Below are 72,089 nucleotides of genomic sequence, written 5' to 3'. Positions count from 1 at the left end.
CCTTATTCCTTGGTTGATCCTGGGTTAGGATTACAAATGCAATCCCTTCAGTCACTACGAAGCAGCTAATGAAAGTTTTTACAAAATTCAAAAATCAACTAGAGTTATGTAAAGCACAAGGTGCTGGTAATGTGGAATTTTAATAACATATCAATACTCTAAAATTTTAAATATTGTTGTTTGATGTAAATTATTAATGCTTTAAACTGTACTAAGACTTCCGATAAAAACATGTATATAGCATTTCTTCTGCACTAATCATTCTTGGAAATAGGATTGTCTGCTTGTCCATTCAGTATTTTTTCATTATTCCTTAAGTTATTCTTAGTTTGGATTCTTCAGAGATAGTGATTCACAGTCACATAGTACAACTGAAACAATATTGCTGTAATAGAGATGAGCTATTGGATGATAAAAGTTTGTTATTTATTTTATTTTATGTCTAAAAGGAATAGCAAGTTGTACATAATAGATGTGTAATTTTATGTGCAATCATACTTTTTATTCTACTATGTTATAGAAATGCTTGTTTTATTCCTTAAATTAAAATTTAAAATAAAATAAATTAAAATAAAAAAAGAAGTTTGGAATCACTGAAAGCATTCCACAGTGTGACACAGGTGAATCTCCCACTGCTACTCAAATCTGTAGGCCCAAGGTATGTAAAATACACACACACACACAGAGGTCTGTATATGTGTACCATGTGTATATGTAAAATATATATGTATACATATATAAAACAATAGCTAGTATATGGCATAGTAGATAGGCTTAAAGTCAGGAAAACCTGGGTTCATCTTCTCCCCTGACACTAGTAATTATGACCCTGGATAAATCATTTACTCTCTATGTGATTCAAACAACTCTTTAGAACTTATCTACCAAATTGTAGATAGGTTATTGAGCTTGTGAGTTCTCTTCTCAGTGAGATTTAATTTATTCAATAATATATATTCATAGAAAAACTCAATATTCTGCTCTTAGCAGTACATTGTCTAGCCAACTGCAGTTCTGAACAAAGTGCACATGGTGGGGAAGGGTAGAGAGAATTTTGGTACATATAATGGGTCACTGTAGCAACAAAAAAAGAATATCACTATCTGGTGGCCAACTCTCTGATAATGATCCTCTCCATACTTAGCTAGACTGGTTCTCTGACAACAGACACATAATCCTTTGCTGGGGCCACATACTAAGCTCTATACAATGTAAGCTCCTTGAAAGCAAGGACAATTTTGTTTTAATCTTAGTGACTCCACTAGGAAAACATTTTTTTTTTTTTGCTAGACCTATGATTTCATGGGTATAAAGGATTCCCTATAACAAAACTCCCTTTACCAAAGTATCTCCTCCAAAATGTATTGTCTTAGTAAACTGCTTGGGGCACTCATAAGTTAAGTAATTTTCCCCAGGTCTCTTAGTATTTGTCAGACACATTATCTGAATCAGGTTTTGCTGATCATAAGGCCCACTTTCAGACATTATGCAACACTACCTCTTATATACCTTACAGAGAGAAAGTGTTAACAAACATTTGTTGAATTGATTTCACTTGATCTAATCTGTCATAGATTCTCCTCTACTAACATGGACTTTAAGAATCCAGGTCTGTAACTATAAAAGGATGACACATCAGAGTAGGACTTTTGTAAAAGTGATTATAAAATTTTAAAATTTGGGGCTAAAGGTTCTACATAAACATGAGATATTATATTAATTATGTTTATCATATTTATATCATACTGCTATTCATATAATTCAATTTCCCAAAAGTATTAGGAATATTTTTTTTCCTTGATTGTGTCATATGACTCCCAATAAAGTCATGTGAACTTGCCAAAGAGAATTAGAACGGACAGTATTCTTGTCCTCTAATCATTTATTTATATTATTTATCTTGGACTACAGACAGAGGATTTTCATAACATTATATTCTATTACCAGGATTCATGTTCAACTGAATAAGTAATACATTCAGCATTCTTTGTACTTAAAAGAGAAAAGAATAATGACTGTGGAAGTGGATAAAAGAGGCTCAAAATATTGGCCCTATTTTTAGGCGACAGTTTTTTAGGGCATAAATATGAGTAAGACCGAGTAACAAAGGACAAAATGCAAACACAATGGGAAGAGGCGATGATTATCATGGGAGGATACTGACCCCAAATTCCTCTCGGTTTCCTCACACCGTTGCCAAATGGCCTGCCTTAATCCTGACATCAATTTTATCTCCCATTAAAGGTGCCCCTGGCTTTTCCAGGAATGCTCTCTGAAGTTCTACTGTCGATTCTGGTATCAACATAAAAAATCGCTATTGACTTTCATTAGGCTTGACACCAGGACTACCAGAGGTAGAATATTTTTCAAGCAAGGTGAGCCTGTATCATATGGGTTTTAATTTTAGATTCATATTAATACATAGATTAGGAAAGACAACAAATGAACAGATTTACAAATTTCATGAAATAAGTTCTATAAAAATTGCATAAACTTCAATGGCATCTGTGGAGTTGAAGCTAAACTTTCAGTAAAGTCATTTTGTAAAACAAAACTTTAAAGACTGATAAGAAAACTATTATATATTTTAGAAAACTAAATGTGAAATTTAGTAAATAACACACAAAAATGAAATTTAAAAGTGTTTTGAATGTAGCCATATATCCTTTTAAAAGGTATTTTAAAAACAGGGAGTTACTCATATCCAGATAAGATTTAAAAATGAACATCAGGGGGTGGCCAGAAAATATAGCACAGCGAGTAAGAGCACCGGCTCCAGTGTTGAGAAGACCGGGAGATCGAATCCCGGGCTCAGACACTTAGCACCCACCCAGAAACAGCTGGCTGTGTAACCTTGAGCAAGTTACTTAACCCCAACTGCTTTAAAAAATAAAAATGAGCATCAGTGAACATAACTCTTTTGAAAGAAAGAACATTTCAAATAGAGGAGGTCATGGAAGATACAATGGAGAATGGAGAATACCTAGCATTTAAAGAGTACTTTAAGGTTTCCAAAGTGCTTGATATGGATTGTCTCATTTGATTCTCACAACAACTTTGTGAGGTAGGAGCTATTGTTATGTCCATTTTACAGATGAGAAATTTGACGCTTGAATGGTGTTATATTATTGGCCCAGGATTACTGAGCTAGTAGGTTCCTAGGATTTAGACTGAGGTCTTTCTGTCTCCAAGTCAGAATGTGTTCTATGTTTTATACCTCATAGTTGACTCTACAGGACAATTTTGAGTACAGAAAGTGGAAGTTTTTCACAAATGATATCAAGACAGATGGAAGTGAAACAGTTAACTGGGTAAAATTTTGTAGTAATTTTCTCAAATAAATGTCTGATATATGAGATGTATAGGGAATACTTTTACATATACATATGTATATATGAGCTGCTCTCCAATAGATAGTTTATCAAAAGATATGAGCAAGAAATTGAAATCTAAACTATCAACAATTATTTGGAAAAATGCTCCAAATCACTAAAAATAATATAAATGCAAATTAAAATGACCAAGATTCTACCACATGCTATTCAAATGAACAAAGATAAAAAAGAAAGAAAATGATAGTGCTGGAGTGGGAGAACAGCACACTGTTGGTAGAGTTATAGGTTGATCCAGCCATTCTGAAAAAAAGAAATTGTTTTCTTTTTCCACTCAATTTTATTTTATTGGAGGGCAGAGCCAAGATAGCAGAGAAACAGCAGGGACTCTCCACCAAGCCCCTCCAACCAACTTTAAATAATACTTGAAAACAAATTCTGGAGCAGAAGAACTCACAAAAGGACTGAGTAAAACAATTTTCCAACCCAAGACAACTAAAAAGATTTGTAGGAAAGGTCTGTTGCACCAAGGTGAGAGAAGAGGATAGTCCAACACAGGCCATGTCCCAGCAAACCAGCAATAGGCCTTGAGGGCAACTGAATCAATGGCAGCAGTGTTGCTTTCCAGACCTCTTAGCCCACAAATAGTAAGGGAATCAGACAGCTATTCAGAAGGAGATAACAGGGGTCCCTTTGCTGGCACTGGGGGCAGGGCTCTGTTGCATTGTCCATATTTGGATCTAGGTTGCAGTCCTGGGTCTCAGTCCCAGGGTGTCAAGGAGCATTAGCACACCAGAGCTTGCAGTCTCAGGGGAGCTGGGACCCTCATCACAGTTCATGGGCAGAAAAGAGTGTTTGTAGTTGCTCACAGACCAGAACACAAGCCAGGAGAGTAGTAAGCATATTTCTTCTTAGATCAAACCACCTTGGACGCATCAAAAACGTACAGGTCCCCAGAATCATCTCTGAAAACAGCTGCACAAAAAAACCTGAAGCTTGGGATAGTGCCCCTCCACTCCAGAAGCAGAGCCCTACTTTAGCATAGAGTTGAAAGTCAAGAAATAGACTGGGAAAATGAGCATACAACAGAAAAAGATCTTGAATCTAGAAAATTGCTACATATGGTGACAGGGAAGATCAAAACACAAACTCAGAAGAAAAACAAAACTCCTACATTCAAAGCCTCAAATAAAAAATGTATTTCTCTTAGGCCATGGTAGGGCTCAAAAAGGACTTTAAAAATCAAGTAAGATAGACAGAGGAAAGATTAGGAAGAAAAATGAGACTGATGCAAGAAAATCATGAAAGAAGAGTCAACAGTTCAGTAGAGGCACACACACACACACACACACACACACACACACACACACCACTGGAGAAAATAACATCTTGAAAAACATAATAGGCCATATAGCAAAAGAGGCACAAAAAATCCAGTAAAGAGAAGAATGACTTGTAAAGCAGAATTGGTCAAATGGAAAAGGAGTACAAGAGTTCACTGAAGAAAATTAGAATTGGGCAAGTGGAAGCTAATGACTCCATGAGACATTATGAAACAATCAAAATCAAAAGAATGAGAAAATAGAAGAAAATGTGAAATATCTCATAGGGGGGAAAAACTGACCTAGAAAATAGGTCAAGAAGAGGTAATTTAAGAACTATCAGACTTCCTGAAAGCCATGGTAAAAAAAAAAAAAGAGTCTAGACATCATCTCTCAAGAAATTATCAAGGAAGACTACCATGATAGTCTAGAACCAGAGGATAAAATAGAAATTGAAAGAATCCACTGATCACCTCCTGAAAGAGATCCCCAAATGAAAACTCCCAGGAATGTTATAACCAAATTTCAGAGCTCTCAGGTCAAGGAGAAAATAGTGTAAACAGTTGGAAATAAATAATTCAAATATCATGGAGTCATATTCAGGATACCACAAGATTTAGCAGTTTCTACATTAAACATCAGGGGACTTGGAATATGACATTTCAGAGGGCAAAAGAGGAATCACCTACTCAGCCAAAGTAAGTATAATCCTTCCAGGAGGAAAATGAATTCAGTGAAATAGAGAATTTCCAAATATTCCTGCTTAATAAGTCAGAGCTAAATAGAAACTTCGACTTTCAAATACAAGACTCAAGAGAAACATGTTCATCACTTGGGAAATGTCTGAACAAATCATGGTACAGGGTGTGAACATGATGGGATATTATACTATAAGAAATGACGAAAGAGACAGGTTCAGAGTGTAGATTTTGCAAACCTGTGCAGACTTACAGGAATTGATGGAGAATGAAGTGAGCAAACTAGAATAATTTATACAGTAATTACAGTATTGAAAAGAAAAACAACTTTGAAAAGACTTAAGAACTCTGTTGAACACAACGATCAACCATCATGATTCTAGAGAGATGATAATGAAATACCCTATATACCTCCTCCAAGAGAGGTAGTTGACTTGAGGTGCAGGATGAGACATACATTTTTGGACATGGCCAATGCATGGATTTGTTTTATCTGACTATACTTATTAGTTGCAAGAGTTTTGTTTTTCTCTTGTTTCCATGGGAAGAGGAAATTCATAGGGGAGATAGTAATAGCATTGCTTCTGGAAAAAGAGGAAAAGGAAATAGAGTCATTGAAGGATTTTTAAAATGCAAGGAGAAAAAAAAAGAAATTCAGTGAGAAACACAGACAAGCAGTACAGTTTTTAAAGTAACATATTTATTGTGTACACACACATATACTTAAAACAAGGTATGCATGACAGAGATTTCTGGTTTCATAATATTTTCCTCTTATTTCAGATATGGAAATGTTGAAGAAGGAATTGATTTCAGAAAAAAAATTTACACTTACCCATAAACATCTGAATTCTCTATCGTAATTGTAGTATTGCAACAATCTATTATATTTGGAAAATGCGTCTGAATACATATGGAATGCTACATAAAAGCTATATGTTACTTTGCTGTTTTGACAATGAGACTTCATATGTGAATATATGTGCGTACATGAGAATATACACATATATATTATGCATATGACATAAATGTCCAAATTTGGGGGTATTGAAAAACTGTAGTATGTGAAGTCTCATTGTTATACTATGAAATAGAAAATATACCTATTGGAGTGCAACAGACTATAGAAATTAAGGTGTTACCTAAATCTCTTTTGGTTTCATCAATTTTTACCCCCAAATAGATTTGATATGAAAATATTTTTAAAAGAAAAATCAATGATATCCTATAGCTTGGATATATTTATTTCTTTGTTTTCTTAACTAGATTTACCACTTTAGAAAGTAAATTATGATTATGATATTAACAACATGGAGTTTATTTTTGAAATTGTGCCTCACTTGTCAAAAAGATCAAAGAAGATTTAGGAAGATGGAATCACAGCACACTCTCCTGGCTTATGCATGTATTATTTTCCTTCAAATGAATTTGTTTCCAAAATTTTCCCCTCTTGAGTTATCTAATTGATATTCTAAACATGTTGGAGGTGGGGGAAGGTAAAGAATAGGACTGATTTAAAAAAGAGAACAATTAGGAGTCTCCTCTTATCTGTGGTGGTTATTATTGTACAGTTATGAAGAAAAAAACACACTTTTTTATTGGTGTTGAATTTTAAAGGAATCCAGGACAGCAAATTACTGAGAGCAGAAATACTAAAAACTTCCCAATTCAACACTATAAACACTTGTCAAGGTTTATACATATATATGAAAAATATATATATAATATGATATGATACAATATAACATAACATGATGTGATGTGATATAATATATGATACTATATGATATATAATATAATATGAGTACAGTATAGTATTGTATTATATTATATATTATACAATACTATACTATATTATATTATGTTATGTTATTTATATCATAGCATAGCATATCATATTATATATAATGCCACCACTATAATGCATGGTGCCAGGCACTAGGGATATAAAGACAAATGAAATTGCTTTCAAGGAGTTTGCATTCTAACTGGCTGGATAAAGTATGTACATACAAATACCTTACATTAAGTAAATTTGTAAGAAATATTTTGTATTAGTAAGAGTGCTGGCCCCAGCTCAGGAGACCCGGAATCAGTTCCGGTCTCAGATACTTAACACCCACACAAAACACCTGGCTATGTAACCTTGAACAAGTTACTTAATCCCAATTGCTTAGGGGTGGCCAGGTGGCGCAGTGAGTAAAGCCCCAGCCCCGGAGTCGGGAGACCCAGGATCGGTTCCAGCCTCAGATACTCAGCACCCACACAAAAATAATAACTGGCCATGTAATCTGGAGCAAGTTACTTAACCCCAATTGCTTAAAAAAAAAGAAATATTTTGCATTAAGTAAATAATAACAATAGCAAATACCAAAAGTAATTTCAAGGGGAAGAAAATGCTCATAAGGTGGCATCTGGGAAGGTATTGGATAAGAGCTGAAATCTGAACTGTGCTTTGAAGGAAGCTGGTGCCATTTTTCAACAGATCTAATTGTTAGAAAATTATGGCTTTCCCCATTAATTCTAAACTTTCCTCTTTTTAACATCTACCCAAAGCTCCTACTTCTGCCCTCTTTGGTCTAGCAGAATAAATCTTGTTTTTCTTCCACGTTATAGCCCTTCAAGTACTTGTAGATAGCTATCATGCCCCATGACCGGAAGCTTCTCTTCTTTATGTTAAGTTCCACCAATTCTTTCAACTGATCTTTATGTGACATGAGACCAAAGAGTAGTCATTTATGGCATCTCTCCTCTGATACTAACACTACTCTGGAGTAGGCCTTCATTGCCTCATGCCTGGACTATTGAAATAGCCCCCTGGCTGGAGGTTGGTCTCAAGTCTCTCCCCACTTTAGTGCCTGTTCCATTCACCTATCAAGTTGATCTTCCTAGAGCAGAAGTCTGATTTTGTAATAAATTACGTCAAAATGCTCCTCCTCTCTTTAATAAACTCTATTGACTTCCTATCACTTCCAGGATCAAATATGAAATCCTCTGGCTTTTAAAGCACTTCATAAAGTAGTCCTGTCTACCTTTCCAGTTTGCTTATACCTTGCTCACCCCCACAATACTTTTTGATCTAGTGATGCTGGTCCCCTTATTCTTAACACAAAATTCTCCATCACTTGATTCTGGGGCATTTCTACAGACTGTCGCTCATTCATGGAATTCTTTCCTTCCCCATCTCTGCTTCCTGGCTTCCTTAAAGTCCCAGCTTCTGTAAGAAGCCTTTCTCAGTCCCACTTAACCCCACTGTTGTCTCCTATGTATCCTGTCTCTATCTTGTTTATACAGAGTTGTTGCATGTTGTCTCCTTGATTAATCTGTTTGCTGCTTGGGAGCAGGGACTACTCTTTGCCTCTCTTTGTATCTCTAACACTGAGCACATTGCCTACAATATGTTGTTCAGTCATTTTTCAGTTCTGTCTGACTCTTCATGACCCCATTTGGGGTTTACTTGGCAGATACTGCAGTGATTTGCCATTCCCTTCTCCAGCTCATCTTATAGATGTGGGGCATCCAGGCCATCTCCAGTTGTCTTGATTTTTGTCTTGCCACTGGACTTTGATGACTCTGGAGGAGACGGTGAAGCTATGGATGATTTTTCATAGCTTTGCCTCACTTCAATTCAATTTATAAACAAGTCAAAATATCACCCTCTGATATCACTGGTCCTCTTCGAGAATGAAGGGCCAACAACAAAGGGCTCGAAATGAGGTCTACACAGAGAGAAGGACTTCCAGAGCAGCTACGGCAAGTTAAACCTTTGTCACACGTATCTCTTACATGTGTGCCTCACTCCTATGAGGATCTAAGTTTAAGCTTACTCCTCCCATGGATGCTGTGTGTTTTTGTGGGAAGAAGTAAACCAGGTTTTTAGGATAACATTTTATATTAACTGTCTTTACCATGTTATCTGAGCAAATACTGCTGGTAAAAACTAATTGAGACTATTGGATGACTATTAAAGGGGACTACTACATTTGTCATTCAGGACTTACAGCCGGAGAAACACAGCCTTTGAGAGTTATGTATAGAACCCTGAGAATAGTAGTAGCTGCCCTCTGGGACTCAGCCTTCCAATTGGAGCAGAAGTTGGAGAATGCAGCTTTTTTTTCTTTCTTTCTTTCTTTCTTTCTTTCTTTCTTTCTTTCTTTCTTTCTTTCTTTCTTTCTTTCTTTCTTTCTTTCTTTCTCCTCCTCCTCTTCCTTCTTCTTCTCCCCTTACCATGAGTTTCACCTTTCCACTTGGGGTACAATATCTTTATATGTGGTTGCTCTGTCTACAGAAATACAATTTCTGGTCACTTATATTTTATAAGACATTTTGGGGCCTGGGAGCTAGATTTTTTTTTAATTTATGTTAAATTTTTTTTTATTTTTATTTAAAAAGTTGGGATGATTTGCCTTTTGTCCTGTGCAGTTTTCATTTGTGATTTCTTGAAATATAGCTCTGAAAAAACAGACTTTTTAAAAAAGCCCACTGTGTTTCAAATGGAGCTATTTAACAACACCTTTAAACCCAAATCAATCTAGCATTCATTGAATAGCAAATAATAGCCCCAAGCCCAGGTTTCAGTGGTTCTTTGTGTCTAGGTTTTGCTGGCTTATAATGAGTGTAAATAGCAACTGTTTTCTGTTCTAGCCAGAAACTTTGAGGGTCTTCCTGTCTCAGACTGATATGTTTGTGATGGTAAATTGGACCATCTTTTGTCTCAATTCTTATCTAACCCCTTCATCATTAAATGGATGTTGCCTGAGACAAGTGAGACCTGGAAAAGACCTTAATTTAGAAAGGCCAAGGTCTCCCACTGGGAGACCTCCTGAGACATCTCTAGTCATCTTGACTTTTGGAAAAGTCCAAGAGTCTTGCCACTGGGTTTTGATTATTCTGGAGGAGAGAGTGAGGCTAACAACTTTGCCCAGCTCTGCCTCACTTAAATCCAATTTATATGCAATAAAAACACTATCACCTTGATATTATTGGCCCCCTTTGAGAACAAAGGATGAACAACAGATAAGGAAACTGAGGCAAACAGGGGTAGGTGACTTGCCCAAGGTTACACAGTTAAGTGCCTGAGCCCAGATCCAAACTGAGGAAGAACAGTCTTCCTGACTTCAGGCAGGGACTATATGGACTGTGTCACCTAGAATATTGTAAATGCTTAGTAAATGCATATTGGTTGAGTGACTGACTGAAGGTCTATTTGAAAAGAGGTCTCACGGGGCCAGGTAGCACAGCGAGTAAGAGCACCGGCTCCAGTGTTGGGATGACCTGGAGATCCAATCCAGGCTCAGACACTTAGCACCCACCCAGAAACACCTGGCTTTGTAACCTTGAGCAAGTTACTTAACCCCAATTGCTTAAAAAAAAAAGAAAGAAAGAAAGAAAAGAGGTCTCTCTTCTGGAGTACCTTAGGGATCACTGATTATCACTGTGCTGATTAACATTCTTATTAATGACTTGCTTATAAATAGGTATAGATATAGACAACTTGCTTATAAAATTTGCAAAAGATACAAATATAGGAAATAACACTTTGGCTGTCAATTCGAATCCAAAAATATCTTAATAGGCTAGAACATTGGATAGAAACTAATAAGAAAAAAAATTAATAGGGACAAATCTTACACTTTAGTTCAAAAAATAAAACTCAGAAATATGATAGGAAGAAATGTGCTGAGATAGTGTTTTTTTCTGAAAAGGAACTGGGGATTTTAGTGGACTACAAGCTCAATATGCATCAACTGTATGATATTACAATATTAAAAAAAAACCCAGATTGCAGAAAGAGAAAAATAATGTCCAGAACTACTTAATAAGCATTTATTAAGCACTTACTGTGTACCAGGTCATGTGCCAAGTGCTAGAAACATAAATATAAGTGTATAACTTCTGCCCTCAAGAAGCTCATATTCTAACAGAGAAAGACAATATATAAAAGGAAGTTGAAGTCAGGGTGGGGGGAAGGGGCACTCAGCAAAGAGAAAAAGGTGCTAAGCATGGGAGCACAGTAGAGAAAATCCAGATTGAATCCTAGAGAGAAATAAGACATGAGTGTCCTTAAATGGAGGTTCTGGGAGGAATCATTCAATCAGAAGGAGGAGCTGAATGGGTGGATGGATATTTCTGATGTGTGAATTTCAGGGCTGGTGTGAACTTCAGGATGAAGAGCTTGGGCATGGCAGAGGAAACCTGGGAGTGCTGCCTAGAGAAGAATGACTAGGGAAGTAAGAGTCCTATTGTACTCTGCCCTGGAATGGACTCCAGCTCCTGGACTTCTGGAGACTCAGTCTTCTGAAGTTCTGAAATTCATAAGGTCATAGACATGGCTGGTATTCCTTCACTTAAGAGCAGGAAAAAATCAATACAAGATGGAAAGATGCCACTCCCGAGCTCATGGCTTCATGACGGCTCCAGATGAAAGATGGCTCCAGATGAAAGATGGCTGAAGGCACGTCTCCTCCCCAGAGGTCCACCTGTCCTCTTTGCTTACCCCTGGAGAAGGAAAGAGAAGTTGATTTAGTGCTTTTTGTATACATACACGATTCTGGCTCAGAAGCTAATCAAAAGATCCTTTTCAACACATCATAAACACAGTCAAAAAAATTATCAAGTACTATGTTTCAGGCACTGTGCTAAACACTAGCGAAACAAAGAAAGGTAAAGTCTCGGATCTTAAGAAGCTTACAACTTAACAGGGCAATAACTATGTATAAACAAGCTATCTATATACAGGATAAATTGGAAATAGTCAATAGAGGAAAGGCACTAGAATTAAAAGGGATCAGAAAAGACTTCCCATAAAAGGCAGGATTTTAGCTGGGACTTTAAGGAAACCAGAGAAGCCAGGAGATAGTGATGAGGAAGGAGAAAATTTCATACATGAGGGACAGCCAGTGAAAATGCCTGGAGGCAAGAGATGGAATCTAGTCTGTGGATAGCAAAGGAAGCCAGGGTCACTGGACTGAAAAGTACATGAAAGGGTACAAAGTATAAGGAACCTGGAAAGGTGGGGAGCAGGGAAGTAGTAGGTTATAAAGGGCCTTGAATGGAAAACAGAGAATTTTATAGTTGATCCTGGAGGTAACAGGGGTCTGCTGCAGTCTACTGTGTGGGGAGTAAAGGAGGTATGTGACAAGATCAGACTTGTGCTTTAGGATCATCACTTTGACAACTGAGTGGAGGATGGATTGGACCTGGGAGAGACAAGTCCCAAAGACCCACCATCAGGTTATTGCAATCATCCAGGCATGAAATGATAAGGGTCTACACCTGAGTGGTAACAATATCAGAAGAGATAAGGGGCATACTCAAGAGATGTTAAAGAGGTGAAATCAACAGGCCTTGTCAAAATATTGGTTCTGGGGAGGGGGTGAGAGAAGGTAAGGAGTTGAGGATGATACCTGTGTTGTGAACCTGGGTGGAGGTTTGGGGCAGGAAGACCAAAAAGAAGACTGATGCAGTAGTCCAGGCGTGAGGTGATCAGGGCTTGTACCAGGGACGTGGTAGTGGTAGTGGTAGTGGAAGCGGCAGAGGAGAGAAAGTCCAGACAAAATCTCTAGGTGTCCTTTTCTACATCAAAATCCTAGGTCTATGAACAATCTAGGGCAATCAAAATTTTCTCCATGGATCTTTGTCATTGAAAAGACAATCCAAGTGGGATTCCAAACTCACCAGCAAAAGAACAAGCAGTTTCAGTTTGAGAATACACACAATCAGGTAAGCTTTGAATAAGTCTGATGCCCTAAGATTAAGCATTTAGGATAGATTATTTAGGGTTTCTAGGCCAGCAAGCAAACCTATTCTTTGTGGACCTGAAATCCATAAAGATTCTCAGTAAGTCAAGAAGTCTGTGTATAACCAAAAGAAAAATAAAAGCATTTATTAGCCAGACATTAGCATTTAGGGATGCAAAATCTAAATTTCTCACATTAGCCTCAATAGCAATACATAAAAAATATTCAATAATACAGCACTTATGATTACTTAAACATTCAAGTCTGCAAAAGTCATCTAAAAAGAAACTTGTGTGACACGTAAAGGAAACACACCAGAAAAAAATGACTACATTTCTAGCCTTAAAAAAAATGCCAATTTTTCTCTAGATCCTAAAAACTAAGGGACCCAATAAAAACAATCCATTATGGAGAATCTCCCCATTAGGTCCCTACAATTTGTGAAGGACCCAATATTTATCCCAGACAAGCCCCTTTGTATGAAGCCATACAAACTCTACAGTCCCTTATCCCAATTCAAACTTTCACCTATGAATCAGGGTCCCCAGAGAGCTGGTCAGCTACCATTATGGATCTTCTCTGAGTCTTAGATGTTGCGACTGCTGTGTCCTTGTCTGATATGTAATGTGAAAAGAATTGGGACTTGTGCTTTCTTCTTGTCTTTTCTTTCCTGGATGAATTTATTTTCCTTGATTTTGTCTCTGGTCATTTGGCTCAGTCCAACAGGGGATATATGTTAGATTTCTCTCCCTGAACTTTGGCCTGGTTGCATTGACTTTGTTAGTCTCCTGAAGCATCTTCCTGGAGATCTCAATGGCTCCAGCTATAGAGGATCTCTTGCAGATAAATAGGAAAAGACACCTCCCCCCAAATTCTTCACAGATATAGGGGACTATGGGTGTGAAGTAATAGATATAACAGACTTTTTTTTAACAGTGTTGCTCAACTTCTTTGTTCTTCTTTTCTTGTTGTAAGGAATGCTTTCTAGAAGGGATTGGACAAGGGAACTGGTGGGAAACATAGGTGATATAAAAACAAAATATAGATATGAAATTTTATTTGAAAAAAAATCTCTCTTGGTTTTGATATATCCCCCCAGTAAAATGCAACCAATTTAGACATGTATTATTTTTAGTTTTATCTTTGTAACTCTGATACTGTAATGTTAATGGAATATGAAGATCTTCCCCTTCCATTAATAGGCCTATGTGACCATACGTGTCCCCTTTTCCCTTGGAACAGGAGCCATGTTCCCAGGTCTAAATGTACACAGATATTTCAATCACAGCTGTGATTCAATCACATCCTGAGTCATATAGGGTCCATTGGGGGAGGAACTTGCCTAAGGAGGAGGCTTGCTTGTAGAAAGGCTGAGATTTTGCTTTGGGGGCTCTTGAGAAGGACCTTTGGATTCCCTGGACAGGATTCTGAGTAGCCGTTTAAGAGCACTTCCTCTCCCAGTCTGGTGGTGTATGGAGGTAGTTGTATTACTTTGTTCAGACAGTTGGAACCCTGTTTCTTGAATCCCTGTACTAATTTCTCTTATGTTTCTCTGCTTGTATTTTTTCTACGTCCAGGGTGCTGCCCTTTCCCCTGAGCTAGTAGTGCTTATATTTTCTCCATGTTCAGGGTGCTGACCTTTCCCCTAAACTAGTGAATGACTTATATATGTTTAAGTTAAGTAAGATCACTGACCCCTTCGAAGCTGTCTTTTCTTTAGAAAAGCAGATCAAAGAACCTTTGATAGCAGGCCATCTTGGGTGTGCTAGGGTGCTTGCTAATACAGACACCTAACACAGTACTTTACATATAGTAGTCATTTAATAAATCTTTTTTGAGTTCAACTAAATTCCTTTACAGCTTAGTTGATTTCTTGACCATAGACTGGCATATGAACTTTCTCTTTCCTTGACTTATGACTTTTCTAGAATCATCTTCTTCCTGTTAAAAATTCATCCTGTCTATGGGACGGCCAGGTGGCTCAGCTAGTAAAAGCACCGGCTCCAGTGTCGGGATGACCTGGATCAAATCCGGGCTCAGATACTCAGCACCACTCCCAGAAATAATAACTGGCCGTGTAACCTTGAGCAAGTTACTTAACCCCGATTGCTTAAAAGAAAAAAAAATTAAAAAAAAATTCATCCTGTCTGATGGAACTCCTAGCAAATTTTGCTTTGGGGACTCCCTGGCTCCCAGCTTATAGAGGAACTGAAATAATAGATACAGCCCAGACATTTTACTTAAGTTGCTTCCTAGAAAGCTGAATCTTGGTTCCATTCCCCACTCTTGGGTAGAAGGTGGGGAGAGTGCTTTCTAAACTACAGGTTTGACAATTAAAAAAAAAAAAAGGAAAATACCTGACACATACACACAACAAACAATACTAAATCAGTGTCTTGATGAAATGTGCTATAAGGACAAAGCATAGCACAGCCTATTCATATGCTAATAAATAGTGAAGGCTAGGCTTGGATTCTCCAAAACTTTAAAGGACATCTCAGAACCTCAGAACATCTTATAAAGAACTTTCTTCTTAGCCAGCACCTTCCAGGATTTTTCAAAAAAAAGTTTATTCTCTAATTGTGCCTGGTGATCTCCCAATAATAGAAGGAAAGCATCTAATGTATTTGAAAAACAGCTCTCCTTGGCCCCCTGCTGGCTATAGTCTGCATCTTCCTCTCTTAATATTCTTACCAATGATGTGTAATCATGCATTCAAGATGGACAAACACAGATGATAATTTAGCAAATAGAGAGACTCAGTATGCACCCTTGCAATCTGCCTGCAGCACTAGAAATTCTGGTTACCCTACCTGACAGCCATGCAAGTGACCCCAGAAGCGATACATGGGTTGAATGCAAACCTCAACCTTTGCTTCTGAACAAAGGGTACATAGATTTAGAAACTGGAAGATATTTTAGCTTTCCATCACCCAGTACCATCCAGAAATTCATCTTATCTTTTGATTTGAATATTCTTCTAGTGACACTGCATAACAAGAATCATGGAACATAGGGGCGACCAGGTAGCACAGCGAGTAAGAGCACCGGCTCCAGTGTCAGTACGACCTGGAGATCGAATCCTGGGCTCAGACACTCAGCACCACACCCAGAAATAACTGGCCGTGTAACTTTGAGCAAGTTACTTAACCCTGACTGCTTAAAAAAAAATAAAAAGAATCATGAAACACAAACATAATCTATGGAATCAAAAGTGCTAGTGGTCCAAAGATGGTTCAAATGGCTCAATGGAGCCCTATATTATAGAAACTATAGTTTGCAGTATTTTATCTATAATGATTTACATACAAGAAGTGGTATTAAAGATACAATGCACAAAATTTATGATTAGAAAAGGGAATGACTGGTTCTTACAGTACAAATACTGTGCTGATACTCATAGAATCTTTAAAAATGAAGATGAAAGTCTCATGGGACTTATAGGGAGGCATAACAAGTGTCACATAGGATAAAGAGGCATATCTAGGTTGCATTCTGCACTACTGGAAGGAATACCTATGCCAAGAAAATTGCAGGTCTACTGGAATATTGCTAAATGTAGGTAATATAAAATAAAATAATTGTAAAATGGACTTTAAATTGGACAAGTCACTTACCCTCTGTAAGCCTCAGTTTCCTCAGCTATAAAATTAGAGGGTTGGACTAGATGTCCTCTGAGTTGCCCTCTAGCTCTATATCTATGATTCTATGAACCAGCAATTTTGGTGTTCCATAGAGGATTGTCTTTCCCTTGTACAGTAAAATTTCACTTATTTGGACAAGAGAAGGACAGAGAAGGGAGGCAATCTAGATTATAGAATGTGTTTTTATTTTCTTTCTTTTTTTTTTCTTTTTGGAGGGGGCAGAGTAGGGCAATTGGGATTAAGTGACTTGCCCAAGGTCACACAGATAATTTTTGTATTGTGTCTGAGGCTGGATTTGAACTCAGGTCTTCCTGACTCCAGGGCTGGTGCTCTATTCACTGCACCACCTAGCTGCCCCTAGAATGTGTTTTTAAAAGGAATCGTTTCATTATTTTCATATATACTCAAATGTTCACGTGGTGCTGTGATCTAATCAATTCAGAATCCTTCTGATTCAGATTGCTGCTAATACATAGCCTGCCCATCCCATGCAACTTTTGACTACATGTTCCCATAAATTTGCCACAGGATGTCTTCCCAACATACTGGAGGTCTTCTTTGATTTCTCCTAATTGGCAGGTGTCCTTGCCATGTGACAAATCCATTATCTCTTCCTATCATTGTTAATATCTTTTACTAACGTTCTTCTTGGAGTTCCTCATTGGTTATATGTTGTTGCCTACTTATATGTACTACAGACTTCTCCATTTTCCTCTGTGTCATGTTTTTAAAGTCTTTTGCAACTGTTATACTCCAAGTCTTGCTACCACACAGAAGTAATGACAATATCACTAGAATATTTGGACCAAAAAGATGGACCTTTGCTTTCATGTGTCATGGGTTCATAAAATAGCTCTGCCATTTCCCAAGGCAATCCTTCCCACCCCTTTCCTGTTCAACTCTGGGCCCACCTTGTTCATTTGTACTTTCTGCTCCTAATGTGTTTACTGATAGGCAAGCTGTGTAGATTAGTTGTCCATCTAAATACATGTCATATTTCATATTTAAGTCAAGTTACTCTAACAATTTTTTGCCTTTAGAAAATATCTCAATAAATAGGTAAGATTAATATTAATTTTTCTATGTCATGTTCTGAAATGTTTGAAGGTTTTAAACAGCACTTTTTCTTTCCCCCCAAATAAAGATGTTATAAGATTGTCTTTTGTTTTTACATTACAGTCATTTTTTGATACAGACTGACTCAACTCCAGAATTGGAATTAAATCCTTCCTTGTAACCAAGTAAAACACTTAAGCAAATACCACCCCCAGTAGCAGCAGCTACCCGACAACAGTGTCTGAAGCACAGCATAGTAGAAAGAGAGATGACCTGGAAGACCTGGCTTTAAGTCCCACCTCTGACATGTACCAGTCATGGTGCTCAGCAAATCCCTTAGTCTTTCAGGGCTCTCAGGCAAGTCTCTAATACTCTAAATTGCAGAGAAGGTACTGATCTGTGAGTTGGGGGTAGAGGAATTCTTGGCAGATAGGCTAAACCAGCTTGAGGATAACTGAAAGGCCTCAAACCTATCATTGAGTTAGGGGGTATCTACCCCAAGCATATGAAGACTTCCCTCAGTGAGAATGAGCAAATGAGAACAATTTGTTCTAATGCCATGAAGGTGGCTAATGAAGGCACTTGAGTGCTTAGAACTTGGTCAGACTTTGAAGACGCCAAGGTCATCCACTGCATCCTGGGCCATTGCCAGTCTTCTTCATTTTTGTCTTGACACTGGACTTAGATGACTCTGGAGGAGACAGTGAGGCTGATCACTTTGTGCAGCTCTGCCTCACTTAAATCCAATTCACATGCAAGTCAATGCATATCATGATAGGTCGTCTTTGCAAATGAAGGACAAACAAGAACCAGCAACCATACAAAACTATGAAATCCTAAGTCTGGTCTGTAACATGACAGTGCTCATGTATGAAAGTGCATGTTAGTTCTGCCCTCCTATCTCCTACCTCTATGGGGCATGCTTCATTATGTTTTCTTCTGGACTATTATTGCCTTTTCCTCCAATTGCTCCACTTTTATCTTCCTTTCATCTTTTAACTTACATTGTTGTACTCATTTTTTATGTTTTTCTTTTAGTTGTACTTATTTTACTCTGTATTGATTCATCTAAATTTTCCTATGTTTCTCTAAATTCCTTACATTTATTATGTCTTATAACTTGTTTAGATCATTAATTTTTACATTCTATGAAAAAAAGAGTTTGAGAAAAGTTAAACTTTAACCCAGATACTGATTTGGATTATTACTATTCTGAATCAATAAAATCCTAATTAATGAGGTTCTACTGTAAAATGCAACAAATTAAAATGTCTTTTTTCTTTTGTAGTCATAGGTGACTATTAAATTATTTACTTTGACAAAGGTTTTACCTTTGCCTTCATTTCATGTGCACAATATTTACCTAATCTTTAGTTTGATGACGAAATTTCTATTTGTTGATGCAATCTATGCTTGTGTCAGATTACATGTTTTGGTAACCAAATATTTAAGGGAAACGTCAAATCCCATATATCCAAACAGTGCCAATGAAATTGGAATAGCATTCCTGAACCACTCATAATCTTATCATAGACCAGCTGTAATAATGATTTGTCAGAACCAGCATTAGCATTAGAATTCATTCCCATTTCTTTAATGAATTGCCCATTTAAAAGATAGTCTTTGGAAAATGCAGGTAATATTCAATGCAGAAAACTGCGGCGAATTAACCACTCACCTGCCCCCCTCTTTCACCCTCATCCCAGAAGATATTAATTCATGTACTATTGATGGTTTTTTTTTTTCAATTTTTTGTGGGAAGGATCTCTGATTTCACTAGGGAGGGACAGTCCAGGTTGGAAATTTCCTCTGCCTGTGAAGAACCACAACTGTCTATGACAGTATCTGAGAGTTACCACAGGGGGCATGAAGAAACTGAATCTTCTGTCCGTGTCAGAGGCTAGACTTGAAGTAAAGCCTCTCTGATTCCACAGGCAGACCTTTATCCACTACATTCAGTCAATAAGCATTTATCAAGTGCCTCCTATGTGCCAGGCCTTACGTCTGGTCTGTAACATGACAGTGACCACATAGAAAAATGCCTGTTAGCTTCTGCCCCCTTTCCCATCTCCTGCCTCCGGGGGAAAGTTCTATCATGTTTTCTTCTGGACTACTGCTTTTATTCCCCCAGTCTCTCCAAGTTTTTCTTTCTTTCAGTGATCTTCTCATTTATGTTTTTATACTCATTTTGCACACTTTTCTTTTAGTTATACTTATTTTATTGCTGAGGGTACAAAGAAAAGTAAAAGACAGTTTCTGCCCTCCAGCAGCTCCCAGTTTAATGGGGAAGACAACAAGCAAAAGCATGGGTAAACAAGATTTCATTCCCGGAAGCCCTCGTCTCCACGTCCCCCCCCCCCCCCCCCCCCCCCCGACTCCTTCCCTCAGCCGCCCATGTCCCCACCACCCACCCCCCCCCCCCCCCCCACACACACACACACGCCTTGTCGCCTATTCCCATAAGGGATTCTGGCATCCATTCTCACCGCACTGTTCCCTTTAGCAATTCAGGCAACTCTTCCCACTCCTGGTTCCCTCAGCAGCCTATGTGACCAACACCAACCTCTTCAAATACTCAGGAGCTGTTATTCCATTACTGACCCTTTTCGGGTACATCTGTGCTTGGCCTTTCACTACTGATCTCCTTTGAGGACCCCAAGATCTTCTGCCTTTAAGGAGTCAGACATATGGCACATCAAGGTTTCTTTAAGGGACTCAGGCTTCCAAATCAAACTACCTAATCCTTTTAATAGAAATTCTTAGTCTGGGGTCTGTGAACTTAGTTTTTTATAACTATATTTCAATATAATTGGTTTCCTTTGTAATCCTTTGTATTATGCACATTAAAAGATATTATTCTGAGGATTACATAGGTTTTACCAGACTGCCAGAGAGGTCTGTGACACAAAGAAGATTAAGAACCTCAGTTTTAGGGGTTCCAGTCACCCTCAGCCCAGTTTTCCCTCCTCCTTATCAGCACTTCACCCAGCCTCGAGTCCAATACTAGCACCACATCACTGGTCACTTCCATGGGTATCTGTACTGCCCTGGGTTCCATGTTGCCTCCACAACTCTTCCCCCACCTTTCCCCACCCCCTTTCTAAATAAGACAAACAGCACTTTGGAGAGCACTTCTACCAGAACACAAAAGTAAGTTATCCTCATCGCTAGTGAGGTTGAATTGGAGTCAAAAGATGCAAATTTGAATCTTGACTCTGCCACTCCCTCTCTCCCTCCCTCCCTCCTCCCTCTACAGCCTTGGTTGAGTCACTTAAACACTAGGGGTTTCAGTTTCCTCAAGTGTAAAATGAGAGCATTGAACTATATGTCCTCGGAGATGCCTTTCAGTTCTACATCCACAATCCTATGATCTAATAATTTTTATGAAAAATTATGGCGGTAAGAGAACCTATACTTAAATTAGCATCCAAACAAGACAAACTCTTCTTTTTGAGTAGATACAATACTGTAATTTTAAAGTTATTTTGATGTTCTAATTTAAACTTTAGCTTGTGAGTTATTTTGTTTTTCACTTAAAAAATTCATAAAACTTGATTTGCAAATTCTTTGTCTTTAGAAACAAAATTCTAATGAATATAGATGCTTGGAATGAATTGTTTTTTCCCCGGGAAAAGTATGTCTTTAAAAACTACCACTAGATGGTGCTTTTTTCACTACCTCTAAAATAGCTAAAGTTCATTTATTCTGCCTGCCTCTCAGTAAATTTTGAGTTGATTCAAGCAAAATACTGCATCAGGTTTAGGAGTCCCTGGATATAGTCTAAAGTTGATGTAGTTTAAAGAAAATATAATTATGATCATTAATTTACAGTAACTAATTTTTACTGACAAATGGAAAATTACTAGTCTAACTTATTTTGGAGCTGGTGATTTCCTTACAAACTCTTTTAGAGATAATGATTCACACGGTTTATACATAAGGAAAATTTAGAAAATACCACAATGAACCATAACATTATTCAAATATTCCACATTTCCAGAAAGGTATTCAAGTTATTTCTATACTGGGAGTGGTAAGCTTGTAAAAATGTCAGAGTATTTTGTATTTGTCTTCTATAAAGGATGGATGAAATCCTTTGGCAACATATCAACCAAGCAGCATTTATTAAATACCTACTATGTTTTAGGCACAGTGATAGAAGTTGGGATTACAAATACAAAACTCAGGCCCTGCCCTGTAGAAACCTCTATTCTACTGGGATCTGTTATACACAGAGTTACATAATGATCCTTCAAAGAACAGATGAAGATGATGAAAATGTGATCTATTTTAACATAGAAAGCTGGAAAAGAAAGTTGTTTTCTAGCTAGTTTCTAAAACTATTTATAAACTATGTTATTGCCAGGCAATTCATTGCTTAAATAAAGAATACAAAAGCATAACCTGTAATTAGAGGGAGTGTAAAGTGGGACATGTGGAGGTGGGTGGAAGTTGCTTGCTTATTTATGGATCAATAACGTGCCTTCACAGGGTGGTTTTACTGTAGCAATCATGGTAATCAGGAAGAACAATATGGCTGAGATTTTCAATAAATCAGAAATACAAAAATCCAATGAAAACTACTTGAGCATTTTATGTACCAGTCAATTCTGAATCTTTATTTGAATACTAAAGGGAGAAAATGTTTCCTCAGTGAAAATTTCCTACTTATTACTGTTAGACTGGTAAACTCAACTAATTCAATAATTTATTTTTATTATTAAATATCCATCTTCTAGTTGCAATTTCATTTGTTCCTATCATTAAAGGTCAAGATTTCTAGCATGGGTACACCTTCTAGGAGGTTGTAAGAGGGGTCTACTTAAAAGAGCATGACTCCAGAGTCTCTGGGTGATGTTTATCACTGATTAATCTAGATTCATTGGCCAGGAGGAAATGAGAGAGAAATCAAGATCAGGACAGAAAGATTACAATGGGGAAGAAAAAAAGTGAGAGGCAGCTTAATGGCCTAGGAGTTCTAGGCAAGCTAAGAATTCTTACTTTGGCCTTAGCCTGCAAATACTGAAATCTTGTTCCCTTCACTGCCCTGCACTCTGCCTGCCTTCTCTGCCATGCCCTTAAGGGATCATCTACATATTTAATGACGGGTTCATTAAAAAGAAAAGCTTAAAAAATTACAAATGATATCTAATACAAAAACATAAGATCTGGTACCTTATAAATCCATATGTAAGAGTTACAAATCCATATTTAAAAAAATATGTCCACATGGTTTGATCCTTTGTTATTCTGTGCTAAGATCAAACTGGGAGAACTGGAGTTTCTGGGACCATAATAGAAAAATCAAGATGATGGTCCTGAAGGCATGTTCACCCAGTGGCTACACCTAGGTAGGTCAGGAAAACTTCCATAATACACTGAATCACTCAATCCACTAAGTATTTATTGTTTACTATATGTCAAGCTCCATGTTAGATTCTGGAGTTAAGTAGCAAAAAAACCAAAACCACCAAACATTCCCTGCCCTCAAGGATCTCACATTCTAATGGAGGCGATAGCAGGTAGGCAACCTTAGAGGGGAAGGCACTAGCAGTTGGGTGGAAAGGAAAGACCTCCTGCTGAAGGTGTGGCTTGAGTTGGGTCTTCAAGGATACTAGGGAATCTGGGAAAAAGAAGGGGGGAAAAAGGAAACATTCTTGGCACAAGGACTGAAGTCCTACAATTGCCATCCTGCTGTAGAATACTGATAAAAATCCTTTGCTCCTGTAGTGTATGGAGATGGGAAGTTTAAATTAAATAAGTGGACTTATTTTTTCTCTTGTAGTTCACTAAGAGTAGAAGAATAAGCTAAGATATGGAGCCTCACCCCCAAGGGTGGGTACTGAGATTTACTGTAGTTTCTGTTACTGTGGCTGCTACTGTTGAGATCACCATGCTTTCAAAAATTAAATCACTTTTCTGTGCTTTGCTGATGATTTGCTAATAACATGCTGGATCTGAGAAGGAAAAGGAGTTTCCAGTAGGAATGGGTTTGTGAGGGTGGGGAGACAGCCAAGTGTGACTGACTACCAACCCCAGGACTCTGGAGTAACAGAGTTATTAGCATGCTGAGGTGTTCCTGTTACAGGCAAAAGGCAAAGGCTTCATTAGGAAGCTTTCTTAGACTCAGGCATTTCCCCTGAGTCTGAAAGCTCTTATGTCATAGAATTAAGCAGTGATGAGTTGGAAAGGAACTGAGAGGTCATCTAGCACCATTTGTCCTAAGCAGAGCTTCCCCTCTAACATATCACAATCAAGGAGTTATCTGGGCTACCCTTGAAAACCACCATTAGTGGGGACAGGTAGCTCACAAGGCAGCACTCCTACACTTGGGGTCAGTTCTGGTGTTGTCGTATGGCTGGTCAGTTTTCCTGGGCATCTGCACTGCCCTGAATTCTACGCTACTTACTCACACAGCTCCAGGGAAAATAAGTCAGTTGGTACTTTGGAAATCACTGCTTTACACAGGTGTAAATCACACTCCCCACTGATGAGCTGACAGCATTCTAGACCCTCTTCCTTCCACAACTCAGGTGGCCCTGAAATCATATGGGCTGTACTGCCTTGCCCTACTCTCTTTAACTGTGATTTTATGGGAATCAGATCTCTTTTCTCATCCAAATCCATGTGCCCATGTCATTTATATAAACAGACTATGAAGAGACCCACCAAAAACAGTCACAAAAATGGGAGCCAAAGAAACCCCCCCCCACATGGGCTCACTGCTACAGACCTCTACCAACTGTCATTTATGCAATACCAAGCCACAGAATGGCCTTGGGCAGTTTCACAACCCAAGTAGCTTTATGGCAGTGATACCTGAGATTAATAGCTCCATGGTTAATCACTAGCCCATTTGCAGAAGGATTCCTAACTGCTGCTTCTCCCTGTCCCTGGCTATGTCCAGGCCCAGTGCACCTCTCCCTCCATGAGTCATCTAGGGGACATCAGGGGCCTGATGCTTCATGTCCTTGCTGGCTGCTGAAATCATCTACTTTTAGTCCTTGCCCCCATGTCCTCTCTCCCCTTTCAATGCTTTGGACAAAAACGGTGCATCAGGGCTAGGATGTGCATATTCTCCCCCTTCTCAAGTCCAAAACTCTGGTCTATGGCTCACTTGGTGAGCTAATGAATGACACTTCTTCCTCTAACAATCTAGGATCTCATTCACCTCATAATCCTCTTTGTGTGTGGAATTTAATGAACACCCGTGGCTCCTATTACTGTAGAAATTCTTGCTGACATAAAGATTTGAAATATATTAAAGACAGTAGATCCATTACGTCCTGAAGAGGCCTACTTCATAGGTGACTAACTGGAGCTCTTGCCCACAATAAATGTTCCTCAAATTCAAGCAATGCTGCCATCATGAGACATATGCACTACTAAAAATCACCCAGTGTGCAGAATTGTGCAATAATACACGCAGAGGTTACGGGGAAAATGGGGTGAGAGGTACAACAGTCAAACTTGGTCCCAGGGAAGCCAGGGACTTGCTATGACATGAGGAACCCCCACTGTGAGGTCTGGGTCACTAATCATACCAGGTGAGTTTACCCTATAATTAAAATTGGGATTGGCATGGCCTCTCCACCTCCATGGGTGACATGGCCCACACCCAACCTTGTCAGACCCATTTCCAAGGATGTTGTGGGCCATAGGCCCAGCTTTTCCCTGGGCAAGTCATTCAGGGGTGATTTGAGTCAAAGGCATTGTTTTAGGTGAAGGTAGATTGGGAGTCTCTTTGTCTTCACTAGGCCCCCACTTTCACCTCCTTCAGTATCATATCTCACCCCAGTAGCTCTCACTGAATCTTAGAGGATTCTCAACTAGAACCAGGCATTTCCTCTTTCCATAGGTGCCATTATATTATGGCAGCACCCCTCCCCAAACTGGTCTGTAGAGGTCAACCTCCAATACATATCTTGCCACCACAAACTGGGTGACCTCAATATCAAATAATACATAAACATACAAAATTCTAATGCTCAGACTATTCCCTAATACATCAATCCTGTTAAAAACAAATTTGCATTTTCAAAATAAGTATTACAGTGGAACTGATTATATAATAATAAATGTTTATACACCAATTATGTCTTGTCTTCTATTTCCAGAAAGGGACTTCAGACCTTCAGTTATCTCCTCATCATCTCTCCTACTCTAAGGTTTGTAAGACAAGGTATGAAGGAGTTCCTTCACCTACCCAAATCAGGCATCTTTGTTTTCTGGCGTTTCCACTCAGCAGAAGTGAGCTGTATAGCCATAGGTAAATATGATTGATGAATGATCACTATGGCTGAGTTTAATGCAGTGTAGAATTCCTACTCCTGTTTCAGACATAAAGTGACATTGAAAAAAATTGTTTGCCTCATCTATCTGCTTATTGGCCAAATTCTTCTTGAAAACTTGGCCATGAGTAGAAGCCCAAGTTCTGAGAGGATCTGTACCAGAAGTCTGTGTAACATTATCTTCAAAATTGCCAGACCATTTGTAGAATGGATGTTAGTTTTAGGATCAAGTGGCATTGTCTTGAACAGTGGTTGACCACCACAAATATGCTAGAATATTCCTGGAATAACAGCAGTTAAGAAATGCATCTGCACATGGTCCCACGGTCATAGCATGGCTATGAATACTTATCACAAAGCTGAATCAGCAGGCACTCATCTCAACACTAGTCAGTTCCTCCTTGGTATCTGCACTGCCCTGAGATCCAGGCTACTCGCTTTGCAACTCCAGACATAACAGACTTCTGTGGTCCATTTCACAATGCAAAATAATAAATATGATTTAAAAAAAAACTACTTTCTCTCCTTTCCTTCCTATCCCTGGCCTCCTTTTGATGTAAAACATCACAGAAGGTCACAGAGAACTTAAAAACAAACAATAAACGTGATTCTGGAAGACCATATATACCATCAGGAACAAATTGGTCTCCTACCTCAGAAAACCCCTTCCAATTGCCACTTTCTCTGTCCCTCCCTCATTCTGTTAACTTTGGTAAATTTCGTGAGACCAGCTGCTGAAGACTGACTTAAAAAACCCTTCCAGGGGTGGCTAGGTGGCACAGTGAATAGAGCACCGGCCCTGGAGTCAGGAGGACCTGAGTCCAAATCCAGCCTCAGACGTTTAACACTTACTAGCCATGTGACCTTGGGCAAGTCACTTAACCCCAATTGCCCTACCTTCCTCCTCCAAAAAGCAGGAAAAAAAAAGATTTAAAAAACCCTCCATTGGGAGGAAATTAGAACTCAAAATCTTATAAAAGTAAATGCAGAAAACTGATCATAAATAAATATTTTTTTAAATCCCTCATTAATTGCTGTCACAAATATGGCAGGATTCTAGAATATCACTTTCCAAAACCAGCCGCTGTGTAAGGCTTCCTCTTGCCTGTCATACTTGAGCCTAAAAGCTTTCAGTACTTGCCTCCTATTGAAATCTAATTTGTGAACCAGTCTTAGTGAGTCTGAACATCTTTGAGGTACTCTGTGTTACAATTGGAATACTGGCATTTCTTCATTATGAAAATCACTTTCACTTGAAAGTGATCACTATGATCATAGCTTTATAGCTGGAAGGGATCATAGAGTCATCTATTCCAACTCCCTAATTGGTTTCTATGATACTACTTCATAACTAGTTAATAGATGAAAGGGAGAAATAATTTTGCTTTAGTATTTTCTGTTATGGAGAATATACTTCTTGGGTCTTTTATTCACTAATCTTAGACAAATCACTTACCCTCTCTGTGTCTTGATTCCCTCATCTTTAAAATGAATGACTAAATGATCTCTACAATAACATTTATTAAGCATTTTCTATGTACCAGGCATTGTACTAAAAAGCTGAAGCTACAAAAAAAGGCAAAAATATGGTCTCTGCCCTCAAGAAGACCATCTAATGGGGAAGACAAAAAGCAAAGAACTACATAAATAGTAAGATATATACAGCGTAAATGGAAGATAATCTCAGAGGTAAGGAGGAAAGAGAGATGTGAGAGGGGAGGGAATGGAAGGCCTCTTGCAGAAGGTAGGATTTAATCTTACTCTTAAAAAATCAGGATGCAGAGCTGGAGGGAGGGAGAGCATTCTGGTCATGCAGGCAGCCAGTGAAAAGGCATAAGCTGGAAGATGGAGTATCACATGGGAGGAACAGCTGGAAGGCCATTGTCACTGGATCTGAGAATACATGGAGGGGAGTAAAGTGTAAGAAGATTGTAAAGGTAGGAAATGCCAAATTATGAGGGGCTGTAAAAGACAAACAGAGGATTTCATATTTGATTCCGGAGACTAATCTCTAAGATCAGTGTCCAGCTTCAACATGCCTTAAATCTATTTGTCTTTGTAAACCTACTTTCATATGCTCTACCCCATGAACCCTACGCTTCAACCAAAATAGCTTACATGACATTTTCCCATTACATTTTGTGCCTTCCCTGTTTTCCCTGCCTACTTACCTTTGTTTATGCCATTTTCTTTACTTGGAATGTCCTCCCCTTTTCCATTTGTACCTTGACCCAGGAGTCAAGGAAGCTTAAGCTCAAACGTCACTTTTGTCATGTAATCTTCATTAATAATGCCTCTGGAGATGTCCTTCCTTCCTTGGAATTCTTTTAGTACTTTGTTCATGTCAGAGGATATTTTTTTCCTATAATATCTTGTAATGTGGTCACACACATATATGTGAGTGTGTTTAATCTTCTCCAACTATATAGAAAGCTTAAGGGCAGGAACCATGTCTCATATATCTTTCTGCCTCTGATGACACACAGCAGAGGACTTTATATGAGGCATTCCACAAACAGTTATTATTGGGTTGTATGAGGTCTAATCTGTCTACCTCTAGCAATCTCCTAGTGAAACAGAAACTTAAAACCAAGTTCAACAGCCTGTGAGATAGAGTGTACTAGATAAATTATGACTTTAGAGATTTCCATCACTGCTTGCATTTTAGTGGACTACTACATGCCTAGGGTGCATGTTGGTTAGGGAGATGTGGTCCAAGGGAATGGATTAATAATCACTTCAAGAGCCTCTGTGCAAACACCATGATACCCATGAAGAGAAAACTGTTCTACTTCCAGCCCTGTGTTTTCGCAGGCCCTCGGTCTCTATATTCACCTATCCTAACTTTCACCTATTGGACCATACCTGAAGTGTCCACCATTTCTCTAGTTTTTATATTTACCTGACTCATTGTCCTTCTCATGCCCTTCTTTCTCCTCCTTGGGCCTCATTGGAAATCCACATTCCCTTCTACCAGTACTTCTCTTTCACAACTTTGTTCACAGCTTTCAGGTCTGTCTCCAAACCACATATACTAGGACTATTCCTGTTTCCTGACACTACTAAATCACTCTTAAGGAATTGCAACTACTTGCTGCTGCTTGAAACCTCCCACAATAGCAGCAGCAGGAGAGAAAACTGTCTTGTGGAAAAGGCAACACTTTGTTTTTCCTTCTCTGTCTTATAATGACACAATTTCCTGATATTATTACTCCTTTCAAATTCCATCCTCTAACTCTTCTCCCCCAGGAGTGGTCAGGGCTTGTCTTTCTCTGAAAGGAAGCTTCCTAACCCTTGTAAAGATCTCTACTTGCTGAAGCAACTGGGAATTCCATCTCCTGTAGTCTTTGTAGGGAAAGGCTCTCTCTGGTGACTTGCTAGACAGCTTTATTGTCCAGAAATTTACCAGCCTTCTTTCTGTTGGCCCTTTCCTCTTTTCTACTCTAAGAGTTGCATGGTGCTGAGGACTATTTCAATCTTTTTTTGTCTTCTGTTTTTTTTAAATAATAGTATTAACTAACATTTGTATAGCCCTTAAAGGTTTGCAAAGAGCTTGACAAATATATCATTTTATTCTCACAATAGCCCTCGGAGATCAGGTGCTATTTTGATCCCAATTTTACAGGTGAGGAAACTGAGGCAAATAGAAGTTAAGTGACTTGCCCTGGGTCACACAACTAGTGTCTGAGGTCAGATTTGAGTCAAGTCTTCTTGACTCCAGGTCTAGCCCTTAAGTATTTTCACTTGATAAGGAGGGCTAAATTTAAAGGTATATAAAGAATTATTTATTACCTCCAGAAATGACCTCTTTGCCCCTAAAGATCTCAGGAAGGGATATTATCAGCTATTTTTCTTTCGCACAACCAATCCTGGTGTAATGGTAATGGGAAATTGAAGATCTTCCCTGCCCCTTAATAAGCCTAAATTGAACTTGAGGACCTTTCCTGATTTGAAAATATGCTCTGCCCCCTAGTAGGCTGAATGTGGTCATGTGGAGCCTGTGGTGGGAGGAGTTTGCTAAAAGGTGGAACAGAGCCCACAGAAGAAACTTGCTTAAGGGAGGCTTGTTTTTTAGGAGGCACAACTTTTATGTTACTTTGTAGTCAAGTGGGTCACCAGGGTTGTGATGTTCTCTGACCCCAGAGAAGGAGTTGTGTGATTTGACCAGACGAGACTCTGGGCAGCCATTGAGCCCCCGCCTTTGAAAACCCAGATGTTGGTGCTTCCTTCTCTGGTAACTAACTAGGTATGGATGTAAAGGTCAGACAGCTGGAGGCCTCCCTGCTAAATTGTGTTATTTTCTGTTCTAACTTCTATTTGTATTCTCTGAAGTTCAGGGTGCTGACTTTTCCCCCTAAACTAGGTAAATGATATGTGTTTGATTAAAGTAAGATTGTTCACCCTTTTTGAGTTGCTTTCCTTTAGAAAAGCAGATCAAAGAATCTGTGCTAGTAGCCATCCTGGGTATGGTATATGGGTGCTTGCTGCTACACCTGGCCACTTAAAATTTTCTCTACCTAGTAACTTTAGACTTGAGCGGTTGTGATGGTAGCATCACAGAAAGGTTCTTGGACCCTCCTATGACTGAATTTAGGTAGTGTTACTGCATAAAATTCATACTGGGATGCTGCTAGTACTATCTCCAGTGGGTTAAATGCCTTGGGTCACTACATCAGTAACAAAGGCTTCTATAGTTCTATTGGAGGATGGTGGGGGATCTAAGTCCTCTACTTGATGTCTTGTAGTAGTTTTCATTTTTCCTGACTACAAGCTCTTCTTCTCATTCTGAACCTGAGACTGGTGACAGTGCCAAACTAAGTGACCTGGGGCTCCACAATGAAAGTATAGGCAGTGATGTGTTCTGCCATTTCTTAGAATCTTATCTGTATTAGGTGGTTTCTAGATTCATGACTTGAGGACTTTATAGATTTTCCACTGAAAGAATTTCCATTTTCTAATGCTTTGGATCCATTCTCACCCCGTCTTCCAATGTTCTAGGCTATTTTTCAGAGGGACAAATATGTCTACCAGACCCGACAGGTTGTGTGAGAAAGGTACCCTGCTAACTGGCCTTAGAGCTCTTTATTAGATTGGAGCCCTTAAAGATTTCCTAAGAATTACTCCTCCTAGGTCAAAGGTTCTCACTTGGTAAAATTACTTCATAACAATAAAACCCTACCATGTTCCCTGTCTACTGCTTAGCAAAGAAGTTGTAGCATCCCTAATTCTGTTAAGGTAACTGAACATTCAGATTAAAAAAAGGTAATAGTTATCCACTAATGGTATTTTCCCTTCCATCAAGGGCATTGCCAAATGAAGTAAAGCACTTTCCTGCTTCTAGTCTGGAATACTACCCATCCCTTAATGGTTATAGTTTAAAGATTTTATGGCACTGTGCCAGAAAACCGAGGGTCCTCCTTTCAAGTTTACACCAGTTCATTAATGTACTAAGTCTAGTCATTCATTCAACTACTTTCAGATCCACCTGTCATATCATCTACTATATAGGATAGTAGAATAGATTTTGTCAAATACTTAACTGAAATCTAGATATACTACATCTCTATTATTTCCCTGACCTATTTACCCCGTCAAGAGATTAGTCTGGTAGGACCTGTTCTTGATGAAGACATGCTGTTCTTTAATAATCACTGCTTCCTTTCTAAATGCTCACAAATTATCCTTTTAATAAATACATTCGGGAATTTTACCAGGAACAAAAGTAAAATCCAACAGCCCATACTTGCTCCACTGTTTTCCTTTCATTCAGTATAGAATAATATTTGCTTTCCCCCAGGCAATTCTGCAGCAGTTTTCCTTGTATGACTCATATGCATCTTTAACTTACCACGTGCAAAAAGGAACTTACTTATTTCTTCCTAATCTTATTCTGCTTCTAGACTTCCCCATTTCTATTAAGGACACCATCATCCTTCCAATTGTCCAGGTTTATAATCCTGTAATCATCACTGAATCTTCTATTCTCTCATATTCCACCCTCTTCAACCATGTAGAATCAATAGCCAATTGTTTTTTTCAATTATAGTTTCAAAATGTCTCTCAACTACCCCCATCTCTCTACTTACACAGTTCTGTTGTTATTCAGTCATTTTAGTCATGTCTGACTCTTTGTGACCCCATTTGGACTTTTCTTGGCAAGGATACTACTAGAGTGGTTTTCTATTTCCTTCTCCAGCTCATTTCACAGATGAGAAAACTGAGGCAAACAAAGTTAAGTGGCTTGTCCAGGGACACACAGCTAATAAGTGTCTGAGGTCACATTTGAACTAAGGTCTTCCTGACTCCAGGCTTAGCATTCTATCCATTCTGCCACCCAGCTGCACACTCACACATTACAGGACCTCATGTCTCACCTGAACTACTCTATTGTAATAGGCAGTTAAGTGGTGCAGTGAATAGAGTGCCAGGCCTGGAGTCAGGAAGACTCATATTATTGAGTTCAAATTTAGTCTTAGACACTTACTAGCTGTGTGATCCTGGACAAATCACTTAGTCTTGTTTGCCTCAGTTTCCTCTTCTGTAAAATTAACTGGAGAAGGAAAAGGCAAACCACTCCAGTATCTTTGCCAAGAAAACCCCAAATGGGGTCACAAAGAGTTGGATACAACTGAATAACAGCCACTTAATTGATCTACATAGTTAAAGTGTCTTTCCTGGCTCAAGTCAATCCTCCACAAAGGTGCAAAGCCGATATTCCTAAAACACAAATCTGTCTATTTGTCTCCCTACTCAAAAATCTTTAAAGGTTCTATCAAAGATAAAATGTAAAATCTTTCTGTCCTTTAAGAACCTCCACAATCTGACTCCTCCACCTTCCCCATCTTAGTTTATATTACTCAGATTCACACACTTTGTTTCAGGCAAACTGTTCTGCAAGTTATTTTTGTATAAGATAGTCCATCTGCTTCTCCCATGCCTTTGCACAGACTAACACCCCCCCACCCCATCTGGAAACGCATTCTCTTCTCACTTCTACCTCTTAGAATTCCCAAATTCCTTCAAGGTATAGCTCAGGTTATATCTTCCACGCAAGGTATTTTCTGATTTTCCATTTGTCAATGATCCCTCTCTTTTGAAGTTACTTTGTGTTATTTTGCATATATTGTAATTTACATTTGCTTATCTAATATGTTGTGTCTCTTCCCCCCACTTCCTTTGGAACCCTACTTCCCACCTCAAACTTCAATGTGAGCTCCTTACAAGTAGGGTTTTCTCCCCCAGCACTTAGCAAAGTTCCCTAACAGTAACTTCACAAATTTAATAGAGTAAAACAGAATTTAATTTTGTAGTCGTCTAGTCTTTGCTTGAAACCCTCTAGCGATGGTAATTCCACTACCTTCTAGGGCAAGCCATTCATTCCATATTATGTAGATCAAATTGCTGGAATTTTTTTTTTTAATTCTGCCTTTCTGCAACTTCCATTCACATCTTCTAGTTCTGCTTTGTACAACCAAATTTAACTATTCTAATTCACCTTCCACATGATACCTCCTCAGGTACTTGAAGTCAACTATCAAGTCTCTAGCTAAACCTTCTCTTCTCCAAACTAAACATCCCTAGATCATCTAATAGATTTTCATGTGTCCTGGCCCCTAGTTCCTTCACCGTTCCAGTTACCTTCTTCTGAATGCTCTCCTGTTCCTAGATTTTGGTTTTGGTTTGGTTTTGCTTTATTTTGGGACCCAGATCTGTGATTTCATCAGAACAAGTAACTGTAGGGAAATAAATACCCTTTCCCAAGGCAGCCTAGTGACTATCCAGCAACTCAAGTTTTAGCAATTTTTTCTGGCATACTCAAATTCAGTGGTTTGCCTTGTGTTATACAGTCAGTACATGTAGAGACAGGATTTGAATGTAGCTCTTCCTGACTCCAAGATCAGTTCTTTATCCACCATCCCATGCTGCCTGTCTAAAATAGGGCACCCCAAAATAAACACACTACTCCAAATGTGGTCTGACTGGGACTGGCCCTTTCCTCCATCTGGAAACTATATCTCTTAATGCAGCTTTAGCCTACAGTAGTTTTATGGGGGCTACTATTTCACACTGTTGACTCAGTTTCACAGCTGATATCAGAATTCTGCATCAGTTTAATCTGAGTTGCAGCTACAAGAGGTAAGGGGAATGTCATGCTAATAGCAAAGGTCTGTGGTTATTAAGAGAGCAAACTCAGAATCCAAGGGTAAGAGGCAAGAGCAGTATCAGCAAATGAGTTCAAGAATATCGCCGTCCCTTGGAGCCTACAGCATCTAGAGGACAGGGCTAAATACAGCTGTAGTCAGTAACAATGAAGTACTAAGCACTGCATAGGAACACGTGGTATTTGTGTTCCATCAAAGCGCTGATATTGAATTGCATTCAATGAGCTAAGCACACTGGGCTCTTTTAAGTTGGAGTGTGTAGTACTGACCCTCCCACCCCCTTGCTCTTCCAGATGTTCAGCTGTGGACAGTTGTTATAGTATGGCCTCTCCTGAATGGGTGACAGCTGTATCAAGGCACCAGCTGAAACAAACCGATAACTGCAAATTATTTAGGTTGATCAAAATAACATATAAACGTGTATGAATAATGAACAAAATACGTGTTGCAACAACCCATAATTGATTTGTAATTACATAATTAATAATAAGTTGCAATAAGGGATAGAATGCCATTGTGTCAGACCTCTCTGTAACTCCTCATGCAGCTCACCATTTACACTAAATTACAGCTGTATTTCCAATAAAAGAAAGTTGTTTCTTGAAAGTGAAATTAACCTTGGGAACGAATTCTCTAATTCTATCTGCCCTTCTTTTGGGGGGAAAAACCCCCACCTAGCCAGATTTTACTCCCTTAGCCATACCCTGAAAACCAAACAAGAAAACACAATAAAGTGGGGCAGAAGCAGAAGGGATAGAGAGGAGAAAGGAAGCTCTTACTCAAACTTTAGCAAAAGCCAAAGTTCATCAGATTTGGGGAACAGGGACCAGTGATTTGATAGAAGTAATCTAATGATTAGCTAAAAAGTTATGTGATAATAATAAAATATTCAACTGTTAATAAAGTTAAAATATGACTCAAACATTTTTATAGCCAAGATATACGTGCCTATCACATATAGGTTACAAAGTGCAAATACATAAACTTTCTTGGATATGTGTTGTGAGAAAAAAAGTCCCTGACTTACCAACAGTGCCTCCCTGACTATATGCAGCATTGTCTGTAGAATGTAGATTTCACTTTGCAATTTCTTTTTAATTTTTAAAAGGTTAAAGAGAGGAAAAAGGGATTGCTTTGAAATATTTGTGTTCAAGGAATTAAGAGCCTTTTCTCTTCAAACAGCAGACTTTTTGTAAGGCATCTATTCTGACTAAGAAGCAAGTACTGTATTTACTATTTTTGCTAGGCCTGCTTAATAAACTTGTAATCTATGCTGTTAATATGCATCTCATATGAATGTCTGTCTTTGGAGATTTTTCTATATAATTAATTGCATAATATACTTAGTTGCTTTTCATTGTTCCATTTATACCTAGACTCTAGTGCTTTACAGGAACTAGGCAAGTTTTCATGAAAACTGACTGGTAAAGAACATCTCTGACTCATTGCTATTAAATTAACATCTGTGGGGATCAGGATTGCAGTAAAAGAGTTGTTTAGCTTGAGTTTCCATAATAGTGCCGGTGGACAAGCAAACCAAAGTATAGACGTATTTATTAGTCTAATGTTTTATTAATCTGAACTCCAAGGAAGAGCAATTTATCATCATTTAAATAGAATTTAGGTGAAATTTATCTTTGTTTAGTAACCATTGCAATCGTTAACCTTTAAAGTTTGGTTAAAGGAGACAAACTAGCAGTATACAGTTATTTCATTTTATTCCCTTAAAATAGCAAACTTGTACAAGGAGTTAGAAGCTAAGTTCTAACTGCATGAACAAAGGAATCAGAAGACTTAAATACATTTTAGGACCATCCCAATTCAGGGTGGCTGTGTCACACAAATTTATGATCTCCATAGGTTACTATCCATATCATGAGAAAGGAAGTTTCTTGACCATAAATACAAGTTGACAAGACAATGGACAAAACAGGGTCTGTGGGAATTTATGATCTCAGGATGTCTCTGTTTTCCTCCTATATGTCCTAAGAGAAAGGGGAAATCCTACTTCCAGCCTTATCTGGTCTCTGGAGTTGCTGACACAGGAAAAGATATTTTTAAGGCAAAGCAAAGCAGTCTGTTTGATTATTCAGACTTTGGCCAAAAATATGATATTTAATGATTTTCGCAATAAAGTAGTGTAAATATCATTGACATGAAGAATATTTAAAGTAGTTAAGAAAATAAGCTATGTTTAAATGCTTAAAAGTATTCATTTATGTATAACAAATTATTTTCAAATAATTTGGTAAATTATTTGGTAATTTCCCCGTTAGATTTCTTTTAAGGCAGCATGGTGTAGTAGAAAGCAAGCTGGATTTGGAATCAAGTCACATCAATAAACATTTTTAAAGTACCTATTCTACTGATGTTTTTAAGGCACTGTGCTGAGGACTGAGAAACAAGAAGAAAGGCAAAAACCAGTCCAGTTCTCTAGGAGTTCACATTCTAATAGGGGAGAAAACATATGAATATCTCTATATAAACAAATTACATACAGAAAAAGTTGGAAATTATCTCAGAGGGAAGGCCTAAGATTAAGGAGGACTGAAAAAGGCTTCTTACAGAAGGTAGAACTTTAGCTGAGACTTGAAGAAAGCCGGAGAAGTCAGGAGGCAAATATGGGGAGGGAGAGAATTCCAGGCATAAGAGACAGACATTGTGGGGCAGCCAGGTAGCACAATGAGTAAGAGCACCAGCTCCAGTGTCGGGATGACCTGGGGATCAAATCTGGGATCAGATACTCAGCACCACACCCAGAAATAACTGGCTGTGTAACCTTGACCAAGTTACTTAACCCTGATTGCTTAAAAAAAAAAAAAAGAGAGAGACAGACATTGAAATGCATGAAGTAGATGGTGGATTAAAGATTGAAACCCGGCTGAACTCTATCAACATTCCCCTCCAAGCAACTTTAAAATAACACCTCAAATTAAATTTTGGAGTTGTAGAGCCAATAACAAGTCAGAATGAATCATTTTTCTGGCCTAAGAAAACTTAGGAGGTCTGCAGGAGAAGTGTGTGACACCTGACTGGAGGCCTGTCCAGAGTGCACACATGAAGCACAGCCAGAGCAGCAGCTGTAGCTTTGAGAACTCTGAGTTCAAAGATGTTCTGAATCGAAGTTCCACAGCAGAGATGAGTGCTTGTGGTCAGTCACAATGCAGCAGGGGGCCTGGTCACAGTTCCAGGGCCAAGAGAAATGCTAATGCTCGAAGCTACTGGGGATTATGGACTCTTCCTGGATAAAAATAAGGGTACAGATCAGGAAAACAGTGACCACATTTTGCCCAGGATCTCATGACCTAAGAAACACCAAAAACTTGCAGACCCCCAGAATTAGTTCTAGAAGCACCAGCATGAAAAAGCCTGAAGCTTAGGACAGCACCTTCCCACCCCAAGGTGAACAGAGCCCAAATTTAAGCATAAAGCTAAAGTCAAGAAATAAGCTAGGAAAATAAAAAAACAACAAGGAACTTGACCAGAAAAAGCTACTACAGCTGGGGCGGCTAGGTGGTGCAGTGAATAGAGCACCGGCCCTGGAGTCAGGAGGACCTATGTTCAAATCTAGCCTCAGACACTTAACACAAAAACTAGCTGTGTGACCATGGGCAAGTCACTTAACCCCAACTGCCCTCCAAAAAAGAAAAAAAAAAGCTACTACAGTAGCAGGGAAGACCAAAACATAAACTCAGAATACAACAATTGAAAACAGACATAACCAAAGCTCAAAGGAAAATGCTAATTGGATTCCTAAAAGAGTTAAAGAAAGATATAAGAGTCATAGAGGAAAAATTGGGGAAAGAAATGAGGATGGTGCAAGAAAATTATGAAAAGAGAATTAATAGCTTTGTAAAAGAGGCACAAAAAATACTGAAGAAAATAACACCTTAAAAAAACAGAATTGGCTTAATAGTAAAAGAGGTTAAAAAAGTCACTGAAGAAAAGAACTCATTAAAAAAGTAGAACTAGTCAAATGAAAAAAAAAAGAAGTACAAAATCTCGTTGGAGAAAATAATTCCTTAAAAATTAGAATTGGGCAAGTAGAAGCCAATGACTCCATTAGACATCAAGAAACAATAAAACAAAGACAAAAGAAGAAGAAAAAAATGTGTAATATCTCTTTAGAAAAATAACAGAGCTAAAAAATAGATCAAGGAGAGATAAGTTAAGAATTATTGGACTACTAAGCAAAAACAGAGCCTAGACATCATAGCTCAAGAAATTATCAAGGACCAGACCCAAGATGGCGGCCAGCAGGAGGCTGATGAAGGAGCTGGAAGAAATCCGCAAGTGTGGGATGAAAAACTTCCGTAACATCCAGGTTGATGAAGCTAATTTATTGACTTGGCAAGGACTCATCGTTCCTGACAACCCTCCGTATGACAAAGGAGCCTTCAGAATCGAAATCAACTTCCCAGCAGAGTATCCATTCAAACCACCTAAGATCACTTTTAAAACAAAGATTTACCACCCTAACATTGATGAGAAAGGGCAGGTCTGTCTGCCAGGAATTAGTGCTGAGAACTGGAAACCAGCAACCAAAACTGACCAAGTTATCCAGTCCCTCATAGCACTGGTGAATGACCCCCAGCCTGAGCACCCCCTTCGGGCTGACCTAGCGGAGGAGTCCTCTAAGGACCGTAAAAAATTCTGTAAGAACGCTGAGGAGTTTACAAAGAAATATGGGGAAAAGCGGCCCGTGGACTAAATCTTCCGTGACTGATTCCGAGCAGGGCGAGCGGAGCCCCGGAGCAGCGCATTTCCAACACCCCGCAACCAGGACTCTTTGGGAAATTGACAGGGGCCACCTCCTGGCTTTAACTTGTGGCAGTTACTAACTTTCTACAGTTTTCTTAATCAAAAGTGGTCTAGGTAAACCTGTAAAGAAAGGATAAAAAATTTAAGATGTTCTAGTTCTGATTTCTTTGTTTTAAAAATCACTGCTTCCATCTACCTTAAAGAATGGTGTGTTCTTTTCTTGCCCAAATCTATCCCAAATCTTCAGTTTCTCTTCAGGTTTAAAACAGAAAGTTAGTGAGTGGTGCACACTCCTGATCCCTCCCTTCCCCTTTTGTAGATCTTATTTTATTGAGTTCATTTTAATCACACTCCCTACCCCCAGAACAATGCCTTGGAACCCCCCCCATTCAACCTCTTTCCTTCCCTCCCCCCCCTTTCCCATTTCTCCCCCGATCCCCGCTCCCCACCAGCCCTGAAAGCAAATGGCCTAAAATCCAGCAGCCCTATTGCCTTCCCTCCCTGTGGCTCTGTGCTTTGTGAGATCTGGGCTGTGAGTTTGTAAAATCTAAGACACCCAACTGAGGCCAAGCCCAAGGGTTTGTGATGAGGAAGGAGCCTGGCTGTTGTTAAATCTGGCTGATGTTATCAAAATGATGTCGATTAAATGGGCAAACCCCCCCCCCCAAAAAAAAAAATTATCAAGGAAAACTATCCCGATATCTTAAATCCAGAAGGTAAAATAGAAATTTAGAGAATCTACTGACCACCTCCTAAAAGGGATCCTAAACTGAAAACTCCCAGGAATAGTATAGTCAAATTCCAGAGCTCCCAGGTCAAGGAGAAAATATTGCAAGCAGTCAAAAGGGGAAAAAAAAAACAATTCAAATATCACACAGCCACAGTCAGTATCATACAAGATTTAGCAGCTTCCATGCTAAAGGTTTGTTCGGTTAGAAATATGATATTCTGGAGGGCAAAAGAGCTAGTATCCTAAGAATCATACACCCAGCAAAAGTCAGTATAATTCTTCAGAGGAACAAATGCATATTTTATGAAGTAGAGGAACTTCAAGCATTCCTGATGAAAAGAACAAAGCTGAACAGAAAATTTGACTTTCAAATATAAGACTCAAGAGAAGCATAAAAAAGTAAACATGAAAGAGAAGTCACAAAGGACTCAATAAGAATAAACTGTTTACCATTCCTAAATGGGAAGATGATTCATGTAACTCCCAAGAATTTCATCTATAGGAGGCATGGGAGTGAGTAGATTATGTTGGACTGATCTCCAAAAGAAATGAAGAGTGAGAAAGAGGGATACACTGGGAGAAGAGAAAAGGGAGAGATAGAATGGGGAAATTTTTCTCACATAAAACAGGTGTGTAAGAAATAGCTTTTACATAGGAGTAGGAAAATGGGGTGGTGGTGGTAGCTTGAGCCTCATTCTCATTGGAATTGGTTCAAAGAGGGAAGAATACACACACACACACACACACACACACACTCAGCTGTGAATAGAAACCTGTTTTATCCAGTAAAGAAATAGGAGAGGAGGGGATAAGATAAGAAAAGGAGGGCAGATTAAGGGAGACTGTGGTTAGAAGCAAAATAGACTTTTTGAGGAAGGACTGCATAAAAAGAGAGTGAGAAGAACAGAAGAAAATGGGATAAAGGGAAATTACATAGTAATCATAATTGTGAATGTGAATGGAGTGAACTTGTCTGTAACATAGAAGCAGATAGCAGAATGGATTAGAAACTAGAATCCAATAATATGTTGCTTATAATAAACATACTTGAAACAGAAAAACACAGTTTAAAATAAAAAGGCTGGAGCAGAATCTTATATGCTTCAGTGGAAGCAAAAAACGCAGGGGTAGCAATCACAATCTCAGACAAAGCAGAAGAAAAAAACAAAACCTAAGTAAAAGAGACAATCAGGGAAACTACCTTTTGATAAGAGGTACCATAGACAATGAAGTAATATAAAAATATTTTACAGAAAATTTCTCGGAGAAAGTCCTTATTTCTCAAATATATAGAGAATTGAGCCAAATTTATAAAAAAATAAGAGTCATTACCTAATTGATAAATGGTCAAAGGATATGAACAGGCAGTTTTCAGAAGAAGAAATCAAAGCTTTCTATAGTCATATGATAAAATGTTCTAAGTCACTATTGATTTAAAAAATGCAAATTAAAACAACTCTGAGGTACCACCTCACACCTATCAGAAATGACAAATGCTGAAAGGGATGAGAGAAAATAGGTAAATGAATGAATTGTTGTTGGAGAAGTGAACTGGTCTAACCATTCTGGAGAACAGTTTGGAACTATGCCAAAGGGGCTATAAAATACCCTTTGACCCAGCAATATCACTACTAGGTCTGTTTCCAAAAGAGATCAAAGGAAAAAGGGAAAGGACCCAGATGTACAAAAATATTAACGTCAGCTCTTTTTGTGACAGAAAAGAGTTAGAAATCAAAGGAATGCTCATCAATTAGAGAATGGCTGAACAAGATTTGGCATGTTGATGTGATAGAGTACTATTGTGATATAAGAAATGATGAGGGGTGTAATTTCAGAAAAACATGGCAAGACCCTATATGAAATGAGGCAGAGTAAAGTGAGAAGAACCAGGAGATCATGTGCACAGTAAGAACAGTGTTTTAATGATGATCACCTATGAAAGACTTGGCTACTCTGATCAATACAATGATCTAAGACAATTCCAAAGGACTCATGCTGAAAAAATGCTATCTACCTCCAGAGAGAGAACTAGTGAACTCTAAGTGCAATTCTTTATTATTATTATTATTTTTGCAATACAGCTAATATGGAAATGTTTTGCATGAATTCATATACATAATTAATATCATACTGCTTGCCTTCTCAGCATGTAGGAGTGTGAGGGATGGAGAGAATTTAGTACTCAAAGTTTAAAAAGAAAAGAATGTTAAAAATAAATAAAGTTTTAAGTATATGGAGTCCAGAGATGGAGTGTCAGGCTAGATCACAGAGAAAGTGGTGGAAATTCAGGTGTAAAAAGAATGGAAAAATAGAAAGGGGTCAAGTTATGAAGGGTTTTAAAAGCCCAACAGAGGATTTTATATTTGATATTGGAGGTTATAGGAGACCACTGGAGTTGACTGACTAACGAGGTGACACAGAGTCAGACTGTAATTTAGGAAAATCAATTTGACAGCTGAGTGGAGGATGAAGTAGAGGAGAGGCTTGAGGTAGGGAGACCAAAGTGGAGAGCTATTGGGAGATACACTTATAAATTGTAACCTGGATAAAGATCCAGCAAAAGAGACTGAGGAGAGGTCAGATAGGTCGGGGGAGAACCAGAAGAGAGCAGTGTCATGAAGCCTACAGAGAAAAGAGTATTAAGGAGAAGAAAGTGATGGACAATGTCTAAAACTGAAGAGTCAGGACAGATGTGCCTCTGACACTAGCTTTGTGACCATGGACCCATCACTTACCTCTAACCTTCCCTTTCTTAGAAAGTAGGATACCTATAGAGACTATCTCACAGAACTGTTTTAAGGATCCAGTGAGACAATATAAAGCATTTGGAAAACTTAAAGTGTTGTATAAATGTCAGTTATTTTTAAGCCTATTTGATTTATGAGAGATGCAGAAGAGAAAAAAAGATAGAGAGAAGAGAGAAGGTGAGGTAGAGGGAGAGGTGCTCGGAATAAAGGTCGATCTTATTCTACTGTGAGAACTAGGGCCTCTGTTGTCAGTTAAGCTTCCCTGCCATCCGGCCTCCCATGTGTGCCCTCCCCCAACATGAGAGGGTACTCAGCTCCTTGTGCCTCTTTTGGGGTAGTCACTTTAGCTTTGGCCCCCTGTGAGTAGTATCACAAGAGAAATCTTCTGAGTGTAGGAGTATGTGTGAATTATATAATTCAGCCCCCATTCTCCTTTGGGAGCATTCCTCCTCTTCACTCAGATATGTGCTGATAAATGTTTAAAAACCAGCTCTGTGAAAAAATGTATGCAGGATATACTTTGAAATTTAACGTGCATTATTAACATTTTCTCCAATGCTTTCTTAAATCTAAACAATCAACAAAATAATAAATTAAGCCTTAATTTGCCTCTTTCCTAGGTGTTAACATCCACAATGAAATTTTAACAACCAGTTCTCACTAACTGGTTAGAGCTATCTCCAGAACAGCTAATTCATTATAGCACAGCCTGCTGCATTTCATTTAGGGTTAGTTACCAAGGCATATTTGTATATAGTTCTTTATTCAGGCTATAATTAATGAATATAAGTAAGTTAACATCAATCCATCCAAATTACACATTTTCCAGTCCCTGTTCTTCCTCAGACTCTGCATCAACTCTCAGAGGACGGCTGACCAAAAGCCCCAAAGTCCAGTTCTTCCTCACTGCTCATGGGAGGGAGGTGTCAAGGGTTAGTCCAGAAGTTGTTGGGTTTTTTTTTTTTAACATGCTAAACCTGTGGTATTAGATCAGCTTTCTGTTAATTCTATGTAGCAACCCTGGTCTCTCCCAAAAGAAGCACTAAAACTTTGACCTTTGATGATTCCAGGTAATCATAGTTTCTACTTGGCTTGGCTGGAATCAAGTTTGTCTGCTGCACCATTATCCTGGTCCCACCCATGTTCATGCTTGGGAACTGAAACCCTATTGAGCTATGGTTTGCTTCTGCAAATGCCTAAGGAATATTGTCTGACAGTCCTAAATCTGAAGTCCACAATAGCAAGAGAGCTGCTGTAGGTGGGGCACTTTGAGTTCTCCCCTCTTTCACCTTCAGATGTCTAGGTTGTCTTGCCTCTGACATCACAACCTTTCTATCTGCTGTCCCTTCAAGTGTAATAAATATTAGGATTTAAACCATGCAGATGAAACTATGACAATGTTACTATGCTAGTAGGAGCCAAAAATACCCTCTCATTAAAGTAATTAAAGTTCATTTCTTTACAAATTGTTCAATAATCCAAACTTTTAAATAACTCAGATTTCTTCAAATTACTCGAAATTGACTTATTCATGAATAGAAAAATAATTAATTACTAAAAGATAAAGATGAACAACATAGAAAAAAATGAACAATTTTGATTATATAAAATTAAAAAGTTTTTATACAAAACTAATGCAGGTAAAATTAGAAGGGAAACAAGTAATTAGGGCAAGTCTCATTTCTAAGATGATAAGGAACTGATTCAAATTTATAAGACTGAGAATCATTCCCCAATAAATGGTCAAAGGATATGAACAGTTTTCAAAGGAAGGAATCTAAGCTATCGACAATCATTTGAAAAAAATATCCAAATCACCAATTAGAGAAATGAAAATTAAAGAAACTGAAGTTTTACATCACGCTCATCAGATTGACAAGATGACCAAGGAGGAAAATAATAAATGTTGGTGGAGCTACAGGAAAATAGGTACACTAGTACATTGTTTTTGGTTCTGTGAATTGGTCTAGAGTCTAGACTAGAGTGAAGACAATGTGGAAAGCAATTTGGGACTGTGCCCCACCAAAACTAACCAAACAATTTAATCTAATGATATCACTGCCAAGCCTATACTCCAAAGAGATCAAAGGAAAAGGAAAAGGGCCTACTTGTACAATAATATTGAGAGTGGCTCTTTTCATAGTAGTTAAAAACTGGAAACTAAGGAGGAATAGACAAATTATAGCATTTGAAAATAATGGAGTATTATTGTGCTAAAAGTAATGATGAAGTGGATGCTTTCATTCCATTTCATCCATGGATAAAACACAGAATGAGATATACATTTTTGGACAGAGTCAATGTAGAAATTTGTTTTGCTTTATATTTGTTATGACAGTTTTCTTTTTCTGGGAGGTGGGATAGGTGGACTGGTAAAGAGAGATTATAAATATTTGCATAAATCAATCAATCAACATTTATTAAGTGCCTACTATGTGCCAGGCACTATGCACAGTGCTAGGGATACAAAAAGAGGCAAAGAATCGTTCTGCCCTCATGGAGCTTGCAATCTAAAGAGGAAGATGATTACAAACAAACAAACATACACAAAGCAAGCTATATACAAGATAAATAGAAGATAATTAACAGAGGGAAGGCACTAGAATTAAGAGGGATTAAGGAAGACAACCTGTAGAAGGTGGGATTTTGGAAGAGACTTTAAGAGGCCTTTTAAGAAAGTCATGGGGGTATGTAGTTGTAACAAAGGAGGGGAAGCATTCCAGGCATGGGAGGACAGCCAGAGAAAATGCCCAAAGCCAAGAGATGGAGTGTCTTGCTCCTGGAATAGCCAGGAGGCCAGCATCACTGGATCAAGGAGCTCATGTGAGGGTGTAAGATATAAGAAGACTGAAAAAGTAGGAGGGGACTACATTATGAAGGGCTGAATACCAACTAGAGGGAATATATTAAGTAGAGGGGTGTTATGATTAGACCTGTGCTTCAAGAAAAATCATTTTAGTGGCCGAATAGAAGATGGATTGGAATGGGGAGACATTTGAAACAGGCAACCCTACTAGCAGGCATATTTGCATATAGTTCTTTATTTAGACTATTATTAACGAATATAAGTAGATTAATATTAGCAATACTAGTAAATATTAATATTAGTTAATATTTGATGATGAAGGTCTGCACTAGAGTAGTGACAGTGTCAGAGGAGAGAAGGAGGCATATTCTAGAGATGTTGCAAAGGTGAAATCAATAGGCCTTGGCAGCAGATTGGATATGGGGATGAGAGATAGTGATGTATCCAGGATAACTCCTCGCTTATGAGCCTGTAAGACTGGGCAGAAGGGGTTGTCCTCTACAATAACAGAGAAGGTAGGAAGGGGAGAGGATTTAGGGGGAAAGATTAAGTTCCATTTTGGATATACTGAGTGTGACTTAATGAAGTTTTATTGTGCTTTTAATTTCCTAGTATGAACATTTACTCTTATTTTCTTCAATGATACAAACTCTCTAATCCTAGTCTCCAATTTTTAAAAAATTTTCTAATTCTAAATACTTAGACTTTTCTCTTGGATCCTGCCTGGAGATAGGGATGAAGTAGAAATTCTTCCGGAGATCATCTTGGGTTCTCCCCGCAACCATTCCTGGAGACTCCAAACTCGGATTCATGGCCATTGACCAGTGAATACAGTCTGAGTTGGGAAAGGTAAATGTGACTCTTAGAGGTAGCACAGTATATTGAAAAGAAACTATGGTGTGAAGTAAAAAACCTGACTTCAAATCTTGGTGATCTTGGACAATCCTTTATCCTGAGTTTCAGTCTCCTGATCTTTAAATTGAAGAAACCGAACTGGGTGATCCCAAAGGTCCCTTCAGAATTCTAAATTCTCTGTTCTGCTTCTTCTTAATTTACTATTCTAAGTTGATTATAATGATTCAGTCTGAAGCAAACTGTCCTCTGACTCACAGTATGCACATAAAACATGCAGGACTGAGTCCAAATCAGGAAGCAGAACCAGTTAGACCTTCACTTCATTGGAATCATAAATGTTTCTAGCTTAGATCAACAGCTATGAAGAATTTACAGGCATATAATGTTCTCTAAAGTTAAAGAGTGCTAGAAAACTCAGCAGAATTAATTTATTGTGTGGGGGGGTTTGGAAGGAAGTAGGTTGAATTAAATAGGGTAAACATCTCAGTGTATGGTCTGCCTTCAAGAACAGTGGGAAGGCTCAATTGGTATGAATTTGAGGCTTACCCTGCTTAAAGCAATGAGAAATATAAAATATATAACTTCTATGTTTCACCACTTATGGTTTAAAAGCTTAGTTCTAAAATCATTTAAGAGGTATAATGAAGCCTCACTTTATTTTTATACCTTCTTTGCTTTTGAGCATACCTCCCTACCTGAGAATTACAATAAGGATAGTTTGTACCTTTGGAGTTGCACTACTCATGTTTGGACTTGGGTGGAGTTAGAGGTAGATGCAGGGAAGTTGTTACAATTCTCCATAACATAAGATAATATTTTATTCTAGGCCACGACTGTCTCAAGATGGTTTGTCAGGATTGGAACAAAGTGAAATACATGTAGACCATCCAATACTTGACCAAAAAAAAGTTACTTAACAATAACATGGAAATAATAACCAGTCAAGACACATCACTGGTTCAGTCAGACTTAGCCATATCCACCTCCACCTAGAATTTAATCTGGTCAGAAGGGTGTGTTGAGATACCTACCTAGAAATGAAACATCTAGCAAGTGTGAGGAGGACTGACTTCTCAAGGGCTGGCCTTTTTATACCCTAAACGAGTAGGCAGTAATGTCAATGGTTGGAGCCATAGTCCCCTGAATCAAAAATCAGAGACTTCTTTCCTGCATATTAGGATAAAGCTAGAACAGCTTTTGTAGCAAAGTATGGAATTTGTGACTGGAAGTAATGGATTGTGTTCCTGGCTGTACCACTTCTTAGTTTGAACAGATCACTTAAAATCTCTAAGCCTCTTTTTTCTCTTCCATAAAATATATTTAATAATTTTTATCATGCCTTCTTCCTCTACCTCCTAGCATTGTTGTGACAATCAAATAAGGTAATATGAGAATAGGGATTGAAAACTGTCAAAAAGATATTCAAATGTAAGGAAGATGTTGATATCTTACATGAACACTGCCTCCCACCATCTTTCTCATTTTTCTCCTTTGAGGCTTGCCAAACTAGATGTATGAGGGACATTTGGGTAATCTCTTTGGTCTGATTTGGCCAACTATGACTCATAGTAACAACATTCTCTATGGACATCAGTACTCAATTAAGAGTTTTAAACGACACTTAGGGGATAGTAAAGTTCTGATTATACTTCTATTTCATATTGCTCTTGTAGTTCTAGAACTTATTCTTCAAGGTTCAGTGGAACATTAATTTTGGGGGGTACAGGCCTAGAAACCAGCAGTGTTAATATGTCATAATTGTTTTAGCGTGTTGGTTAAGCCTTATAATTATCATAAAACAGGAGTGATTTTTTTAAACCATTCTGAGCAGCAATATGAAGTAAGTTTAAGAACTTCATAAGACAACACATATCTCACGAATTGGTAACGATATTCTTTCTGCTATCTATGGAGCTACCATTTCCCAACATGTCTTGTACCCAGACTTTTCTTCCTTTGGTTTCTTTAGTACATGAATGTTATTTTTTATCAGAAAGTATACTTTAAATAACAATGACATGGAATTTTTTCAGGTTGTCAACACTTTCCTAACATTTCACCAAAAAAAGTAATGATGCTTTCATTTCAGATTTTTGCTTTATTAAATCAAATTCTTGCACAGTAGGTAGCACAAGATTTTTTTGGAGTAACTTAGCAAGCTCACCTATGTGATTTCACAATTAAGGTGTTTAAGTAGAGTAGGGATTCTGGAAAAAATTATTTATCTAGAAAAATCTAGGTGCAACAATTTCCAGACCGGAGAAGATCATGGTAATCTGTTTTGTCTGTTTGGATTTTGAGTCAGAGGACCTGGCTTCACATTCCAGCTCTGTCACTTGCCAGCTGTTGAGCCTGAGCATTTCATTATTTGGAGATAATGGTCTAGGTGGCTTCTAAGGTCCCTTCCAGATCAAAGTCTCTGATCCTCTGAACTTTTATTCCAATGTTTTCTTACAGTTAATCATCTGTACATTATTACTGTGCTGGTTCAGTTGGTTTAGTTGTGTCCAGCTCTTTGTGATCCTATTTGGCATTTTCTTGCCAAAGATACTAGATTGGTTTGCCATCTCCTTCTCCAGCTCATTTTACAGATGAGAAAACTGAGGCAAACTGGGTTAAGTGACTTGCCCAGGGTCACACAGCATGGTAAGTGTTTAAGGTTGGATTTGAATTTAGGTCTTCTTGACCGCAGACCAGGTACTCTATCCACTGCATCACCTAGCTGCCCATAATGTACACATTAGCAGTTGTGAATAGTGCTGTACTTGGACTAAGGAAGACCTGGGTTCAAATCCTACCTCAGATTCTAGCTGTGATACAATGGGAGAATAACTTAACCTCTCTGAACTTCTTTTTTCCTCATTTATTCCTGTATTACAGGACTACTGTGAGGCTCAAATTAGATAGTATCTAGAAAGCACACTACTCCTTCCCATTCCTGCTACATTGCCATGGAAACCTAGTCTGTAGAAAGTGACAATTTTAGTAAATGGTTTTTATTGGGAGATCCCAAATGTTCATGATGTTGAATTTGAATAGAAGGAGTCCTTAAAGGAGAAAATGCTGCATGAAATGTGAAATAAGGAAGAAGTTGCAGTAAGTCCCCTGAGAGGATAGGAGTCAGACCAGGCCAAGACTGTATCTTGGACTATATGAGCAGGGTATTGAATAAATGTCAGATTGCCTTCACCGACAGGCCTGAGGGGAGTTCTGGCAGCCTAAGGTACAACTGGAGAGAAGTAGAGTTGTATAGAACATGAACAGATACTCTCTACTTGTTTCTATTTGAACATGTGGGAGATTTGGGGGGCTGCTGAGCTGGAAGAGCTGATGAGACAGTTGATGTACAAAAAGGGACTCTTCACCTCTCTCTTCTTAATCTGATTTTAAAGTCCAAGGTCTTGTCCCAGAATTCAGGTGGGGAAAACAACAACTGCCATCTCCCATTTCGTCACCATGTAGCCATAAGCACATAGCTGTTTTTGTCTCTTTTATGTTTGTTTCACAATCTTAGGTGAACAAATGTTCCATAGCAAATATGTCTGGGACTGGTAACAATGTACTGAGCTCTAAAGATTCAAAGGAAGACTAGTGTAGTAGTGTCCCTAGAACAGTAGCTGATAGCACGGAAAATTTCTGCACTGGAGAGGATGGCCACTAGCAAGAGTATTGGCCTATGTTACCAGCAGATAAATATCAAGAGAGACTGGACAGGGCAGTGCCAAGGTAAAATACGAAATTTGTGCTTAAAAGTCTTGCAAAACTGTTTAATCTTGAGGCTTAAATACTAGACTCATAGCAATCATAATTATAAATGACTGAATCCTGTTAATTCTGTTAATGTACATTATAATTCTTTATGTTTAGCATTTCTTTTTTGGAAGTAGGAATAAATCACCTTTCCTATATCTAACTGATGTTATACCCTGAGCATTTTTGTTATTTCCCTCCTTTTGAGGAATCCTAGATTTATGAGCCAAAACTTCTTCTATAATTAGTACCATCCCCTAGGTCTGTTAACATTCCAAGAAGTATGAGAAAAGGAAGCCTTCTCCCCTCTCACTAAAGGCAGACTTTCCAGAACTGAACACAGTTCAAGTGAATGGTTAAGTATTAGATGGGGAGGCCCCAGTCTCTGTGACCTCAGAAAAGTTTTCATCTCATGTTAAATCTGACAAAATCATGTGCTATTGGAGGCAAATCATGGAGAGGGTGGATGAACAATACACACACAGAATAGGAAATGTGAGACTGGATGTTGTGAGGAAAATTAGGGCTTGATATGTAGGTTTTAGAATCATTGGCACAGAGGTGATAATTGAAAACATTGGAGCTGATAAGAACACCAAAAAAACTAATACTCAGGGAGAAAAAAATAGGATCCCTGACAAACGACTGGGGACATACAATGTTAATAGGCACCATCTTCATGAAGATCCCACAAGGGAGACTGAGAAGAAGCAGTAAGTAGAAGGAGAAGCAAGAGAGAGCAGTGGCACAGAAACCTAGAGAGAAGAGAATATTAAGGAGAGGAGGGTGAATGACAGTGTCAAAAGCTGCAGAGAGGTTGAGAAAGATGAGGATCGAGAAGAGATCATTAGATTTTCCAATTAAGTGATCACTGGAAACTTTGGAGAGAATGGTTTCTGCTGAATAATTGGGTTAGATTTTCTAGATCTAGATCTAGATTTTGTTAGAGAATTAAAAAGAGAGTAAAGGAAGTGGAAGAAAGATTGTCAATAGCTTTCTCAAAGAATTTAGGCATGAAAGGGAGAAGAGATATTAGCTAGCAGGAATGGACAGATCAAGTAAAGGTTTTTTTTATCATAGAGAATTAAGCATATTTGTGGGCATCAGAGAAATAGCCAATAGGTCAAGAAATTGGAAATTATTGAGAATGGGCCGTCTCTTCATGTGAAACAGGGGTGAAGGAGGAGATAGTAGCAAAAGGCATCTGAATTATGTGAGATGTGAAGGAGAGAAGAAGCTCTCAGTGAATGGTTTTAATTTCTTCAGTAAAATATGAGACAAAGTTCTCAGCTGAAAAAATGAAGGGTGAGGGAATCATGGGAGTTTTGAGGAGGGATGAAAAGATTTAGGGAAGCAGAGGTAGTGAGTGGAATAATGAATTGATGAGGCACTTTAGTAAGTGCCCAGGTGGGAAAATATAACATAAATTTGTAGTGAACCTTGTCAGCATGGTTTTGTGATTTTTCTCCAGCTTTGATTAGCAGCATGTGAATATGAGCAAAGGCAGTATATGGTGAGTGATCCACAGCTGAGGGTTGTCAGGGCAAGGTCAGTGATAGGATAAGGAGAGAGGGAGTCCAAAGGATAATAGAGAGCTGATTCACAAAGGGACAAAAATGGAGAAAGGAGAGTGTATCCAATGCAGGGTGATGATTGAAGAAAGATCTGAAGAATGGAGGGATTGGAGGTCACAGTGAAAACAAAGTATAGTTTTAGGGATTGTAAGTAGAGGGAAAGCTAGAATGCAAAAAGTTTATGATCAGATCAAGGAAGTAAGATTAGGTAGATCCTAGAGAGTAATGTTCACCAGTAATAAACTGCATTTGTATAAAGCCAAGCATGAGCAGTTTTCCAGAGGATGGCCACTGTGAACAGCTTCAAGGTTCTGATTACACAGTATATTGAACTCTCTATTTACTTCAACAGAAAATTAAAGCAAAATATTAACAGAAATCAAAGTACAGCATTCACAATGTTATAACTTAACAACTTATCACTAAAGTAGCCACATAGTTTTCACCAAAGTGGTCACATAGTTTTAAGCAAAAGATGACATTCATTTAGTAACAAAATCATTTAATAAGTCCTTAATTCAATAATCCTTAAGGAGGCAAGCCTCCTTAGTTGATACAAAGTACAAAAGTCAAAATTCTCCACCCCTAGGTCACATTGTCTTAATCTCTTCAATCACAAAGTCCTCTTTCTTCTTAATTGGAGAAGAATTAACTCAATCATATATAAAGGTCAGAGTTCTCCAGCCCTTGGCCACAGTAAGTCACTATTTTCTCAGTCTGCATGAAATACCCAAGGAGAGGTCTTTTCATCTTGACTCAAGGCAGGCTCTAAACTTCCATGGTTCCTCTTCCATGGTCCCAGCTGCTGCCCTAATCTATCCAACTGCCACTTGGGTTCAAAGGCAGACAGCTCTCAGTTCTTTGTCCAGCTTTTTGTGCAGTTCCTATTCAATATTTAAGCTCACAGTGTCTGGTCGACTTCAAGTCCTTCACAGTTTCTGTTCCTGGGAAGACAGAGCTTAACAAAGCCACAATAACATGCGAACACATTGCCAGCTTCCTCATCAATTCACTTTCTGCCTGAGAAATCAACATAGACCCAACAATGTCTGAGACAAAGTAACATCAAAATAGATAAAGTACTGGTGCCACAGTCATGCTTCCTCCCAGTTCTCCTTTCTTCTCATTTCTCAGTTCTTGTTCCTGGCAGTTCCAGCTGACCCTCGGAAGTTCTCAGCAGCTCTCAGAAGAAGTTCTGCCATGACAAGTTCTGTTCTAAAAATCTTCTCTCTTCTCATTTCTCAGTTATTCTCAGTTCTCAGTTGTCTTCTCAATTCTTATCTCCTTGGCCTCTACACGCTTGCTCCCAGAAGTTCTGGCTCTCTAGCTTAGGCTTTTCTTTATATAAGATATTAGCTCCTCCCTGTTCCAGCTCCTTTCTGTTATATCAGCAAGTCCATCCCACTGTGGGATTCACAAGTTCTGGGTTTTAGTACTTGACACAATCATGAACTTGGAACAAGGTGCTAAGTACCTGTTTGACTACAAATACAAGGGGCAGGGAAGATCTTCAAATTCCCATTCCCATTTCAATTTGTCAACAGAAAAATTAGTGACAGACTTGCTACTTCTCTAATAAACTGTAATTTTTGATTGTCAAGTGGGCTGTCCTTAAAAAGTTCAAAATCTTTATGTATGGAGCAAAATTCCAAGTGTGGAATGACAACCATCAACTAAATGACATGTTTTGACCAATGCCAAGTTAGGTGTTACTCACCAGACATAGTAATAACAGTAGCCAACTTTAAATTCAGCACTGTACTATTGAACTATAATTCAACAACTATGCCTTAAACTGAGTAGAATATTAGCTGAGGCAGGGAGAGGATTAAACTCAAAGGCAGTACTTTTTCTTCCTAGAACTTCAGTAGGGATTCTGAGAATACAGGGATAATTTATAGAACCTTAAAATGCTGATAGCCATCCTGGGCCTTCAACAAGTTGAGATTTAAGAATGAAATCTTAGAGCTGTGATGAAGAAAATAATCAGTCCATACTGTCAACCAGCCCAGGTATAGGGGGCAGGCAGGACACAAAGAACTAGATCCATTTGATCTGTCACAAAATTAATTTATATATAGGTAAAACTGGAAAAGTAGCTATATATGTAGCCAGATGGCAATATTACTGTTTACCCACATAATGTTTCCCTTGCATGGACTTTCATATGTTTGTCAAGGCATATAGCAATTTTTTTCTGGCAGTCTACACATATATATGTACATATGTGTATATATGTACATATGTGTATATATGTACATATGTGTATATATATACACATATATATGTATATATTGCTTTTTGGAGGGCAGTTGGGGTTAAGTGACTTGCCCATGGTCACATGGCTCATTTTATGTTAAGTGTCTGAGGCCAGATTTGAACTCAGGTCCTCCTTACTCCAGGGCCAGTGCTCTATTCATTGGTCCACTTAGCCACCCTTATAGTTTGTTTTTTAAAATTACATGTAAAAACAATTTGTAACTGTCTTTTAAAAAAATATTTGAGTTTCAAATTCTCTCCCTCCTTTACTCTCTCCCCTCCCTGAGACAGCAAGTAAATAGAGATTATACATGTGCAGTCATGTAAAACATATTTCCATATTAGCCATGTTTCAAAATAAAAAAAGACCAACCCCTCTCCCCAAAACAACCCAAAGAAAAACAAAAAAGTTTTTTTAAAAGTATGTTTCAATCTGTATTCAGACTCTATAAGTTCTTTCTCAGGAGGTGGATAGCATTTTTCATCATAAATCCTTTGGAATTGTTTTGGATCACTGGATTGCTTAGAATAGTTAAGTCATCCACAGTTGACCATCATATAATGCTACTGTTACTGGGTACAATGTTGTCCTGGTTCTGTTCACTTCACTTTGCATCAGTTCATGTAAGTCTTTCCAGTTTTTTTTCTGAAAGCATCTTGCTTATCATTTCTTATAGCACAATAGCATTTCATCACAATCATATACCACAACTTGTTTAGCAATTCCTCAATTGAGAAGCATACCTTCAATTTCCAATTCTTTGTCACTACAAAAAGAGCTGCTATAAACACTTTTATTCAAATGGTTCCTTTTCCCTTTTTGGGATACAGACCTAGTAGTGTTATTGTTGGGTCAAAGGGTATGATATATTTTTACAGCCATTTGGGCATAGTTCCAAATTGCTCTCCAAAATGACTGAATCAGTTTACAACTCCACCAACAGAATATTAGTGTCCCAGTTTTTCTACACCCTTCCTAATATTTGTCATTTCCATTTCTATAATATTAGACAATTTGTTAGAGATGCGGTGGTACTTCAGAATTGTTTTAATTTGCATTTTTCTAATCAATAGAGATTTAGAGTCTTTTTTCATGACTATAGATAGCTTTGATTTCTTCTTCTGAAAACTGCATGTTCATAGCCTTTGACAATTTGTCAACTGAGGAATGACTTGTATTGTTAGAAATATGACTCAGTTCTCGATATATTTAAGAAATCAGACCTTTAAGAGAAACTTGCTACAAAAATTTTCTCCCAGTTTTCTGCTTTCTGTCTAATCTTGCTTGTATTGGTTTTGTTTGTGCAAACCCTTTTTGATTCAGTGTAATCAAAATAATCAATTTTACATCCTGTAATGCCTTCTGTCTCTTGTTTGGTCACAATTTCTTCCCTTATCTGTAGATCTGGCAGGTAAACTATTTTATACTCCCCTATTCTAATTCCTTCAATTTCCTTTTCTTCTCTTACTGCTATAGCTATTATTTCTAGTACAATATTGAATAACAGTGGTCATAAAGGGCATCTGTACTTCATCCTTGCCCTTAATGGGAAGGCTTCAAGTTTATCCCCATTTCAGATAATGCTTGTTGATGGTTTTAGATAGATACTGAAATGGACAAATGAAATGGACATGACAGCAAAGCCAATTATAATTTGATAGGAGTGTTTATTAACTGCAGTGACTGCCTCCCCAATAGGGAAGACAGCATCGAGTCTCCTGAAAGATGCATTTTTATAGTGTAATATGTTGCTAATAACAAAATGTGGTTCCAAGGGGGGTATAATGCTGTTTCTAGTGAAGCCTTAAACAAAAACAAACCTGTATCTGGGGCAGGCTTACAGGTGAAAATTTCCTTCACTACTGTGGCCTATTAGGTGATTTCTAGGGACCTTGGTAGGGGCCCCTTCTGGCAGGTTTTAGGGGGCTTTGGTGTATAATTTCTGGGGGGCACTTTAATACTACTTATCATCTTAAGGAAAGCTCAATTTATTCCTATGTTTTCTAGTGTTTTTTTTTTTTTTACTAGGAATGAGTGTTGTATTTTGTTAAAAGCTTTTTCTGAATCTATAATCATATGATTTTTGTTGGTTTTGGTGTTGATATGATCATTATGCTGACAGCTTTCCTACTATTGAACCAACCCTGCATTCCTGGTATAAAGCATATAGAATTTCTGAAAGTTCCAAGTTATGCATCTGTTTTATTATTTTCCTGTTATGTCTATTTCTTATATATTGTGATTGTATTTTGTTGTGGTTCATTTGCGTCGTTTTCAGTCATGTCTGATTCTTTGTTACCATATTTGGGGTTTTCTTGGCAAAGATGCTAGAGTGGTTTGCCTTTTCTACCACTAGCTCATTTTACAAGTAATGAAACTGAAGTAAACAGGGTTAAGTGACTTCCACAGGGTCACACAGCTGTTGAGTGTCTGAAGCTAGATTTGAACTCATGAAGATGAATTTTCTCTTCCAGGCTTGGTACTCTATCCACTGGGCCTTTGTGATTTTACTATACCTAACATAATAATCGTTGTTACCTGTGCACGGTTTTGTTGTTTATTTACATATACTCTAAGGTCTATGCATGTTTATCATTAAATAGGCCTAGTGATTTTGCTGTTGCTAACCTTACATATTTTTTTTTCACTGTTTATAAATATTTCTACACTATGAATGTACATATACCATTAGGAAGTCCATGTACTAAGTCTAGACATTTAATTTCTTTTTTTTTTGACATTTAATTTCTAAAGTAGCCTGACAAACAATGCTTTGTATCTTGTTACATCTATTACAAGTATTTGCTGTGAATTGTAATGTGGAATAATTACTTGTATTGTTGGTATAATAAGCCTTGTTATTTTAAGTGTTGATATTTCTTTTAATGTTTATGACCATCATATTTGCAGAGTTTTAAGTTTACCTCAGTTGGTTTTAAAAGGGGCTGGAAAATCTCTATCCTGAGGATGAATGTTGGTGGTGTTACCACAGAGACTCAGAATATAGGCATCTTCTTTTTCAATTAATCAGACATATTTACCCATGGTTCCCAAATGCATATGACATTGAACTTGATCAAACTTATACAAAAGGAGAGTGGCTACATGGAGCAGAAAGACAAGGAAGAAGGTATGGTAGCCATCTTGGAGAGGGTGGAAGTTCAGCTAGGGCTGGAAATGCATTCTAGATGGTCTAAGCAGGAAAATGAGTAAGTAGGCAGTGGCCATCATCCTCACTAACTGACCTGAGGCATGATAAGGACTTAATGTGGGTCAGGCAGGTCAGGTAATATTGGATACCAGCGAAAGTAGTATTTTGTGAAGTAGGTCAGTGAGCTATATACACAGTAGGTCCCAACACCTTTTTACATACATAGTAGGTACTCAATACCTTTCTTTCCCTTTTTCATTCCTGACAGGTGAGAGATGTTCTCTTATTTGTACAAACATTTAATTCCTGTTTCTCCTCCATCTCAGGAAATAGTAAAAGGGAGAGAAGTCTATTCTATTTCCAGTCAGTGACATTCCCAATCAAGGTTGCTTACATTGAACTGTTCCCCAATTATTATAACTTTAATGCTTTATAGATTTGTTGTGATATAAAAACTGGTAGCTACCAATGCAAATTAGTGTGGTTAATGATGACAGTAGAGTAAGATTAGGAGAAAAGTGGGAAACTAGAGCTCATTGAAAAATCAATTCTATATTTTTTCTGGCTTAGAAAAGGTATTTTTATTGTTTATATAGATACATTTCACCTCTGATACACATGAGTGGCTGGGAAGAGGCTACTATCCTAGCTTGTCTAGGATGGCTACCTTGCTTTTCCCTTGTCTGACTGCTCCTTGAAGACACTCTTGTGGAAGTTTGATCAAGTTCAATGTCATATGCATTTGGGAACCACGGGTAAGTATGTCTGATTAAGCTCCAATAGTCACTTACTTAACCTCTCAGGGATATGGGCAACTCTCTAAGACTTTATGCCATAGAAATGACATAGACCTGACCTGGCAGAGGGAATTTTGTCATTCGGAAAGTTCCATTCACCAGTGAAATCACAGGATCAGTTCCTCTCCCCTATCTCAATCTTTATATATAGAAGGGGAGAATTACAACATGGGCATACAATCAGATTTCATGGTCATGTTGCTCTCACCAAGCAGGGCATGGCTGGACAATTTATTATCTTCCAATCAAGTTATGAAGACAGAGGGTAAATTGCTGGTAATACAGAACTGAGTCAAATGCCAGGGTTGTACAGTTGGGAGAGAGAAGTAGATTGATGAAGGCATCGTGTCCAGGCACAAGGAATACTTGCCATGGGACATTCTGGTAACAAGTACTTCAAGCTGCTCAGGTTAATTTTCATTGTTCTGCTCAGAGTACTTTTTTTTTCTTAATGAGAATACATTTGCAAATAGGTTTTTCAGGTTAGAAAGGCAGTTTCTGTAGCGTTCTGCTACGTTGTGTGGGTAGGTATACTCACCTCAACAGGCTTCAAACGTCTCCGGCTCCAGCTATCACTGGAAAATGACTCCACAGAATCCAAGAAAGGTACACTTTTCTTTATTAAGGACTAGAGGTTACATCTTCCATCCTGAACTACTCCCGACTCTTTCTGCCTCTCCCGTGTCATCCCTTATCTTATCTTTTGCCAGCTGCTCCTCCCCTTCACTCATCCGGGACACAGCGAGCCACTTGTAAGCTGCCCTGAAGAGGAGGAGGAAAGCCAAGTATGTGGTCATCCCATGATAAAACACTAGGGCCTCACCCCGTGATGCCAACTCAACACTTTTGGAGACCCCGTGATGGGACGCCAGCGTCCCGTCCTGTGGTGCATCCTTGGCAGCGCTCATGTGACCTTTGGCCCCTCACATGCCCTCCCCAGGCGACCACGTGCACTCCTGTTAGCTCCGGACCTCACCGGCCTTACATCTTTTGCCAGCCGCTCCTCCCCTTCACTCATCCGGGCCACAGCGAGCCACTTGTGAGCCGCCCTGAAGAGGAGGAGGAAAGCCAAGTATGTGGTCATCCCATGATAAAACACTAGGGCCTCACCCCGTGATGCCAACTCAGCACTTTTGGAGACCCCGTGATGGAACGCCAGCGTCCCGACCCGTGGTGCATCCTTGGCAGCGCTCATGTGACCTTTGGCCCCTCATGTGCCCTCCCCAGGCGACCACGTGCACTCCTGTTAGCTCGGACCTCACCGGCCTTACATCTCCCTTTTATTGTTTTTCGGGAGACTGCCAAGGGGTAGGAGGTCGGCTTTCATACGCAAAAGACCGCTCTTCAAGAGAGCGACAATCCATCTCCACATACAACATAAGAGAACAACACCAAGGCAAAGATAGAGAGCGGAAGCCAAAACCCCATACAAAGAGGCCCACAAAGTCTTCCCATGTAACCAGGACAAAAAATATTTTGCAGTTGCTGATGGCACTGTGAAGTTATCAGCCACAGCATGAATATCAACTATCAGTTTTCTCAATTGTTCGATCTCTGAGGTGACATTATCTGCCAAAAAGGCACCTCGAAGATGTCGTTCAATTTTTTCCCACAAGCTAGGGAATGTGCGTGTACCGTTAACAGGCAAAGGTGTGACACAGAGCCAGGGCTTATATTTGTAATGACAAGGTACCTCTGCGATCAATTCAGAGCGCCAGCTCTTCCCCTATAGCTAAGACTGCTTCTTTCAAGGCAGCGACTTCATGGTTCAGGGCAGCATCTATGCGTGCCTGCATGTCCCATGCTTTAGACTCCTTACTCATAAATGTTTTTAACTCAGAAGCAATATAACCTGTCTGCTGATATAATTGTTTGTATCTGCAACTCCTGAAATATGGAGATACCTAAGTTAATAACATCAAAGAATAGATCAATACCATCTCGTTTCCCTCTCACTTGGATCGTGTCAGAAATCTGCTTCCACACACTGTCGGCCGCAGTCTCAGCCCATGGTGAAGCAGCCTTAACTGGTAACAAAACATAACTGGGTTGTTTGACTAGCAATATGACTTTAAACCGCTCACTCATGGCATGTTTCCCAATGTATGCCGTGAGTTTACACCCCTGAACCATCGTATGGTACCAGGACTGGCTGTAGTTTACAGAAATGTCAGGGCACAAGAGCCATGCATAATTTGTGGGTGCTACAAGCTGCCCTTCAAACCAATAAGTAAAAATGTCACAATTCTCTGTTATGTCCTTTGGTATAGTTTTTGCCATTGGCAAACATTTGGAACCACTCAGCAAAGGTAGGATCTTTGCATGAGGCACATTTACAAATCTCCACCGACACTTTTGTCCCATTCATGACCAATCCAAGTTGCCATAACAATTGATGGCACGTGCCATTTGCTGTGCATGGCACTGGAGCAGGTAACTGAGTGAATGTTTTGTCCACTACTATGTCCCAGAAAATCAGTGTCACATTGTTCTTTTGACTGTCCTAGGAGTGCCAGTAGAACAGGGAATCAGAGGAGACCACATGTTCATGACCCCTGTCCGACACGTGGGTAATTCAGAAATTTTATTCAAAGCACTGGTCAGTTGTCGCACGTATTGGCTCGTATTGCCATAAAGGAACTGTTACACCGCGCTGGATGGTTATATGAGTCATTAGCAGGATGGAAACCTGAAGTGATGTTGTGGCCCTCCAGGCTAAAACACCACTCCGACCCACTATTGAAGGAAACACATAGTGGCGGAGAAGCCGTGAGAAATGTAAAGTTTAAATTAACAATCTGAGTTTGTATGAATCTGGAAGGTCGGTGTCCTCCCGTCAGATAGGAGACATTGCCTTCCATTGTGAAGGCTGGAGTGTGCTCCTCCCAGCTCACAAGATGCACCAGAGGAGGTTTCGGGAGTACAGCCCACTGCCAATCACCAGCTATGTCTCTTTCTCGTTCCTTCGTAGGTGTCAGTTGTGTCCAATTGTGGCTCGGTGTCACTCCTTTCATCATTTTGTACAGCAGCAAGAGGGCGTAGACATCTTGTCAGAACCCAAGAACCAGCATCTTCATGGGCACCATCTGGAACGACATAAACATACCTTGGTCCCCACGTTATCACCCTACCTGGCCCTTCCCATGTACCATTAACCTTCCTCCATACCACCCGGTTACTCTCAAGTTTCTTTGGATCTTGCTCATGGGTGCTGTCACTGTCGTGGCCACTGATGAAGGAATTTCATAGCAGGTGTCAAACTATCTTGATCAAATTTTAGGTAGTTGTGGGTATACGTGGCCATATTTAATTGTGTCTGGGTAATCCTACGCAAAGGAGCTCCGCCTATAGGATCCCGTACTCCCTTTTCTTGTTTATGAAGTATTGTCTTTAGGGTCCTATTGACCCGTTCCACTATTGCTTGCCCAGTGGGATTGTAAGGAATACCAGTTATGTGACGGATGGAAAATTCGGCACAAAAGGAGGCAAACCCTTTAGAACTATATGCCGGACCATTATCCGTCTTTAAATAGAGTGGGGGTCCAGCAACAGCAAAACAATAATATAAATGTGCAAGGACATGTTTTAGGGCTTCTCCAGACTGCAAGGAAGCCATAAGAAAACCAGAATTAGTATCAACAGACACATGAATTATCTGTTGTCTCCAATGCGTTACATCCATTTGCCACAGCTCATTGGGGTAAAGACCTTTAGGGTTTTCAGCTGAGATGTTCGGCACAGGTTGAAAAGGGACACAAGCTGTGCATCTTTTGACTATGTTCCTTGCCTCTTGTCTGGGAATGCCATAAAGGCGGCACAGAGACCGCATGGAAAGGTGAAAACGGTCATGCGCCAACTGGGCGCGACTCATAGACTCGTCTTCAAGGACTGCAAGTGACAAGGGGCGTGCCAGTTCATCTGCTTTTTCATTTCCCTCAAAAATAGGCCCAAGTCCACCCGTATGAGAGTGCACGTGCATGATGTAAATAGGGGCAAGATAACTGTAACAATAAAGTGCACGCTTGACATAGAAGACACCAATTTGAGAGGCAGGTACATTAATATATGCCTGAGGAAGCAGTTGTATAACCTTTACGGTATATAGACTGTCAGAGATGATATTAGATGGGGGGTGAAAATGTAATAAGACCTGGATAACTGCCCATAACTCATTTTTCTGGGTAGATGTATAAGGAGTATCTAACACCATCTGTTTAGACAATTCTGGGCAATATATAGCCACCCTTTTTGTTTTTGTGGCATCAGTAAAAATATTTGGACCCTTGACAGGTCATGGAGAGATAGGTAAGCAGGGAGGTTGCAAACACACTTGGGTGCAAGCTTGTAACATTCTGGGAAGTATTGGTGGCTTTAAAGCCACAAAGGGGAGAATCACCTGTCCCAGTCATTGCTTGAAACATTTGTTCTTCGGTAATACCCTGAGGGGGAGGCTGGGAGCTTAGGTATGCCCTCACCTCCTTGTGCCATTCTGCTTTCCATATAATCTTTTGCCCTGCAGTGAGACATGCAGTGGAAATCGTTTCCCAGTCTTCCGGGGTGTATGCTATTCGGGAAGCTAAGGTTGTTAAAGTTTGTAACACAAAAGGAGAATTAGGCCCATAAGACTGACATGCCACCTTCAAATCCTTAAGAAGCTTAAAGGGGACCATGGTGTAAGCTCTATTTGGGTTGTTCAAATTCACTGGGAATAAAGCAGTGGCCCATTCTGTCACATCCTCCCCTGCTAAGAAGGCTTGTTGTACTGCTGCAGCCACCTTACTCTTGCTCTGGTGAACAGAGCCTGTGTTAGTAGCACCAGTGTAAGCAGGAGGTGGTGGAGGCTGAGGCATCTCTGTAAAGGAACATGCCTCTTTAAGAGGGGCCCCTGGAGAAAGGGCAGTCAGCGGTGTGCTATTCAAGGACACTTAATTAAGAGCTGCTAAGACAGCCTTTTGCACCCCCTCCTCTAACAGAGCTGCTCCTCCTGCTGTTTGCTGTGCATCTGTTGAGTCAGCTAAACCACTCCCTGTATTAGTTACTTCCTTATCTTCTGGCTGTTGTGGCACAGTTAGACTTTCTAGGTTAGGATACAGCCTCTTTTTCAACCTTTTTTCTTTCCGATCCCTTTTCACTCTGTCTTTCTCTGGGTCTGATTCATCGCTACTAGTACATTTCCCTACTGACTCTCCGGTCTGTGTGTTAGCCGACACACACACAGACGGGGCAGGCCCATAAAGAGCTGCCTTCACTATGCTGTAAATAATGAAATCTAGATCTCTAACGGAGCCGGGTTGTTCCTTTTCATAACACGCTAACTGGTTACCGACAACCAGCCATCTGCTCACATCTACCCCTGTGTACTCAACCCAGGGCGAAGTCCTCCATAAAAGCTGCACGAATTGCCTGCAATCACTTGTCCTCACTTTTACCCCTTTCTCACACACCAACGCATGTATCTGTTTTGCGTGTACCTCCACATCACTAGGATGTACAACAGGAAGGCTAACTACGTTCCCCATAATAATATCTGATATTCCACTTCCGGACTTCTTGCTCACTACTGCAAGGCTGTGGAGTCCTTCTACCCCTCTCCTCTCAAGGCCCCACGTTGGGCGCCAGTCTGTAGCGTTCTGCTACTTTGTGTGGGTAGGTATACTCACCTCAACAGGCTTCGGACGGCTCCGGCTCCAACTATCATTGGAGAATGACGCCAGTGTCCGGTCCCGTGGTGCATCCTTGGGAGTGCTCATGTGACCTTTGGCCCCTCACGTGCCCTCCCCAGGCGACCATGTGCACTCCTGTTAGCTCCGGACCTCACCGCTCCGGACCTCACCGGCCTTAACAAGTTTCCTTACAGGCTTTTGCAGTTTTTAGAAGTACAGCTTCTAAGCACAATCAAAGACAAAATACTAAGTCTAGAACCTTGAGTCCTTAAGTTTTTCTGGGAGTTAAAGGAACCAGAGACATTTCTATCACTTATTGAAAACATCCAATTTATCTTGTATATAGCTTACTTTGTATACATTTTTTTTTTCATTAGATTTTAAGGTCCCAGAGGGCAGGGCCTGTCTTTTTTCTCTTTTTTTTTTTGCTTTTTGGAGGGCAATTGGGGTTCAGTAACTTGCCCAAGGTTACAGGGCTAGTATCTTTGTGTAGGTGTTAAGTGTCTGAGGCCAGAACCAAACTCAGGTCCTCCTGACTCCCGGGCCAACGCTCTACTCAGCCACCTAGCCATCCCTACAGTAGGCACTTTTAAAAATGTTTACTGAATAGTCTGGTAAGAATCTGAGGTGGATTAAAGGACCATAGAAGATAGAGGGACCTCAGCGCTCATCTAAGCTCAACTCCCCTCACTTTACAGATGAAGAAACTAACTTGCCCAAGGTCACTCAGGTAGTTTAAGAGGGGGCTGGATTTGGAAACCTCAGTCCTGAGACTCTGGGGGTTGCAAAAAAAAAAAAAAAAGGGCAGATAACTTCTAAGGTTACTCATTTCTAAGTCTATGATCCCGGGAGAGTAAGAAATAACCTATTTTTATGATAAAATTCGGGTTACCTGGAGCTCCTAACTCCACATCCACTTCTTATGAGGATTATATGTTATTCTGTCTGTCATTCGATGACAAGCAATTCTTAATCGCCCCTACCGTTTCAGGCACAGGGTTAAGATACAGAGAAATGCAAAAAGAAAAATAAGAAAATGAAAAGTTCAATTGCTCTCAAGTGCTAAAAGGCGAGGCCAGCTCCCAGGGAGCCCTTGACCGTCCCCTCCCCGTTTCTTTCCTGCTGGGGTGCCCCAGTAAACGCGCTTGCCTCCGGCCGTTGAGGCTTTCGGGAGGGGGAGGGGCGCCTCGCTAGGGTGTAACCGTTCCCTCGCGCGATCGCCCACGCGCCAGCCCCGGGGTCACCTTTACCAGTCAACCCAAGCCTAAAGGACCCGCCCCGAGGAAAGAAGGAGCGAGTGGAAAGGGAAATCGAAACTTTACGTGAGGACGCAGCCCCAGAGAACCGGCTTCGGAGCACGTGCTCTGTTGCCCGGACAACCAGGAGGCGGGGCGGAGGGGAAGACTAGTCAGACACTCGCGTCACCGGCGGGGGTGGTGCCTCCCGACCGGAGATCTAGTAGAGCTCCAGAAGCTTCCCTGGCCCTTTAGCGCACGCGCGTGCACTGGGTTTTACTTTGAGCCTCCCCTCTCTCAGCTACCTCTCTTCCTCCCTCCCTCTCCCCGCCCCGTGCGTTCGCGCACGCGTATTCTAGCTGCCTCTTTCTGCCCCTCCTATCTGAGTTAGCTGTGGCTGCCATCAGCCAGCCCCTTTCGCCGCCCCTCCCATGGTCCGGACCGCGCGGTGTGTACTGCGGGTGGTGGCGCCGCTGCCGAAGTTGGAGCCGGAGTCGCGGGGGCTCCCTTCGGGGCTGACAGGTGGACCGGCTCCAGGGAGGGGAAGGAGAGGAGGAGGAAGAAGACCTGGCCTCGGGGGCTACCTGTGCCCGGGCCGTGGAAGATGGTGTTCGAGTCGGTGGTCGTGGACGTGTTGAATCGGATTTTGGGGGATTATGTGGTGAACCTGGACACTTCCCAGCTGACGCTGGGCATCTGGGGAGGTAACGAGACGGCCTGCCCATCCACCCGTCTTTCACTCCCACTCCCTCCGGATGCCCCTGCGTACACTGGCCTCCTCTGCCCGCGGACCCCGGGCCGGGCGGGGCTGCCCCACGGCCTCCCGCAGCGAGGCTCCCTGGGGTCAGTGCGCCTTCGGAGCCGGCCTCCCAGAGCGCGCCGGCGTTCCCGCGTGTATCTCCGGGCCCACGCTCGCAATGCACACCCACGCACACGTGGACACGCCTTCCCTCCCTGCCTTTTTCTTTTTTTTGGCTGTTTTGCACCTCCCTTGAGCCCGTTTCTTTGCTACCGGTCCCTCCCTTCTCCAGGGGTCTAGATTGCACTGCTCGCTTCCTTCCTGGTGACACCCCCACTCTCCCCGAGATGCCCAGGTTACATAAAGTTGGGCGGTAGGTGGTAGTTCCTCCTTGCCTGTGAATTTTTATTCTAATTTTTTTGAGGGGGCGAAGGTATAGAAAACTTCGTCTCTCTGGACTTGAGCAAGATCTAAGGAAATGGGTTGACTTGAAACAAATGCCCCTTTTTCTTTTATCCCGGTTGCTTTAGTTTTCTTTTTTGGGAGGGGGATGATCGTGAAGCAAGAACAAAGGTTCTCTGTTTTTTCTGAGGCCTGGGGAGACCAGTGAGCACCTCACGTTGCTTGGCACGTGAAGGTGAGACAACTGACAGCATTCTTTTGGCCCTAACCTAGTTTCACTTTTCCTTACTTGCCAGTCTGCACGTTTTAGCCTGTGCGTTTCTGGTAACAGTTATCCTGCTGCTAGTGTTCATTTCTCCTTGCTTTGAGAGTTTGTGTCTAGCAATTGCACAACCTTTACAAAGTGCTTTAGCATCTTAAGAGTAGGCAAAAGTTAGAGGAAAGTAAATTTAGCTGACTAGTGAAATACTGAATTATTTTATTCCCGTTTACACGAATGTTTAATTTGTTTTAGAGACTTATTTTTAGTGCTTTGTACACTCCAGTTTTTCAGGTAGTTTTGTGCAGTTAGGCAGGCAAATTAACCCGTATAAGTTATTGACTAAAACAGGCTGACGGTGACTTACTTGAAATTGAGGTTGGTTTTTCAAATAAATATGTCAAAGCTAGTCGCTTTTTAAAGTTTTTTTTTTTTGGGGGGGGGGACTTCCTACAGGATTAGCTTTTTATCATCTGAAATTGCCCTCCTCCCCACCAAGTGAAGTTTAAGGTTTCTGGGGTGATAGAGCTGGAGGTGTAATTCATTTTATTTATTTTACACTTTACAGTGTAACACTTTGATTGGTTGGCAGGAGCTTTAAGTAAGTTTTAGCTCAGCCAACTTCTAACTAATAATGGTGGTGTTTGGACAACCTGTTTAATTTCTTTGTCACTCTAGTATCTCCATTTTACAAATGGAGACAAAAATGACCAGTTCCATCATACTTTGGAAAGCTGTCCTAAGAATAAATGAGAAATGTTTTATTCACTGATGGAAGTTTGCAAATACATTCAAGGTAGTAGTGTTAATATTATATATAGTTCATTTTCACCAGATATTGTGAAAAGTGTCTACAGTTTACAAATAGTCCTGTGTTTCAGAAGAAAGTTGCTACATTGAATAGCTGGTGTTTGCCCCTGCTGAGAGACCTAAGTCAACTTGACTGCTTCTGAGGCACCAGTTTCCTTATCTGTAAAATGAAAGGGTTGGACAGAATGATCCCTCAGGTCTTCTTCAGTTCTAATAGCATGTAAATGTGAAATAAAATTCTTTCATATAACTTTTTAACTGGCTGGACAATAGAGTTTCAAGTAAAAAGAAATACACAATTTTGGCATAGAAAATTTTGCATGTTTTCATTAACATTTCTCCCTAGTATTTCAGAAATAGAAGCTTGATGTTATGGGGTAAAAATCCATGAGATCATATATTTCATCTTTGGCACCTCATTGTCTGAATACTGATTTAAATGACTCAGAAGTTTTGACCTGTTACTTGCCTGGAAACTGTAGTAATGAAACCAATTTCACCATTAGCACATTTCTGATATTGAACCTGATGTGATACCTCTTGCTTTTTCTGCACATAGCCTGAAAGGGTTGTATTCCATAAGGTAGTTTGTAAGATTTGTTTGCACCTTTCCAAGAGAAACAATATTATTATGTTCAGTTTTCCAGTGTAGGCCATAGAACCCTATTTAATATGTAACTTAGTTGAATTATATAGTAAGTACTAGTTTGAACTCAATCCTAGGAGCAGTTAGGGACAGGAGTTGTAGGGAAGAAGATAATTTATGTTGGTGCCAGGCAGTATTTTAATATAAGTGAAATTTGTTACCTTTTTTTAAACATGAGTCAGCATTACTCTTTGGATGGAGAACTAGCCTCAGAATTAAGAAAACCTGGATTCTTATCCTGCCACAGACATACTGGCTGTGTGACCCTGGGCAAATGCTCTGGGCTACACTGAATCTATAAATTGCATCTAAGGTGACAGCTTGCCTTGGTGGAGAAAAGTTTCCTCATCCTGGAGTTGCCTTTATGAATGAAGTCACAGTTCTAATCCCTATCCTTCTCCTTCTTTTCATGTCTTCATTGTACATGTGGCTGTAATTCATCTACTGTGGTAGGCTTAACAGTATATATGATATTTCATGTCCATAATACCTGTCCTCTGGGAAGAGCTGGGGGAGGTGCAGTTTCTTATCTCTTCTTCAGGGCCCAGATTCTTGGTCATTATAATTACACAGAATTCAGTTTTTTCATCTTTATTTGTATTGTTGTAGACATTATAGATAGTTTTTCTTGTTTTGCCTTCATTATTCTGCATCAACTCAATTTTTCTTCTGACTTCTTTGTACTTACCATTTCTTATATATTTTATTAATGTGATACTCCTCGTTTAGTTAATAAATGGACATCTACTTTGTTTCTAATCTTTTACTACCACAAAAAGTGCTGGTATAAATATTTTTGTATATATGGGACCTATTTGAGGTGATAGCAGAGGTTCTCTGAGTCACTTAATTACAACAGCATAATTCCAAGTTGCTTTCCAGAATAAAAAGGTCACTTCAGTCATCTAACAGAGTATTAAAGTGCTTCTCCAGTACTGACTATTACCATCTTTTGTCAACTTTGTCAACTTGGGGGGTGTGAGAAACTTGAGAGTGGTTTTGAGTTGCATTTTTCTTGTTTTTAGTGATTAAGAACACTCTTTCATGTGGTTGTTAATACTGTAGATTGCAATTGCTTTGGGGGAAACTGCATGTTCATATCATATGAACGTGTCCAGTGGGGAATGATTCTGAGTCTTAAGTAATGATTCATCTTCATTCCTTATCTTGAACATAAGACCTTTACGAGATATTGATTGCAATTTCCCCCACTGTTCACCACCTGTTATCCTAGCTGAGTTGTATAAGCACAAAAGCTTTTCAATTCCATCTAATCAAATTTTTCTACTTGATATTTTTTGATTACGTCTATTCTTTTGTTTTGTTAAGGAGTCTTCCCCCCAACCATAGCTAAAGATAGCTAATCTGATTCTCTTCTAATTCTCTTTAGTATTCAAGTCATATTTTCATTTTTATCCTATTCTTATATAAGGCATAAAATGTTTTTGGGCTATCTGCTTTTCAATTTTTCTGGTAATTCTTGTCAAGGAATTCTTTTCCAAGTAATTTTAATTCTCAGATTTATTAAACACTGAGTTATTGAAAAGTTAAATTTGTTACAGATTCTTATTTGTTTTGTTTTGTTTTGTTTTATTACTTCTTGCAAAAAATTCTGAAATAAATCTGCATTCCAAAAACCCCCCACCAATGTTAACTTTACCGTACAGTCCTGTTCTGTGTCTCTGCTCCTGCCCCTTTCTGGATGTTCTGTATCATGCCCTCACCCACTAAAAATAATCCTTAGAACAAAAGCCACCAAGTCAGAGACCCCACTGCCTCAACGGGATGAAGGGCTTGGCTTGAGACCTCCAGCTCACTCACTTCGTGTCTGTCTTCTGTCTGGTCATGCTGGAGTACTGCCTTTCTGTCCTCTTTTGTCTGTCCTCATTCCTACATGTTTTCTGTCCTCTCCTATCTGTGTTTAGCCTCAACATATTTAACTCCACCTGTCACCTGCCTTGGTTCTGAGTAGGCTTCCTTCCCTCCTGACTGGCAATGACCCCTCCGTGTTCCTCATCCTGCTCTACTTCTTTGTCCCTGCTCCCCACGTGTCCTTGAACCATGTGCTAGCCCCCTCCCTTCACAAGTGCAACAGCTCATTCCTTCCTCCTTCTCTCTCTCCCTTCTTCATGTTGTAGGCAAATTCACATTTCATAAAAATTCCTGTGTGTAGAGAGGTCTTTGGAAGGGTCAACTTGCATAAAGTGAGAACTGCCTGTAATATAGTTTGAAGTCTGAAAATGTCATCCCCATTTAATCCTACTTTCCCCTCATTATTTCCACTGAGATTCTCTTTATCTTTTGTGTTCCTAAATTTTATTTTTATCTAATATTGTGAAGTCATACTTAGTAGTTTGGTTTATCTGTAAATTAATTGAAATGGTATTATAATTTTTAAGATTATGACAGCTCAACCATTAGCAGTAAATATCCTTCTAGACAGTTATTTAATTCTTTAAAGAATGTTTTATAGAAGTGTTTATATGTCTTGATTATTGTGTCTTAGATAGAATTGAAGATATTTTATGCGTTTTTGAGCGGGACTTTCTATTATTTCTTTTCATATTTTAAAAATTTCCATATAGGTAGCACAGCGAGTAAGAGCACCGGCTCCAGTGTTGAGAAGACCTGGAGATCGAATCTTGGGCTCAGACACTTAGCACCCACCCAGAAACACCTGGCCGTGTAACCTTGAGCAAGTTACTTAACCCCAATTGCTTAGGGGCGGCCAGGTGGCTCAGCGAGTAAGAGTACTGGCTCCAGTATCGGGATGACCTGGATCAAATCCTGGGCTCAGATACTCAGCACCACACCCAGAAATAACTGGCCATGTAACCTTGAGCAAGTTACTTAACCCCGATTGCTCAAAAAAAAAAAAAAAAAGAAAAAAATTTCCATATAGAAATGCTTTTGATTTTTGTAGATATACTTTATATTCTGCTACTTTGCTGAAGCTATCACTTGTTAGTGTTTTTTTTTTTTTTGACTGTTTCTTTGGGATTTTCTCAGTAAACTAACATATTACAGGCAAGTATAGATAATCTTGTTTTTTCTTTGCCCATGTTTACACCTTTAACTTCTTTCTTTTATCACTATTACTAACCCAGAACTATGTCATATAAATAAGTAAAGGGATAGCCTTGTTTTTACTTCTGTGTTGACTTAGAAAATTCTAGTGTTTCCTCACTGTACGTGATTGAAACTTGGTTTTAGATATCATTTTAGCATGATAAAAATGTTCCCCAAACCCATGGGTATATTTTGTTGTTATTGTTTTAGCATAAATGTGTTGTATATTCGCAGATTTTTTTGCATCTATTAAGATAATCATGTTTTGGGGGTCATTTTTGTTAAAATGTTCTCTTTTGCTAATTTTCTTTTATTTATTTACTTTGCTAATGATGAGCCATCTTTATATTCCTGATATAAATCCAAAGTGCATATAATAATTATTTGGATTATATTATGATAGCCTTTTCCCCTAGTAGTTTATTTAAATGTATTGTATCAATATTCACTGGTTATGTAGGTTTGTAATGCTCTCTTTGTTTTAACACTGTAACTTAGCTATCCATACTATATTTGCCATAAAAGTGAGTTGGCAGCAATGTTGTAATGATGATAGACTGTGAAAGACTTTGATACTCTGATCAATACAGTGATCCGAGACAGTTTCAAAGGACTCATGATAAAAAAAGTCCACCTACTGAGAGAAAGAACTGATAAACTCTGCGTACAAACTGAAGTATAATTTTCTCTTTTTCTTGCTTTTTTTTTCTTAATATGGCTAATATGGAATATGTCATCCATGCTTTCACATGTATAATTTATATATCATATTGCTTGCCTTCTCACTTGGAGGATGAGAGGGTGGTGGGAAGGAGGAATATACTTTGGAAAGCAACTTATAAAGAAAAGAATGCTAAAAATAAATTAAAATGTAAAAAAAATAAAAAGCAGAAAATTTTCAAATAATGAGTTGGTAGAGTTTTCTTTCTCAGTTCCTGAAGAATTTGGGTAGCACAGTTATTAATTGTTCTTTAAATTGTTTTAATTAAATTGTCCTTTTAACATTTGTATGACTGTAAATCTGTGTAGACAAGGTTTTTTCTCTTTCTTCTCCCCTTGGTAGTTCCACTAGTTCAGCTTCATGTTTTGGGAATAGGTTGTTAAAATCTCTATTGTTCTGTTAAATGGGATGTTATTTGAGTTAAACATTTAAAAAAAAAACCCATTTATTTATTTTTAGTTTTCACCGTTCACTTTTACAAGATTTTGAATTCTTAATTTTCTCCTCCTCCTTCCTCTCCCCAAGATGGTGTGCAATCTAATATAGGTTATACATTCATATTAAACCTATTTTCACATTAGTCAGGTTGTAAAGAAGAATTAGAACCAATAGGAGAAACATGAGAAAGAAGAAACAAAGAAACAAAAAAAGAGAGCAAATAATATAGTTTGATCAGCATTCAGACTCCATGGGTCTTTTTCTGGATGTGGATAGCATTTTCCATCATGAGTCTTTGGGAGTTGTCTTAGATCCTTGCATTTCTGAGAAGAGCTAAGTCTCTCAAAGTTAGTCCTCACACAGTGTTGCTATTATTATATATGATCTGGTTCTGCTTACTTCACTCAGTTTCACTTCATCTAATTCTTTCCA

The 72,089-nt window shown here is 39.2% G+C and overlaps 1 protein-coding gene, 1 long non-coding RNA gene and 1 pseudogene across 4 annotated transcripts in view; 2 read left to right on the top strand and 1 right to left on the bottom strand.

Moving 5' to 3' along the window:
- The first annotated feature begins 38,479 nt into the window (after positions 1–38,479).
- LOC138175207 (ubiquitin-conjugating enzyme E2 L3 pseudogene) lies at positions 38,480–39,210 on the top strand (annotated as a pseudogene).
- A 21,031-nt stretch (positions 39,211–60,241) lies between these two features.
- On the bottom strand, positions 60,242–64,702 carry LOC138175206 (uncharacterized). Its single transcript, XR_011171927.1, has 3 exons — positions 64,231–64,702; positions 63,336–63,560; positions 60,242–60,761 (listed from the first exon to the last, which is right to left on the bottom strand). It is a non-coding gene; the product is annotated as an uncharacterized lncRNA (long non-coding RNA).
- Positions 64,703–64,922: 220 nt separating this feature from the next.
- VPS13A (vacuolar protein sorting 13 homolog A) overlaps positions 64,923–72,089 on the top strand; it is a 308,176-nt gene continuing 301,009 nt past the window's right edge. For 2 of the 3 annotated variants that reach the window (XM_069105621.1, XM_069105624.1), the window contains exon 1: positions 64,925–65,277. In XM_069105621.1, coding sequence (XP_068961722.1) covers positions 65,178–65,277 — 100 coding nt within the window. In that variant the 5' untranslated portion in view covers positions 64,925–65,177. Of the gene's footprint in view, positions 65,278–72,089 lie in introns of all 3 variants that reach the window. The other variant, XM_069105632.1, reaches the window with a different exon arrangement.

The sequence above is a fragment of the Petaurus breviceps genome, unplaced genomic scaffold (assembly GCF_028583685.1).
Source record: "Petaurus breviceps papuanus isolate PSGF00001 unplaced genomic scaffold, PetGlider_PUasm1.0 138, whole genome shotgun sequence".
Lineage (NCBI taxonomy): Eukaryota > Metazoa > Chordata > Mammalia > Diprotodontia > Petauridae > Petaurus > Petaurus breviceps.
The sequence above is the reverse complement of the archived record's forward strand: the minus strand, read 5'-3'. Positions and strand labels throughout refer to the sequence as shown.